This window comes from Papaver somniferum, chromosome 7, assembly GCF_003573695.1.
Source record: "Papaver somniferum cultivar HN1 chromosome 7, ASM357369v1, whole genome shotgun sequence".
NCBI lineage: Eukaryota > Viridiplantae > Streptophyta > Magnoliopsida > Ranunculales > Papaveraceae > Papaver > Papaver somniferum.
In genome coordinates, this window is record NC_039364.1 from 107396662 (window position 1) to 107468750 (window position 72089).

The following is a 72089-nucleotide window of genomic DNA, read 5'->3' on the forward strand; positions in this document are numbered from 1 at the left end:
ATGCAACGACCATCTTGCCAGGAAAGAGAAACTTTTCCATTATAATTTGGTACTTTGGTGTAGCTTTGACATGTGAGAACTTATATCCAAATTGAGTATATGGATGTAACAGTACTTTCACTTACCGATTTCCATTTATATAAAGAATCACAACAATAAAAATCACGTTTGTCTCAAATGCTTATTAAGATCACATTTGATATGAGGCGCATTTAATATGTATGTTTAATCAAACATGACTTGACTTCACTCTCGAGCCAAGCTTTTATCATTGTGCTCTGCGCCAGGCGCAGTTATAATCTCCGATATACTAATTTGGCAAAAGGCGAATTTGGCTGCCAAATCTGGTAACCTTTTTCAGTTTTTTTTTTTTTTTTTTTGATATGTAGATTTCATATCCATTACTATGGATGCTCTTAGGATTTGACGAATTCTAAATTAAAACAATATGTTATCTAATTCTTTAAATTATGTAGAGACAACTAATAAATCTAATTATACTAATTTGGCAAAAGGCGAATTTGGATGCAAAATATGGTAACCTTTTTTTTTATATATATATATATGTAGATTTCATATCCATTACTATGGATGCTCTTAGGATTTGACGAATCTAAATCAAAACAATATGTTATCTAATTCTTTAAATTATGTAGAGACAACTAATAAATCTAATTCACAAGAATATCAATCTCAGGACGAATCTAGCTGAATTATGTGGTATCTTAAAATCTGGATTTCAATAGATAAGCATTATGCGCGATCGAGATTAAAGTTCTATCAAATCTTGTATTTGATCAATAATTCTTGAATGACCTTATGGCATAAGAGAATGCCCTTTATAACAGACAAGAATTACATAACATATCAAACCAAGATACATGTTTCGAAACTATCTGATAAATATACTTATACCCGTGCTTCACGAATCCTCAAGTGAAATCTTTCAAAGTTCCTATAGTTCTAGAAGAAACTTTAGTGTAAGAACACAAACTTTGCAATGTAGATGATTGATTAAGGCTAGGTTTTTTTAGATGTAGGTAATGATGTAGTAATTCTCAAACTGCTAAGTCTAAGTTCTTTCTTCAAATACATAGGGATTGTTTCTTTAGCTATAACTTGATTTGCATTGAGGTTCTTTCCATTGTTTAAAGTATTGGACTAATTTAGCGTCAAGTAATTATCATCAAAAAGTAACTTTAAACCACTAAGTATAGACAATGCGCACACTTTGTAGAAATTTCCTAAATAAATATCGAAAACTTGGTTCTCAATTTTGATCGAAATAAAGAAAAAACTAATAACAATATGTGCACATAGAAAGTACCAAGGATGACGACCATATGCATACGAGATGTTCTTCTTGAAAACAAAGAAGAATGAATGAACCAAAACCAAGTTGCATTGGTTTAACCACTTTAGTTAGGTTCGCAAACTCAATACTTAGGTTCACGAACTCAACGAGCAAAAAAATGAAATTTCAAATTCTCCAATTAGTTTGCAAACTTAGCAAGTAGGTTTGTAATAAACATATACTTTCAAAACTCGTGAAGGAATACTTACTAGATTTTAATTTCGAAATGTGATAAGCAAGATCTTGTCATCGAAACATTACTAGACTTTTAGTCGATAAGCTAATATGTGATGAGAACCTTCTTTGCAATTTAATCAATACTAAAGACTTTGACTTTGCTACAAAAGATAGATAGATAAAAGGGATAAGAGTCTGAAAGAAAAATTAGTTTTTGTTACTAACCTTAAATGAATTTTTTTCAAATGATGTCGTCGTGTGATCTTCAATATTCGAGAGTAACTAGAACGAAACCTAGAACTTAACCTAATCTAGTCCAAACCTAACTTCAGTAGATTATGAGCCAAGAAATAGTTTTGGAAACTAAATTTGACAATAACCTTGACATACCAACGCATGTGGTTCAACCGAACATTGGTCCAACAATAACATAAGAGTCAATAGCTTTTATTCATTTTCTCATAAGAATTAGTATTAGGTTAAAGCTTAGATGTTTTGGAGGATCTTCTCTAGTTTACAAAATGGTACCATTTGCATAATTTGGTTAACAACAAAGAAAGGTAATCCTTTGAATGATCCACCTCACATCCGAAAAAAAGAAAGAATGAAAGAACGTTTGCTAAAACAACACATGTGGGGTGTATGTAAACATTTCATTTAACGTTGGGTAATTGTACATATCGATATTATACGTAATGGTGGTTGTATATGTTGATATTACACGTAGGAATTGTTACATTATATGAATCTCATCTTATCTGGTTCTCAAAAACCCCTAATCCAATTTTTCTACAAAAAAAACTTATTATAATTTCTAAGAAAAATGTTTTCATTGATTTTAAGCTTCAAAAACCTCCCTTACACAGCATAATCTTATGATCATTTATAAATTCATAACAAAAGTTTTTTTTTCCTCGAATAAAATCTAAATGAAATTTCCTCATGTATGTTCATTCTTGATCATTTTTTTAGGTTTGCTCTTTGCTGAATTTCAATATTGCGTTCGGTAGTTATCCAAATCATTTTTTATACTCCATCCGTTCTTTTTTAATAGGCTAGTTTTGTTTTTAGAGAAATGTAAGGAAGTTAAGAGAACTAATCATTGAAAGTGGTCCTCATGACACATGTCAATAAAAAAAGTGAAGTGAAATGGTCCCATGACACTTGTCAGCAAAAGAATTAAAGTGAAATGGTTCCCATGACACTTGTCATCAAAAAAAATTAAGAAAAAAATGGTCCCAAAAAATTAAAGTAACATTTGACTTTACCAATTAGGAAATCAGCCTATTTTTTAAAACATTTATTTATAGAAATCAGGATATTAAAAAGGAACGGAGGGAGTAATAAATAAATGATAACATGAAGATCTGACGCGCATAAATAAAGTCACGTGGGCTGTTAATAGAGACTTGTGGGCTGAAAAAACTAATCCCCTTGTTTCCTCAGTGGGGTTTTGCTCCAACACATTGTTGAGTTCCCATCCATAGTTGGATCACTGTTGGAAAAATCCAACTCTATCAACATGATAGAGATGAAATCCGGAAATTCTACACAAACGGCCAAAGAAATTTCTTCTTTTCTTATTTCGGCAAAACCTATATTGAAATGAGGACTTGTCACCTTGATTAAGTATACATATATTATTATTCCGAGCAGCAGTAACCATTCAGCAAAGCTAACAAGAAATCCTGTCTCTGGTTATATAATACGAGTATTAATCTCAAAATCTACTAAGCACTTCGGAACTTTCAAAGCTACACTTCTCTATTTCACGTTTATCAAGAAGTACACACAGCGAATTTAGAATATCTCATCCTTTTCTTCGTTCGTATCCGCTGTAAGTTTAATCAAATTCAGTTCACTGTGTTAATCATTTTCTAGACTGAAATTTACTGCGATCGTCCGTGTTTTTTGATTCTATCTTCATTACTTCTTATCTGGATTGGGGATCTCATAGGGATCATAATTTTTTGTCAATGCAGATTTCTGCTTAAGACGAATTGTGGTTTATAATTTTCTTCAATTTTTTATGCTAATTAGACTCTGTAGCAGGGATTAAAATATGCAGGCTTCAGCATTTTCCGTGAAAGGAAATCTAGGTTCTGATACTGGAATCATCAATAAGTTTGGTCGATTTAACAGTAGAAGAATTTCACCAAGTGTGAAAAATCTGTTGATAACAGACAGAAAATCTAATTGTCAATTAAGACTTGATTCACGCGTTATGGGAGCTGAACTTGCACGTGCAAGAGTTAGAGTAGATAATATTGGCGGATCATCTGCAAAACCTAGATTCGTCAAGGTTCAAGCATCTGGTTCGTTGATGATATTTAAGTTTTTTTTTTTTTTTTTGTCCAATCTGAATTCCATTTCTTGGTTCTCTACGGGTACTTCATTTGCAGGTGAAGATCTTGAAGCTGTACCGTCCTCTCCCAAGTCTCAAGGAACATCATCTGGTTCAGTTTTGCCATATGTTGGGGTTGCTTGTTTGGGAGCTATTCTATTTGGCTATCATCTAGGGTACGATATTATTTGCAGTTCAAGTGTGTGAAAAGTCACTTGCGCGAATCAGTTTTATTTGAAATCATCTATAAGCATGTGATGTACTATAATTAGTTGTAATGTTGTAAACTAAACCTGTAAAGTTATTCGTCTCCGTGACTAAGCAATTCTTCTGTCCATATGCTAAAAAAGATCTGTATGATTTTGTTTTTGTTCCTGCAGTGTGGTGAATGGGGCACTTGAGTACCTCTCCAAGGATCTAGGCATTTCTGAGAATGCTGTATTACAAGGCAAGTATCCGATGTCTTTGTTGACCATCTCATGATATGAATCCTGGTAAAAACATCGGCTTGCTTTTATATGACAAAATTCCACATGCTAACGTGTATGATGATTAATCCAGACAATTTCCACCATTGATTAATCCACATGTTGTAGAGTTGCAAGAAAAGTTTAAAATCTTATGTCAATGGAAATGCTTCAGTTAGTTGATGGTTTGAGTGAAATATTTCTTGACATGTCAAAACTATAGATGAATAGTACCTTAGCATGCGATGATGCTATTGGTAGAACTATGTCAGTGCCTGCTTACTACTAATCTATAACCGAAAAGAAAAATATCCGAAATTTAGGAGCCATGGTTGTAAACAATAAATTGAATATCTAGTCATACATTAACAAGACCAGTAGTCAGGCCTTTGTTCAAAGAGTATTTAGTGCAAGGAGAAAATTCAACAAGAACACGTTATTCTACATGAAACGGTATCTAAAATATGCTGGTAAAAATGTAGGAAATGAGCTAATAGGGTTGAATTAAACTTCCACATAAAAATTAAACTTCCACAATGCCAGGATTTCAATAGATTGAATACTCTATTCTAAAACGGCAATAGACAGAACATTCAAATTTCATGTATGATTTAGAGTTGGCTTTATACTGTTTGGTTTAGAGTTGATTTTAATATAAGATGTATTGGATCCTGGGGCCTGCTATAATTGACATATCCATTTTGATTACCATTCTTTGAAATGAGTACTGGTCATTCTAATTCTTTAGCTTACCGTACTTGCTCTCTATAGAATGATTGATCGTTTCATTTTTGTTATTTGAAGTGCGTGATAAAATCTGACTTTACAAGTTTCAATACTGGTGTGTCCTTGCTAGGATGGATTGTTAGCACGTCCCTTGCTGGAGCTACCGTTGGTTCCTTCACTGGAGGATCATTGGCAGATAAGTTTGGTAGAACAAGGACTTTCCAATTAGATGCCATCCCACTTGCAGTTGGAGCCTTTCTCTGGTTTGTTCTATGCAGTATGCCCTTGGCTAATACTTTGAGATTTGGATCTTGCCTAATCAGTTTGGATTGTTGAACCAGTGCCACAGCCCAGAGCGTACAGACAATGATAATTGGCCGACTACTTGCTGGCATAGGAATTGGTATCTCATCTGCTCTTGTGCCACTATACATATCTGAGGTAGTTCCATATGCAGGTTTAAGTCTAGAAATGATAGTAACTGTGTCAGTATCCTTAATTTTAGCTAAACGATTTTGATGTTCAGGTATCACCAACCGAAATCCGTGGTGCACTTGGATCAGTTAACCAGCTCTTTATCTGTGTTGGAATTCTCGCAGCATTGGTAGCTGGATTGCCTTTAGCAGGAAATCCTTTATGGTACTCCATTGTTTCGTATTTTTTGTTGGGCATTGTACTATTTTCTTTATGTTCTATGAAATTAATTTATGGATATGCCTAGCAACTAAATCACATAAGAACAACTGTGGAGAAGGTCAGGTAAAGTTTGAAAATGTTATCCAACTTTCACTTCTGACCTGCCTTTTAGCTACAAAACTACCTTACCGATTTCCTATTGTCTCTCATATTCCGTGCATTCTTTTGGCAGGTGGAGGACAATGTTTGGTGTTGCAGTTGTTCCGTCTATTCTATTGGCTCTAGGAATGGCAATGTGTCCAGAAAGTCCTCGGTGGCTTTTTCAGGTTATACACACAAAATCCTGAAATTTATATGTATATACTTCAGTTTATATATATGCTTAGTTGCATAGTTAAGAAGTTATGGATTAATTTGATTAATTCATTATGAAAATCTTCTTCTTTTTTTAGCAAGGAAGGACAGCTGACGCTGAAAGAGCTATAAAGACACTCTGGGGAAAAGAAAGAGTTGCTGAGGCTATGCATGATTTACGCGCAGGCAGTCAGGGTTCTGTGGAACCAGAGGCTGGATGGTTTGATCTATTTAGTTCCCGCTACTGGAAAGGTACATAATATTCATATTTCATTGTTTTTTTGGCGCTAAGCAAAATTAACTTGTTAGTCTTGTTGCTTATTGATGATTGACTTCTCATTCATTCGTCCGTCCGTACAAGTGCACATTTTTTTTTCACAAGCGAAGCTTATTGGATTAGAAGGCATCCCAGCATGGCTATTAAACGAGCTTACACAAAAAACGAATAGAGATAGAGCAAGAATGGCATCAAGAGCTAAAAACAGGAAATAATTAAAACAACTAGGATAAAGAAAGAGTTGAATTAAACAACCATTTGATCCATGTGAACTGCATTTAATGCATTCACTTTGCTGGACCAAGATGGAGCATTAATCTTCCCTTGAATAACCACCTTATCTGAATGAGTTTGCTGACCCGGTAAAAGTAAATGATTGCTTGGATATGAAACTTTTTGGTTACATAGAGTTATGGAATTACGGTATGCAGCTACAATGACCTCAAGACTAATGAATGGTGAGAGAATTATCTCTCTTAAAAGCCACGACTGACGGGAAAGTCCAGATTACTTATAGCCCAGGGACTAGTCAATCAAGTTGGGCTTCAGTCAGCTCTCCCCACTTAGGGCATTCACGGATAGTACTCTTCTACTGAGAAGTCTCGAACTTGAGACCTCTTCCTCTGGTATATGTAATAAAGAGAGACCAGACCATCTCTCCTAAACTCGCGATTGATGGAGAAAAGCATCGTTTGACTAAAGGGGCGCCAGTCAAATGGGATTTTTTACACCTAGTTCAAAAACAGAACCTAAAAATTCGATTTGATGAGTAGGGCTCCAGTCGCAAACCTTCTGATTTTCCAGAACCTGATAGTTGGATGTCACTACAGTTATCGAGTAAAACATGAGGAAGTATATGCATAGATTTGCTGGTGTAGTATCTTACTATTATGTTGTTTTTGCAGTTGTGAGCGTGGGGGCAGCACTTTTCTTGTTTCAACAGTTGGCTGGAATAAATGCTGTGGTGTATTATTCTACATCTGTTTTCCGCAGTGCTGGAATTGCATCAGATGTTGCTGCAAGTGCTCTTGTTGGTGCATCCAATGTCTTTGGTTAGTCTACTGTTGCTTGTACCTTACGAAGTTAATCCTGCCGAATTTAAAAATCTGATTCACATTTTATAGAACAATAAAAGCTATATTATGATCACCCGTTATTTTGTTTAACAGGCACAGCTATAGCATCCTCTTTGATGGACAAACAAGGAAGGAAAAGTCTTCTAGTTACAAGCTTCTCTGGAATGGTAGCTTATCTTTGCTCTGTGTACTCCATATGTTTCAGTACCATAAATTTTGTTCTGCAACATATATAATCGAGATGCAATATTGGCTTAACAATCACAAGCTGTACTGATGGTTACATCTAAATATTTTTGGAACTATACTGAATCATGAACTTGTAAGGTTGGTTTACATGTACCGGAACTTGCAAGAAGATCTGCAATATAGCCTAGATGGTTCAAACTAGAAAACAACTAATTACTAACATAATTCTTTTAGTCCAAACATTCTGTAAAACTAAAGCTGAAGGCCTTATGGATGTATTTTCTGACAATGGACTTTCATTTTTGTTCATGAAGGCTGCTTCCATGTTGCTCCTCTCTTTGTCTTTCTCCTGGAAAGTTTTGGCACCATATTCTGGCAACCTTGCCGTTATTGGAACTGTCCTGTGAGTTAGTTTTTATAGTTCTGTTACTTCTGTTTCTTCAACCAATTGCATCTATTGATTTGTGTTTTCCTCTACAAACTCGTTTCTTATAAATTACTCTGAAACAGCTACGTGTTGTCCTTCTCACTCGGTGCGGGCCCGGTGCCAGCTCTTCTACTTCCGGAGATCTTTGCGTCCAGAATCAGAGCCAAGGCAGTTGCTTTGTCATTGGGAATGCATTGGGTAAGTCTAACAAGGGCTCGGATATAACATGTATATGTTACAAATTACAAACTTTGCTTTTATCCTTTTTGGTAATGGCTTCAGTAATTAGTAAGACCATATATTACCAGAAGCCAGAAATCAGTAGTCAGTACCAAAATATTTTTAAATTTCTCCAAATGCCACAATATAACAGGTGTGAAAATCCTGTTATAGCAGTTTAAGAGGGTTCATCCATTCTTTCCCTCTCACGGACGTCCACACACCCACACACATGGCGTAGTGTGCATTATCTTTTGTAAAATCATTCTCGAAAAGGATTGTATCACCACTTCTAGTTATCTAGGTATCACTATGTGAATCTTTAAGTGGTCATAACTTTTTGTAGGAAAGGGTTCAAAGTCGCATATTATTCTTTATGTGTCTCGTATATGATCGTTAACTCCTGGATTCTTGTTCAAACAGGTATCTAACTTTGTCATTGGCCTTTATTTTCTGAGCGTGGTAAACAAGTTTGGTATTGGTTCAGTTTATTTGGGATTCGCCATGGTTTGTATTCTTGTTGTTGTGTACATAGCTTCCAACGTGGTGGAAACGAAAGGCAGGTCACTGGAAGAAATAGAACGTGCTTTGACTTCTGCAGTATGACAGTGAAAACAGGGAAGCCATTGTAAAAGTCCTGATTTTTTTTCTTTTTTCTTAACAGTAGTTCCTAGTTCTCCCAAAGATAAATAGGCTCATGTCGTTCTAGTGTCTTTCACATCATTTTAATTTTGTTATTTAATTGTTTGGCTTTTTGTTTTTTCCAATATCACTTGGGTTTTCTATCATCATAACTTACAAGACTATTAGGTTTTCTTGAACTTTATGAATAGAGACTCATTGTGTTGAGGTTTTCGGATAAGAGACAATGGAGTTGAGTTTACAATGAGTTGTTAAGGTTTGGTTTCATTTTACTACAATTAAAAAATTGATTTTGAATAAGAATTTAGACTCGTTTGGCTGTCTAATGGGTGAATGTTTGAAGACACAAAATAGAAATATTTAGAAATAATCCTTATCCGCATATTTTTTTATAATGGCTAAACTGCCGTTGTATTGTTAAATCTTTTTTTTTTATCTTTTTATCTTAATTGATTCTATTTGATTTTTCTAAAACAATTTTTAATTTTTTTTCTCGGAGTCAGCATACTAAAATAAAGAATACCATGACGATGTTAGACAGTCGGCATGGAAATGGATGAATACCATGCTGACAATTATCTATCAATCAAGTTGTTCACGCACAAATTGGTTGACACACAAATTGGTTGACTATTGTGTCAACCAATTTGTGCGTGAACAACTTGATTTGATTGATAGAGATACTAAAACTTGGAATTCAGACCTAGTACAACTGTACAAGCTTTCTTCACTCAAGATAATTGTCAGAAAATAATGAACATTAGGATCCTGATGTCAGGCTATGACAGATTCATTTGGCCATTCACTAAATATGGTAGTTTACTGTTAAATTGTCTTACAAGCTTTTAGCTGGTGATTTTACCATAGCTGATCCTAATATGCAAGTTAAGCCTATATATGAGACCCTTTGGAAACTCGCGAGATTGGGGTATACCCGGATTAATTTGGATATATCTAATAAAACAAAATAGGGTCGTTAGGAAGTAAAACCCAAAGCCCCTTATCCATATATTTTAAAAAATGATTGTGAAAAGACGAGGGTACCCAAATACAACATAATCTTTTATTTATCCACCTATAAGTCCTCTTATCGAAAGTGATTGTCTATGGACAAAGTCGAGACAATACAACAAATCGGTATTCACACTTTGTGTGATTGTCTATGGATACGAGATCGAAACAATACGACTATCAAAGTGTGATTACTTGATAATATGTTCGGACTTAACCAAACTCACTATCAAGTAATGCGGAGTTAATGTTTGTGTAATTTACTTTAAATTATAATAACAACAATTATAATTGCGGAAAGGAAAAGTAAATGACACAACAAGATTTTGTTAACGAGGAAACCGCAAATGCAGACCCCGGGACCAAGTCCAGAATTGAATACTCTCAAAATTAAGTCGTTATACAAAATCTAAACCAACTTCGTATAGTTGAGACCAAGCAACTAACCCTAGTTCACTTAGTTTCTTCAGTATCCCTAAGCTTTCGTCTTCGATGAGTGGACGCACTGGAACAATTCCTTTGGATCGTATTCCAAACAGTAAAGGAACAACAAATCTGTTTGGTAACAACTCTCTTGATTCTTTAAGATAAAGATATCTCAAGTCATATGCAAAGACTCTTCTGTTTAAACTAATAAACTCCTTTGCCTGGTTAGATCAATCCAACCTCTATTACCTAGGTAATAAGGTTCGGATTTGTAACAATCAAAATAGATCTCAAGAGAAGTATTAGGCGTTACCGATCTCACGCAACTAATCAATCGAATAAATCTGATTCTAGTTGGATCCCAACCGATCAAGGTTTGTGCTACACAAAGATATGATAAATCAATAAGAAATCTTCTTCGTCTTCAAATCTTCTTTAATCTTCAATTAAAACCTGCACAACACCACTTGTATCTCTTATGATCAAGCACGCACAGAACGGAGTCTGTTAACAATGGGTTATCACAAGATGTCTTTAGATCTACAAACAGTTCTAAAGATATCGTCGATACTTCGATCTAGTTTGAGTAAATCTTATATCAGAAGAGAAAAATCTCAAGAATAAACAAACTAGGTGCAATTAAAGTTTCAACAACCGTTAGTCAATCAAATCAATCGAAAACCAATAAACTGCAATTATCTAGTTTCCCACCAACTGTACTCGTGGAGCTTCTTGATCCCACAGAAGCCTTTAAACGAGTGGTCGTAAGAGATTTCGCCTAATTAGGGTACTTTCTGAAAAAGCGGGGGTCTAACAACCTCACCCAATATTACGGTTAGCAATCTGTATGGACTAACCCCAATATACTTTTAAGTGAATCAACTAGACAGTCAGACTCAATCTTAATAAAAAGTATATCCAAGAGTTATATCTCAATTTCTCGATTCAATCCCAACTCAAGCAAATAGAAATCTGTGAGTCTGATTGAATACAAGAGAAATCACTTGAACGGTACCAAAGACCAATGTTCAAGGATCAATCAATTTCAACCAACAACCAAAGGTTGGATTTACCAATTGATCGATTCGACGAACAACCTGTGATATTTTCAATTATATAACAAAATATAATGCGGAAAAGAAATAACACAGACACCAGAAGTTTTGTTAACGAGGAAACCGCAAATGCAGAAAAACCCCGGGACCTAGTCCGGATTGAACAACACTGTATTAGGCCGCTACAGACACTAGCCTACTACAAACTAACTTCAGTCTGGACTGTAGTTTAACCCCAATCAATCTCACACTGATCCAAGGTACAGTTGTGCTCCTTGCGTCTCTGATCCCAGCAGGATACTACGCACTTGATTCCCTTAGCTGATGTCACCCACAATTAAGTGTTGCTACGACCCAAAGTCGAAGACTTTAATAAACAAATATGTATCACACAGAAAAGTCTACATGAATAGATAAATATGTCTCCTACAGAAATACCTACAAGTTTTGTTCTGTCTTTTGATAAATCAAGGTGAACAGGAACCAATTGATATACCAGACTTATATTCCCGAAGAACAGCCTAGAAATATCAATCACCTCACAATAATATTAATCGACTAGCGAAACAAGATATTGTGGAATCACAAACGATGAGACGAAGATGTTTGTTACTACTTTTCTATCTTGCCTATCGGAGAAATTAATCTCAAGCCAATCTTACGATTGCACTCAATCACGATAGAAACAGCAAGCTCAGATCACGCAACTACAGAGAAAATAGTTGGGTCTGGCTTCACAATCCCAATGAAGTCTTCAAGTCGTTAACCTACAGGGTATCGATAGAAACCTAAGGTTAAAGGAGAATCGACTCTAGCTCATACACCTAGTATCACACATGAGGTGTGGGGATTAGGTTTCCCAGTTGCATGAGTTCTCCTTTATATAGTCTCCAAATAAGGGTTTGCAATCTAAGTTACCTTGGTAACAAAGCATTCAATATTCACTAGATGAAAACCTGATTAGATTCAAGCTAATATCCGTTAGATCGAACTTAGCTTGTTATACACAAATGTAATGCACGTTCATTTAGGTTTGTGTAACCGTACCTAAACGTGTACACCTAGTTGGTTCAACAATAGCTAACCAATGGTTATCCATATGAGCACTTTCATATCAACCTTATTCATCTTCACTATAACTAGTTCAAATGATTCAAAAGAACTATTTAGAAAGTTGTTCAATTGCTTAGATCTCATAGAAGTATATAAGACACAATCAAAGCAAAAACGATTTGATTCACTCGAATCGATTCATGAACATTACAGCCACGGTTTGTAAATATGCATTCCTTAGTTTATATATTTCTTAATTCACGAATAAACCGTTTTTAGAAAATAACCCGCTCAAGTATGCATACCGTTACATATCCTTGAGTATCCGATTTGAGTTTGTTTTCAGTTCACAAACTCCAGCAGAAATTCACGGGATCTGAACTTCCGGCAGTAGGCATACGGGTACGCGGACTTAGCTTCCGGACATCCTGAACTAGCAAAGTACGCATACTTTAGTTCAAGGATTTTGGACTTACACAAGTATGAGTTTACATACAATGTTTATATCCATTCAAGGTTATATATTCTAAACTCTCATTTCAATCATTGAAACATTCTTAGAGGAAATTAAATAGAGGTTATTCACACATTATTTTTCATCAAAGCGATTTTCAAGATATTGAAATAATCAACATGACTTTCGTCACTTACAAAGATGAACTTGGCCAAAGTGAAATCTTACCAACACATATTTTGAGAAATAGATAAGCGAGATGAACTCGGCTCGAAATAGCAAATGTGTATAATCGAAGTCTATATAGCAATACGATTTTTATTTCAAGATAGGACATAGAGTAGATAGATTTTTGAGTGATAGATAAGTTCAAGTCTCCACATACCTTTTAGTCGATGAAGTTCCACCAGTTCCTTGAGTAGTTCTTCGTCTTTGCATGATAAACGTCGTGGAGTCTAGAGCTCAACTACACTTTCTATCCTAGTTCGAGAGTTAGCTATAAGTAGACTAGAAATCAAGACTTATAGTTTTGGCAACTAAACTTGACAAACAAGCTTGAGATAGCAACGCTTGCGAGTTCGACCGAGCAGTGCTCTAACAATCTCCCCCTTCGTAAATTTTAGTGACAAAACTATCAATACATATGGAATACAAAATAAATAAACTTTGCAGCTTCTCTTCCACATGCATGATCTCCTTGGTTCTTCAACATTACTCGAAATCTTCGTCACTTCCAAGTACTCCAATGATTCCAAAGATATTCAATGCAGCATCATCGTTGTTGAAGATGAGAAAACAAAAGCTCTCAATCATTGTTACACAATGTCATAGTATTATTACACAGAATCAAAGTTCAATTGTATGACAACTTTGACAATAATACTATGGTGATATGTATCACTCCCCCTTAGTCACTATTTCATCTCACATGAAAACCACTCCCCCTTACATAATGATCCGAAAACCATATGTATTTGTAGTGTGAACTACACATTAATTCTCCCCCTTGTTGTCAATAAAATTGGCAAAGGTACGAAAACTAGTGGGATCCTAATGAAATTTCCATCGAGACACTTCATGACCAAAAGAAAGCACATATCAACTTTTTTGGATGCAATCATATAGCCGAAGCTAAATGCATTCATCAAGGAGTTTATAAAGATACAAGATAACCCCTATAATATTCCACAACCGCACTCCCCACAAATATTTGGCAATTAAGCACAAGTTCAATTAAGAACTCTCCCCCCCATAAAATGTCATTCCCGAAAGAACAACAAGAGCGACCTTACTTTCACAAGAAAAGAAGGATTTCTTTGGACAACAACAAATCACATAAGAATATGAATTTGTATCCAAAATACTCAATTAAATTAACCACAAGAGAACACATGATTAATTTAATCATAAATGCTCAACATAAGAGAACTTACAGAGCCTCACAGTATATACATAAAAATATGGATCAGGGAAGACCAATAATGTGGAATAAACAAAGATTCATTCTATCTTTCATCACTATTTGCACAATGACATACAATAGACTTAATCTTTGTAAACAAAAGTTTTATCCTTTCTTCCATTAAGATAATGACATAAAAGGCTTTAACTTTTGTTTGTCAAAAGTTCATTCAATCTTTTATCAATACTTGCATATCGACATATGAAAGACTTAACTTTTGACCACGTATGGGACAATCATAGTTCACGGATGCAAACACACATATCCCATAACAAATTGCAATATATAAAACCATAAAGATTAATACTGCAAAATAATCTTCCAAACAAACTTTAGAATTTAAATAAATAAATCTAAAAACATTGAAGATGAAAATCGTTGGACATAGCTATGTGTAATCACAATAATGGTTATTCCAAACTCTAGTTATTCTTCTTAAAAACACAAGAATAAAATTTTTATAAGAAGTTTCCTAGACAAAATAAAATCAACAAGCTAATGAACAAAGACAGACTCCTAAACCATCAAAACCGAACACAAACTGAAGCTACATAGACGTTTCGGAATCCTCATGAACCTTGAGTTCTTTGAGCTTGTGATTGACAGCATTCACTGCATTTTCAGAGAAGATATCCTCATTGAAAAGATCTTTAACATGTGTCTTTACGAGACCAAGGTCAGAAGTAACCTTTTTCAACTCGGTTCTTAACACATCAAGACTTTTCAAAGTATCAACGAGCTGCAGTTTTGCCTCCTCAAAGTATTTAAGAAAACCATGAACAACTTCAGCAGAGACCATATCCTCCTTCTCAATATCCTGATGTGTATAGGCATAGTAACATGAGGCATTAGGATAATCATCTTCTACTATAGTTCTTTTCTTCCTCCCTTTGGACTCAAAACCAATACCTTTATCAAGAAACCCTCTTACAAATCCACCAGAGCGTGAAGATGAAGAGGAAGACATTCTTGACAATCTACAAAATAACCCAGAGTATGCGTACGTGACTTAGGGGTTTGGTATTTTAAATGGTTTCTTAGGGAAGTTAATTTTTCAGGGTTTCCAAAATTGATTTGTAACAGTAACACGGGTATTCGTACGAACACAACCCGATCCAAGGAAAATAAGAAACTACTGAAAATATGGATATAGGGACGGTACACATACCTAGTACACGTACCGGCGTAATTGTATTGGTTTCGGATCAGTAGTACGTATAACTAGCACGTCTACTGAGGTAGCTCTAGTTTGGTAACGGCTCATGGTACATGTACCCAGTACACATACCAAAATAGCGTGAGTTCGTTAATTGGATTATGGTACACGTACCCAGTACGCGTAGCAAAACAGCCTGAGTTCCGAAACTGACTTACGGGTACGTGTACCCAGTATGCGTACCAAAATAGTTTTTCCGAGAATTTCCTTATGGGTACACATACATGGTACACGTACCTTGGAAGTTTGAGTTCACCGATTGGGTCTAGTACACGTACCCGGTACACGTACTTACCATGTCGAATATTTTCATATTCAAACTATTTTCTACGATATGTTTGGCATTTGGTTAACCCTCTAAGACACTTCTAAATACATATTTGATCACTTAATCACTTGTGATTGTGCATCAAGATTACAGTCTAAAGTGTTAAATAATCATGACTAAGCTTATGGTTCAACGCGGCTAACCGGCCATGAACTATCATTATACATGGTTCGGCTACGACTGACCATAATGTATATTCTGCTATGTGATTTCAAGTCGAATTTCCCATATGCTTACGTGAAACCTTAATGATAGTTTCATTTAAACAAGAAAGTGTTTGCTTGATCCCCAAGCTATCTTAGCTTGAATCCTAAGCGACCTTCGATCTTGAAAGTCTTTAAATAGAGAGACTTAAACAACTGGAAAATTAAATCCCTGACACTTTCATGTATTCTAGTTGTAAGCTAGCGTCGTCCTCTATTAACCTAGGTCTCCTTTGTGAAACACAATTAGGTAAACGATCTAAAGGCTTCACTTAGGGATTCGTGAAGCCAGGTCCGACTATCTTTTACCTTGATAGTTTGTGTATCCTGATCTTGCCTTTATGTATTAAGGTTTTCGTAATCTCTTTCAAGCAAGATAGATAATAATCGTAAAGTTTCTTCGTCTCAGACTTTGTGATTCCGCAAGATAGATATATGATAATGATTCTTAATTGGACTTGTCTAAGATTGTTTATGTGAGGTGAATGATAATCTAGGATGCTCTTTGGGAGTCATAAGTACCTGATTTTGAGGTTTTTTAGCTTTGTCTATTACAAACAGATTTCCTCACCTTGATCTCACGATCTAAATAGAAATCATATAGGAATATTTGTTAAAGGAAAATTGGTATCAAAAGTCTTCACTTAGGTTGTAAAGGACGTCAGCTGAGGGAATCAATTGCATAGAATATTGTGAGATTCAACAGACGTAAGGAGCCCGAATGTAACTGAATTGTTTGGACGATGGATTTGACCTCAACTACATTCCAGTTCGAAGTACTGATAGTAGGCTAGTGTCTGTAGAGACTTAATACTTGGTGTATAAATTTAGACAAAGTCCCAGAGTTTTTCTGCAATTGCGGTTTCCTCGTTAACAAAACTTTTGGTGTCTTGTGTTTTTCCTTTTCCGCACTAGTACGTAATCAATCGTAGTTATATAATCCATATATATATTGATTGTGGTCGATTATATAACCCTTTTTTTGTAGAATTCGTATCTTGTAAGATAGATGACAAGTTTCGTGCTTGGCAGAACTCCGATCCGTTTATTGGATTCAACTAGATTGAACTTGGATATTGATCTTTGGAATTGTCCGAGTACTCTTACGGTTATATCAGGCTCACAGATTCCTTGTCTAGAACTTTTTGATTGTAAGAGAAATATATATAAACTCTTTGTACAATGTTGTTCAATGATCATTAAGATGATCTACTTGGAATTGTATTAAGGTTTTGTCCATACAGGTTACCGAACGAAAAAGTTGGCGGTGTACTTGGTACCCCTCGTTTTTAATTGCAACTTGGGATAGAGAATGGTAGACCTTTGTTAATTGTTTTCCACAAGAAAAATTGAATCTTTGTTGGACAAGGTGAGGTCCACAAAAACTCGGTGAACCTCTTGGGTTAGGCATTTATATCCAGATTCAATATTGTATCTTCCAACTTTAAATTTTGATGTAGTAGACACTTACGACGGACGACTATCTTTGGGGACGCAGATACTAATGATTTTATGTGCTACTGTGCTACAGTTTGGATAGTTAACATTGTGCAGGATTAAGTTAACATTGTGTGAAGGAAAAAGTCCTAATCCACGTAGGATCCACAACTATATTTATAAAAAATCATCTCCAACCGATTGATGTGAAGGTGATATGGCAAAAAAAAAAGTTAGACATCCTCTAGGTGAACCTCTAGTTTTAGATATTTACTCAGAGGATGTCTTCCCATCCTAGTCACACTTTTGTTAATAAAAATCATTGAAAAATAACAATGGAAAGGTTGTATGCCTACAAATAAGTAAACAAATAATAGAAAACTTTATGGGTTGGTGATAAAATTTTATTTTTCCTAATATTTAGGATTTTATACTCCAAAGATGTCTTAGAAGTGATGCCACATATGAAATATTCACATTCATCGTTGGAAAAGCTCTAAATAGGGGTTGGTAAACCATTTCTGATGAGGAAGATAAATGGATGGAATGTATATAAGAGAGATGCCAATTGTTTCCATTGTAAACTGGATGAGGATATCAGGCTAATCATGCAAACTCCATAATCTTTTCATGAGCACAGCCTTATAGTGGTTGCCACTTTTTCTTATGCCCAGTCCCCATCAGAGTAAAGGATAAAGTCTTTTTAACCGAGGAATTATGCCCAGCAAAAATTCCTAGTGACACGGTCTATTCGCAGTTTTTAATTATATCTATATTATTTCTATGAAAGCAAAAAATGAAAATTCACTTGCCTATAATTGAATATAATATAATTAGCAGAAGGGGAGTACGACATCGCTATGCAGCATAAGAACAAAGAATTGGAGAAGCGAAAAATAGACAGAAAAGTAAGATATATATGTGCCTAGCGTTCCTGCTTGGAGTATACAGAATGAAGTATCAAAAGGAAGATGTACAATAGAGAAACTGTTGAAGCTTTTCCTAGTTCCTGCCCCATATCCTCAGGATAATTACATGTGCTGTGCTCCACGAAAGATTATCAAAGATGATAAAAAACAACAATAAGAAATCGACTCTTACGAGCCTCTACAACCTAAAACAGCAGTGTGTGAACAGGCACATGGTGACCGTTGTAACCATTGCATCGACTTTTATCTTCCTTGATCGTTAGGTTCATGTATAAATCAAAATACAGCTATGGCAAGAACATCTTAAATATACAGAGGATAAGAACTATTGGCCCTTACAGCAGAACAGTAGGGAAATGGTCCCTGGTAGCTTTGCAAAAAACTCCGATAGATACCAACTAGGACTCAAAAGCGTGGTTATGAATTCGTATAAAATTGGATCCTGTTGACTGTTGTATTTACAAAGATCCATGCCACAAGAATTACTTTCTTCATTCATTTGTCATTTCACAGATGGAATTTGTGGAGGTCGCCTTGATTACTCTGGTGTTGTATGAACCACAAAACCCGCATTTATGATACATCCAGTGGAATCGCGAATTTCCTTTTTTCTCGCAGTCATTGCACAAAATATCCTGCATTTTCCCAGGTTTCATGGCACTTACAAAGCAATAATCTCACTAGAAGACAGATACATATGGAACACAAGCTAAGCCAAGAAATTGAAAGAAAATGAAGATAATGGAGCAAACCTGACAACGATCTCTGTACTCTTCAGGAAGCCCTTCAGCAGCCAATAAGGCGTCAAGCATCCCAAAGTAGACCTAACATAGATTTACAGTTTAACCTGGTATTAAAACAACCTGAAGCCTAAAATGAATGGAAAATATAACATAAAAACAAAAACCTAAAGCATGCACCAATAAACATCAATCACATGTTTGGGGTTCCAGGACTAGACTTCTTAGGATGAAACTCATTTGAATTCCACAATCTGTATCTTGATCTAAACAACAGATTTCATCATCTTTTTATGTATAATAATAACTAGCCCTTGAGGCTTTACCTGTTATTATAACCCTTCCCACACACGGTCACTATCTGACTTGAAAGAACCAATCTATCCTTACTTGTCCACAACCTATGACCCTAAAGAACTTGGCTATTCCCTTAGTGAAATGATATATCTTATATAACTCTCTCATACATATCACTCTCCCCAAATGTCTATCCCCTCGCCATAATGGAGTGCCTAGATTAGTTTCATAACAGTACATACCCTCCAATAACTGATCTATTGCGGGTCATGCAGCTGCTATAAATCCGAAGAATCTGACCTTCAATCCGAATTGCAATAGTGAATATAGGTACAGATTTAGATGCCTAATGGCTTTGTATCATGATTTACTGCTTGAACAATTAGCTAGCTTACACAATTTCTATTTCATGTTTCGAATACAAGATATGTATTTCCAGAAGAACATGTATAAACAAAATAAGACTTACTGCCATATCGCCCAACGATTTGCTACATATAGGACAGGTGTAATGGCTGCAAGTGTATGCCTGAACACAGACCAAAAAGGGAAGAGAGTCATATTTCCAGAAGAAGAGAAATGAAAGAGAGAAGCCAAGCGGAATCCAGAAGCAACCAACCTGAAAACAAGCAGAATGCATAAAGTGCCCACACGGGAGTGCTCTGACAGCCGCACTTGATGTAAACAGGAAGTCACAGCAGATGGGACAGTTCGACTCTAGACCTTTCTCCCGGCACTTATGATCAACAAGTTTCATGCCAAGGCAGCAGTTGCATTTCATGCAGTGGAAAAAATCAATACCCAGTCCGCTACCAAGGCGGCACAAATTGCAGAAAGGGCAATGGTATACTGTCCTGAAGTACCGAGTAAGAGGAAACATAGGTCAGCAAGAATCCACATACGAAGATCTCATATCATGGCATTATCCAACTCAACAACTTAAGATTGTGTTTTCATAGATCTAACTGGAGTTGTTATATGACAAGAGAGACTACTTTCACAATTGCAACTTACTGCGGCCAACAACAAGGTGCTTCAAACCTATTACAACGTCACTTGGTTAACCAACATGGGAGCAAGCAAGTTGTCAACAAGTTTTACCATCAAATCAGTGAATCAAATAGGTTCAGCTACAGAGCTCAAAACTAAAAGAATTACACAGTGCCAGATTTCTCCCATCCAAACATAGAGATTAAAAACATCGAACTAATTATTAGTGTCAGAGACTACTAGAATACAACCTCCAATTTAGTAAACAAATCCACATTGATCATGCAAACATGACATGGGCATAATTGGCTGGTGAGAAATATACATAGATAATGTCCAATAAGAATTATTTTACCTTTCATCATCAAAAAACTTGCAGATATTACAGTAGTATTTGGACATTAAAAACCCATTGCAGGATGGAGTTGCACAAATTGGTCCAACAGCCTGAATTTTTAAACAGCGCATGCACATCATTTCTGTTGTCATTTTCCTGCGAAGCATCAATAAAAATCAACATTTGAAAGATCAACCAGAAAGTATCCAATCAATATGAGTCCTACCTGTCCATTGAATGATCGCTGACTTCATCATGGCAAAACCTGCAAGCGAACAACTTCTTACAGCAAGCAGCTAAGAGTTTGCAGTTTCTTTTGTAGTGCTCACAACCAAATATTTTCTTCTCAGTATCTCTATACGATGGAGAGCATCCGGGCACATCTTCCCCGTTCATAGTTTCCCCTATTCTTGTTTGTGGTAACATCTGTTGTTCAGCAATCCAACCACTACAGTAACCCACTACTGTTAGATAGAAGCCCCCAGCATGATTAAGGAGTAACTGACACAACCATAAAGTTCATATACAGATATAAATTGCTGGAACAAACCTAGTCATAAGATTATAAAATAAATAATCTTCTCTCCTTGGATCAAGTGATGACTCCGTTGAAACTCTTCTTATCTCCGACTCAAGCTCATTTCGATTAATCTGAAATATATCTTTCCATCCAGGCTTGAACATCTTGTCACACTGATCTAGGCTTTCATGGACATCCGAGCCTGAAAAACAAGGAAGTCTAAAAGAATGAGAAAGAAATGATCCCGACATGACAAACAAAAACTACTACCATAAGATAACTACCATACCTACATAACAACAGGTGCCTATTGAGATAAATTAAGCATCAAAAGTAAGCCACACCATAAATAAATGAGCCAGAAAATAAAAGCATCTTATAACCTCCAACAGAAGTACAATTGTCTGAGACTGCAGTATGTGAGGTTTCTGGAGTGGTTCCTTTCCACCATTCACTAAGCCACTCGCTGAACATTGTGTTCTTAGTTGCATGCTTCCACGTGTCCATCATTTTAGTCTGCTCATCCTGAGTAAGCACAGAAGTTACCCATGGAAGCATTGACTGGAGCACCTCTGCACCTGTGGTGCCAATTATACGTCCAACAATTTTGTCTTGCTCCTCCACAGAAAAATGTCTATCAAACAGGGGCCACAGCTCAAGTTCTTCCCTGAAAACATGCTGGTCCAGTGTGACTCTTACAGACTTGCACATTCCTTGAAGCTTTGTGGCAAGCTCGTTGTACTTTTGTACACAGATATTACCATCACAATCAGAATTTTCATGCAAATCTTCAGTCTTATGGATTCTCAAGCTTCCATGAATTTGTAAAAGCTCCGAAAGAACAGATGAAATGTCCTCAAAAAGTGTCTCCTCCTGCTTGTGATCCAGAGTGTACGAGTGGCTTACGTTATGAAGAGCCTCTTTGGATTCTAAGGCTGGGAAAACTATCTCATCCTCAGCATTACTGTGAGCTCTGTACAAGCCCCACAATAGACGAAATCTGCCGATGAACAATCGGAGGAATCTCTCATCACAACCATTAAGTTTTCCAGACTCGACATCCAAATACTCCAAATCTTTGCGGATGGCTTTATGAAATTTGAATATGGTGTCAATTGGTCTAGGAGAAGACCCAACAACTGAGGAGTTATTATCAGTTTCCCATGTAAAAAGACTAGAATTTATTGAAGGGGCAGGGCTGAGAGTTGAGGATCGCATCGACTTTGCAGAAGTAAGTGAACCTATTCCAATAGTCCTGCTATTTACCCCCAAAGCAGGCACACAGCAACCTTGATTCCCAAGATTGACGGTTTCTGAACGATCAAAACTGTTTTTGGTTTCACATGATCCCGAGAAGTTTCCACGCTTCAGAAGTCTTTCTTCTTTGTTTAATTGAGCCGATAATTTCTCCTCAGCAGACAAGATAGATGCACATGCATGGCGTGGTCGACTACACCCCTCTTCAATGTCGGTCAACCTTTTCACTGGACAGCAACCGATGACATTTGAAGGTAAACATCCATTTGAAGAACGACCCTTGCATGCCCAACCAGAGAAAAGTGTAACTAACGCACTGTCTGTTGCTGGAGCTGCATCACATGATTATAAGTTAGTTAGAAATGTAAACAAAAGCAAAGCAGCATTGGCTGAAGTACAAACATTCAGAATGGATATAGAACCTGCCAAGTGCATGTTTTGCAGAAATGACCCAGCTTCCTCTTCACCAAGTGTTCCCACAAACCAGGGAAGAACACGCTCCACCAATTTTAGAGGCATCATGCATAAACTTTGATACAAAAGCTCGCGCTGTTTGGCAGCGCTAAAATGCTCCCGTGCAAGAGGAAGAACCTAGATATGCAAACATACTTTCAGGATGCTTTTCGAGACGGAAAATATTATAAAAAAAGTTGGCGCTGCTTGAAAGGAAATTTTTTTCTTTGATCAGTAAAGAAATAATTCATTCATCAAATATAAGGTACAAGATATTTTGAACCACCCAATAAGAAAGAAGAGAAAAAAAAAATTAATCACCTGTTCTTCCTCATTATGGAAGTGCTTTTGTATAGTGTCCATTATTTGATCAGCATGTGAGCATAGCCTGGTATAAAATTCAGCTGAAGTTGAACTTGCTCCTGCATTTTGTATACTCTCTATCAAGCACCTAAAATTTTCAAATTGACTTTCTTCCTCGGCATGCTCCTGAGCAAAGGAGAGCTCCTGATCTACTGCAGGAAATATAACCTTGTCCTCGGCAATACTGAATGCAGGAAAACAGATATATTGAAACATTACGAAGAGTCACGCAACAAGCCAAAAATGCTGCCTTTTCACTAGAATCCACACTCATAAAAAACCCAAAGGATAATAGGTGTCTTTGATAGGCTAGGAAACTAAATAACCAATTTAGACCTGTTTAACACTAATGTCTAATTAGGTTTGGTCTTCATGGAAAGATGGTGTTAGTTTCATGAGTATGTTACCCGTCATGTAAATGAAGTATTTGTAAAGCATTACAATATATGTACCAAATGTTGTCAGGCGGTCGCTAGGTGGCCAAGAGTGGCCTGGGGACTATATAGATAATATTCATACAAAAAAAAACAACATATACAGATATACTGGGTTTAGTATACACACTTAGGTCTAATAGTCTACTTAGGCGTTCATTATACAGCGGAATTAGTATCGAAATGAACTAAAAGTTTCAAATATGAAATTTAAATGGTAAAAAGGATATTTTAGGGTGTTCTTTTGACACTAATTTTTATACTTAGGATTTCAATTATCAACCACCATCTCCTTCCTCTCTCTTTCTCTTTCTTTTTACCAAAACCAAGAAACACAGAAAACACAATAGGGAACAACAAATAACAAAGGAAACACTCGCTTTTATCCTCTTCCTCTCTTCTTCTCATTTCTTTATCATCTTTTCATTATCCAAAACTTATGCAAAAAGAGATAGAAATCTTTGCATTCTTAAGGTTTCGGGCTTAGGCGACGCCTATTCACCAATTGGTGGAAAGTTGCCCCATTTCGGGCACACATTTGGCTACATCATTAGGTGCAAATCACCGCAAAATTCCGGGCGCCCTAAAGCCGCCCAGTCCAATTTTAATGGTAGTTATTTACATGTTTGGCAAACTCTTCTGCTTCAGTCTTAACTAAATACGATGGAAGAGTTTTGCCCAAAGGTAAGTAACCACCATTGAAACAGAACTAAACCCTTATTACACCTTTGCATTAAGATGTAAATACTTGAATTTGAATTAGAATAATTTTGTGAGATGGGTATACAGTCATGAAATACATGTCAACTTGCCACATGAACCTAACCCAGAAAAAAAGAACAGTGAGATTGAACCCTAATATCAATGAAGTTGGGATTGAACCCAAATTGCACGCTAATGCTGAGACTAAAAACTAAATGTCCCACCTAGTCTAATACGGGATCAGCTCAGAAAAACCTAAGATAGCATTTATATAGTCACGGGGTTGCTATTTTCCTGCACATCTTCCCTAAGAAACTTGAGCCAAAATATAAGCTATGCAGACTGGGTTGTCTTTGCTTGAGTCTCGCATAGCGGATAGGAAACGTAGGCTCCAAGTCTATAATGGGAACACTGACCAAATCGTCCAGAAATACCTAACCAAGGGTGCATATAGTTCAAGGGTTAAACATCTTAGGATTTAACTATTTAAGTAGTTTATGCCTTTACGAAAAATTTGGAATCCAGCTTCACTAAGAATAAATATATCCAGACAACTGATCATATACTATAACTTATCACCAAACAGAGGTAGGAAAGTTGACCCAACCCTGAACCTTAATTCTTAGTTCTTACATGGCATCAAATGTATCATCTAACCACCATCGAAGAAAGAGATATCCTTGGCAACTTTTGTCTACAGAACACCAAAAGGCCTCTGTGTTACTCATCGTGTTGTCCAATAAATTGAACTGATTATTGGAAACAACAAATAAAAAACAAAAGAACACAAAGAAGAGGTTTAAAATGACTCTACAATAAGATCATGCAATTCAGAGATATATCAGGCTTTCGGACTAGGAAAAATTTAATGAGTTATGACGAGCAACAGAATGGAAAATGAAATACCTATGGAAGATACAGACTTCGGCAATGAATTGCAGCCTCTCATTGAATGCTGACAAATTTGAAAAATCACCAGCAAGTTGTATCGCCCTAGCCTCCTCAGCTATATCCTTCAACTCTCTCTTTATAGCATTATGCCAAAGTAATATTTCGTCAATCGGATGCACACCAACCAAATCAGTGACAGCACAAGTAGACTCTGAATATTTCCGTTTCCCAACTTTGGAAGACCCACATGCACACTGCCCTTCCTCAGCTTGCTTAACTAATTTACCTGACCCATAATCTTTACAACATCGAAACTGGGGATCATATTCACAAATTTTGCACTCACTTGGAATATCTTTTCCATCCATCCAGGTGAATATAACCTGTTGAAGAAGCTTCTCATCTGGGACTATCTTGCACAGACATTTCAGCATGTCCTTATTTTCATCAAATGTAATAGAAGATGAAAGCCATGGCAGGAACTCTGCCATCATATTCACAGGAATGCTGCATAAAAATTGCCAGACTAGTGATGCCTGCTCTTCAAATGTATATTTATCCTCTAACAAGGGAAAGACCTGCATATAGCACATGCAAATTGTTATGAGTTACACCCGTTACACCCATCATTGTAACAAATCACTATTACAAAAGCCTCTGCCATGCATAGTTGACGAAACAGATCTTGTTCTTAACCTAGAGTTTATAAACAGAATAGCAATTTGATCATTGAAATATTTGTATAGAAGTTAATATGGATAAAGAGCTGGTGGGTTAGCACTAGACGGCTGCAGGACACAGTAAAAGAGTTAAAATTTTGCCCCCCTATATGATATCCAGTTATCTGCAATATAGGCAGCATGTCGCAGAATCACTAAGAGACTGATGACAGACATTATGTGATGTCTATTACCAATTAGATAATACACCTCGAGTTGTGACCTCGTCATAGCTCTTGTAAAGGTGCACCTTCTAGCCCTTAGATATTACATTATAGATATATTCATATCTCGAGACAATATTTAAAAAATAAAGATGTTTCTATTATTTTTCTTAGTCTCTGCAGCTAATTTTGATTCTCACCCGTGAGAATATACAGTAATGCTGTTCTGTTTCTATCAAATCACCCGTGAGAATATACAGTAATGGGCTATCTTCTTCTCAATCTACAGAAGACACACACACACACACACACACATATATATACATATATATATATACCTCCTGGTCTTAACGCGACTGTGCAAAGCTAGTCGCTCTATCTCAATGGAACAACAGATGACTTGGTCATTTTTTAAGCCATAACAGCTCGCTGAGATTAACATCCTCCAGCAGGGCATCAAGTGCAGCAGGAAGAATAAATCTGGTCCATTGATAAATTCTGTGTTGAATGGCTCTCCGGGGGATTGTTAGACTCTTCTAATATGTTTGTAACATTTGGATTTAAGAGGCTAACTAGGTGATAAGCAAATTTGCAACGTCCCCATTAAGCAGATAAAAAAAATGACCGTAACAGTACAGAAGAAGGTACTTCAAGAAAATTCCAACTAACCACAGAGGTCATATTATAAATCTCAGTTTTCAGCACTTGCAACATTTAGTCTTTCGTACAATATAAAATCTTTACACAAGCTGGAAGAACAAGCATGATATCAATTACATCACCAATAGGAACGTTCAAAAAATTTAATAGAAGAACAAGCAATGCTAGAAATGAACATGGTTGTTTAATATCTAACAACAAGAAAAAAAAGATGGACTTTTAGACGTTTCTTGAGCATGACAATTAGAAACCGTAAGTATACGGAGTTAATCTCACTGGTGAGAATAGATTTAATTTGTTAGAGAGACTACGCAGCAAATAAAACTAAATGTGGGATGTAAAAACTTAAGAAAAATAATACAAATATTTTATTTCTTAATATCTCGAAATGTGAATATATCCATGACGTAGTATCCAAGGGCTGAAAGGTGCGCCCTTACAAAAGCTATCACGAGGGTGACCTCGTCATAGCACAATTCTAATACCTCTACAAATTCCTGATATATGTTGCATTAGGAGTCGAGGGGGGGGCAGGTCTTTAAATGAGGACCCTGGAAATTTTAGGATGTAAAATTACTTGAAGAAAAGCTTCAGCAATCAAAATAACAGTAAAGCGGAAAATCTGGTTCTGGTAAAGCCTTAAGGGGGTTAGGGTGAAGATGCCACGTATAATTTTGTGTGACATCCATGTCAAAACTGACACATACTTGTGTGTAAGTTTTCCATCCAGCTAAGTAGATACCCCCATAAAACATTAATATGTACCTCGCGGTTAGAAAAGCATAGCTATTATTTGCGGTGCAAAGTCGTGTCAGTACAGATGTTCAAAATACAACGAGAACAATAATGGACCATAACAAAACAGAAAGTGCAATTACCTGCTCCTCTTCCTTGAACATGTGTTGGCTAACTGATGTTTGAAGAGCTCCAGTACGAGAAGCTAACTCTCTTCGAAAGCTTTCGTCATTTTGCATACCAGAATTTAACAACTCGAACAACTGATCAAAAAGATCACTTTCTCCCTTGTGCTCAAGGGAATATGTCCGTGCCACATTCTTTACACGTATGTCAAGAGCTGGAAAGATGACCTGCAGAAAAGAACATGCAGCTAAAACTTCTGGAAGATAATAATTCCTACGTTAAAGTAGTATGGGATCAAGATGGGAAATAATCTCGGAAGCCTTCTAGTATCGACTATCGGGTTCTTCCTCAATAGAGCACTATTGAATCCTATTCTCCAAAACAAATTTTACCCATCTTTACTGTCAACCGTCTCAGCCCTTCTTTTAAAAATACTCCCTATCCCAATATATACTGAAACATTAAAGAATATAGATCAAGATAAATGCATATTCATCATCATGTGATCCCTAAACCAAACTCAAATTGCACCATGCGGTTGCACATATCCTAGCAGAACTTTGACAATCCAATACAAACACCAACACCAAAGAAGAAATAGATGGTGGCTTCTAGGTATTACTTTCTTATATAACTTGACCTCTTTGTAGACAAAGATACGGCGACAAAGATACGAGAAATAGTCTTACAAAGACAAAATTCTGTAGAGAGAAAAGGGTCCTCATTGAGATAAGTTGGGTTGAAATTTCCTAACTTTTCTTAAGTTATTAGGTTTCCCTTGAGTATGTAGGCATCTTCAAACACGTAAAAGCAAAACTAAACACACACACGGATAATTATGTATCGAGATTGGATGATGATACAAATAGTTACTGAAAATTTGATTTCTAGATCCATTGTTTCTTTGTTTTACATAATCAAATTAACGATAGAATGTGGATTTCAAATAAGTAGAAAACGATGTAAACCTAACAAAATAAAACAAAATAACAAAAAAAAAGGAATGAAGTGTACCTCATCTTCAGCATTGCAGTGGTGCTTATAAATTGCACGAAGAAAGTGATAACGTTGTAATAATGGTTGGATATCTCCATTCTGATTAGTTGCAAACGCTAAAGCATCACGATGTAAACCTTCAAGCTCAGACCTAATAGCTTTATGAAAGAACAAAAATATATGAATTGGCGATTTAAAGGCCGCATGATTGTTATTATTCTTCATACATGATGATTTCGAAGAAGGAGAAGGAGGAGGATCCCCAGGAGGATTTACAGTAGCAGTAGTAGTAGCTATTAAAGTAATTCCTCCTCCTCCATCTCTATGTTGAACACCTGTTAATGGCGTCGCCATTTTTTATAATTTTTTTTTACAGATTCCAAACCCTTAAAAGAACCTCTTTCCGTCTTTAATATCTCGATATCTCTTTATCTTCTTCTTTATTTTTGTTGTTTTACATTTCCATCTCGTGTTGCTCTGATTCAACAACAGTAGGGAACAAGGGGGCGGCCTTAAGACACGAGGAAGTATTCGCTTAAGTTAATGTCCGTGGACCAAATACCCTGACTTGGCACGTGACCTGTCCACGTGGAATTTATTTTTCTATTATTTATTTTTTGACCAGAAAAACCTGATAAATATTTTATTTATATTACTACTGTAGGAAATGTTGTTGGTAAACAAATTCTTATCTTGTACTGAACTTTTTGGGTCCTCATCCTTCGCCACTGAGGTCTTATCAGTTTGTGGCCGTGTGTCCTGTGTCCTCGTAGGTTTCCACTTTCCACTCCTCCTTTCTAACAGATTTTGTTTGATCCGGGATGTGAAAGAAGACAATGGGCGACTGAGGAAGTAAAGGGGATGTCTTTTTTGACCCCAAATTTTTATTTAGCCAGACCAAAAACAAATTAAAATTGGAGAAAAGCTAATGGTAAACCAAATTTCATAGTCCAATTGTGGACCAATGAAATCGAACCATCTAACAAAATTATCCAAACTCCACTAACATTTTAAAACCCCACTTCTGTGGTGGAGGAGAGGAAGATCAAATTGGTCTACCTCTAATGGTCCGCGCCTAGGAAGGTCGTTAAATTGTGAACCTTAACCGAGTATTGTCAGCACGTTTAATGACGATGAGCAGTCCCGTTCCTTTCCCAGATACAAGGCTTGTCTTGACCAAGGGAATATCGGCATTAGTCCAGATGCATAAAGGCTTTTTTATGCGTTTGGCCGTCTTTAAAGGCTCACATCTACCTACTTTCTAGAGGAAATCACGCTAGGAGAAAAAGAACCTAGCGTTTTAGGGGCCACTAGAAAGGAATTAGGAGGCCACTAATAAGACGAAATAGGATCATCCAAACCTAAGTAAAGTCACCCCTTATCTTTCAATTTTCGTAATGGCTAATTTGCCCTCACAATCGGTAGTTTAACTATAATCGTGTTTTTTTTTTGTATACAATTTTTGAATTTTGGTACTACCATAATCGGTAGTAAATTGTGTTAATTTAACTTCCGAATATAAAGTGTCCCCAAAATGAGAATTTTTCAAAATCCTTCAATTTTCGTATTTTGGTACTACCATAATCGGTAGTAAATTGTGTTAATTTTAACTTCTGAATATATAAGGGCCCCAAAGTGAGAATTTTGCAAAACCCTTCAATTTTCGAATTTTGGTACTACCATAATCGGTAGTAAATAGTGTTACTTTAACCTTTACTTTAACCTCCGAATGTATTCAATTTTAGAATTTTGGTACTATCATAATCGGTAGTAAATTGTGTTAATTTTAACTTCCGAATATATAATGGTCCCAAAATGAGAATTTTCCAAAATCCTTTAATTTTCGAATTTTGGTACTACCATAATCGGTAGTAAATTGTGTTACTTAAACCTCCGAATGTATTCAATTTTCGAATTTTGGTACTATCATAATCGGTAGTAAATTGTGTTAATAAGTGATGCTCGTTATCTACTGATTGTGTTCATGGCCCCAAATTCAAATTTTCAAAACTTAATAAAATGTCAAAATTTTCTACTTTCACATCGATAGTTAATGGTGTTCATTATCTACCGATTGTGCTTAGTTTTTAGTACAGAAGAGTTGAATTTTTTGAATCAAGAATAATCGGTAGATAACAATTAATTCACCTACCGATTATCGTTGATGTTCTTCATTTACAGTAGCAGAAACATAATCGATAGATAACAATCTATTTTACCTACGGATTATGGTTGATGTTCTTCATTTCTTAAAAACATCAACCATAATCAGTAGATAAAATAAATTTGTTATCTACCGATTATGTTTCTGCTAATGTAAATCACAAAAAAAATCGGATCAAAATTTTTATTTTAAGTAATCAAATCCTAATTTTGGATCACAACTACTATCATCTATCTGTTTTGTTTGTTTAACTCGTTTTTTTCTTTTCTTTTATGTTATAAGTTTCAACTTTAAGGTTAATGAATTTTGGGTTTTAATTTTAATCAATCAATCATAAAATTTGTTTGATCGTCGATCTTTGGTTTCAATCAAAATTAAAACAATGGAAAAAAATTCAATGGGTAGAAAAGAGAGGAAGAAGAGGAATGATATGATTATGAAAATAAAGGATATATGTTTAGATTTATATTATAAAGGTGAAGGACAATATAGACAATTTCTATTTTTAAGACACCCCTTAACCCCCTTCAATGGATGGGAATAAAAATGTGGCCCCTAATTTCTTTCAAGTGGCCCCTAAATATGCTAGGAAAAAGAAAATCATTACAAAAACTAGAGGCAGTTTCTCACTACATATATAGGACACAGATATATAAGATTATGTTAATAATAAGGCTAAGTCATATGGTCTTCTAATCTAGCATATAGATTGGCAGCTAGAGTAGCCTCCTAAGTCATATGGCAGTGCTGATCTAGTATGCTAGTCGCAGAACCAAATAGCGAGGCTGCGCTGAATCGTTCAGCGTGAAACTTTTTTCTGCTTTTTGCTGAATGGAACGACGCTTGACCAGTCAAATTGGTTGATTGCGCTGAACCATTCCGCTGCTAAATTGAACCAAACAGCGCAGCTAAATTCCCCATTTCACCTACAGAACTCGACTTCTTCTTCATTTCTTCTCCATTTCTTCTTCATTTTTTTCTCCGCGAGAACTGCATGTTTGATTCAATCTTGATTTTTTCATCATTTCGTCAATTCGCGTTGTGGGTTTGATCAGCATCAAGATTGGAATCCTTTGAGGGTGGTTAGGTTCGATTCCGTCTACAAAATCGATTGGGGTAAGAAGTTAAAATTTTAGGTTTTAAATTATTTTTTTTTATTTTTGATTATGATGATATTTTGATGAAATTGATGATTGATATTAGATGATTTAGATGATATGTGTTACAATCCATGATTGAAATTGATTTTTAGAATTTTGGGGGTTTAATTTGATTATTTGTGATAAAGAAAAAATGAAATTTTGATTATTTGTGATGAATATAGAACTACTTCTCCTTCATCCCTCACACCAAAATCAATTGGTTCTCTTATTCTTCTTCTACAATTTTGTTCATACAAAATATGTCACACTTTCAACCAAAAGAGGATGATGCACCAATTAGCGCTTGGATTATAGCAAGCAACGATCTGATTAGAAGAAAAGATCAAAAAGGTAAAGAATTTTGGAAGAGAATTATAGAAGAGTTCGTTAAAAGATGGCCTAGTGATGGAAACAGGGACAAAAAGTCATTGCAATCAAGGTGTAACATGTTGAGATCTGAAGTGAGGAGATATATTTCACACATCAGACCCTACGTCCGGAACATACCTACGGGATTGACGGAAGCCGATTATGTAAGTACCTGAAATATTTTCGATTTTTCCAAAGAGCGAGACACTAATACATTTTTTCCCCAGTACCGCAAAGGAAAAATGAATTATGAAGCAGAAGTTAAGAGACCTTGGAGACATGAATTGGTTTTCCAGCTTCTGAAGACCTATCAACCAGACTACAATCCAGGGATGAATAATGATGATGGACCTACTCAAAACACTCAACCTACTCAAGACACTCAACCTATCCAAAACACTGAATTTGGTACTTCCGCTCCAGTAGGTATGTATGAAGATTTGGAGGATATGGCAATGTTTGGGAGCTCACCATCCACCTCTGGTTTTGAAACCTCAGACATATAGCGTAGAAGACGTTATTTCGACCAAATAGATGATGTTAGAGGTGCAGGGAAATATTCTTCCAAACGAAGGGCTCATGAGACTAAAGCATCGAAGAGAGAAGATGACAAAATGGATAAGCTCATAGAACTTCTTGAAAAAGCGCAAGCACAAAGGGTTTCCAAGTATGAAATAAAGGAAGAGTACCTTAAAAAAAACATGGAAAACACTACAATCTTGGCACAAACCCAACAAACATAATCTGACTTGAATATCCTACGCCAAAATACGAATGAAGTAGAGGATTGGGAGAAACCCCTCTACAAAAGATGGAAGAATGAGATTTTGGTCTGTAATGGCTTAGAACATGTCCCCTAAATTAAAGTGATTTATTAGTAATAAATTAAGTTATTTAGAAGATCATTTTTAAGTTTTGATTAGAAGTTTAGGTGTAAAATTTTAATTTCAATGTACAAAACCACTGGAACAAATTTCGAAATTCAAAATTTGAAAACATATCTGTTGGTGGTGTAACGGGAGTGTGAGAAAACATGGTTAAATAAACATTTGATTGATGATGGTGTAAACTAGGTGTAGGAAAAAAATGGTCAAACTCTGGTGGCACATTTCCATTCAACACAGAGGTGTTGCGTAGTAGCATTTTGCGCAGACTAACTGCGATGTACCAGATACCGTGGAATATTCCACTTTGTGCTGAACCAAACAGCGAAAAGCTGATTTTCTCCGCGCTGAACCATTCAGCGAAACTATCTCGCTACTACTTCACATGCGAGGTATATCTAGAGAGGGGTAGTGTTAAAAAATATACAACGTTTTTTTTTTTTTTATTCTGCAACGCTTTTTGGCTAATCTAGCAGCCAAATCCAGCCCATAGGACTTAGTCTAAATACATAAGCAATAGGAACATAATAGGTGTAATAGACGTTAACACCAGATAACAGACAACTCACGAAACACAAGTGTAAGATAATAAAAGTCAATAAAAGACCACTTTTATTTTCATGACCCTCCCGCAAGTTGAAATACAGATAACACTTTCAACTTGGACTTTAAAAACTCAAATCTGGGAGGAGCAAGACCCTTGGTGAAGATATCAGTTGCCCGGTCCATAGAAGAAGCATAATTAACCTGCAATGATTTAGAATGAACAAGTTCATAAAACAAAATGAAAATCCAATGCCAAATGTTTCATACGACTATGAAACACAGGGTTAGAAGCAAAGACAATGGAGCTCTTATTGTCACAAGAAATAGTAGGTGAATCAGACAAACACATGAAGATCTTTGAGCAAGTGACAAATCCACAAAGCTTCAGCTGTTGTAGAATCCAGAGACCTGTACTCAGCCTCTGTAGAAGAACTGAAACGGTCGGTTGCTTCTTAGCAGAAAAACTAACTGGATTAACACCAAAGAAAACACGATATCCACTAATTGATTTTCTATCTGAGGGACTCCCAGCCCGATCTGCATCTGTAAAGACTTGAATTGTAGTAAAACCCTTTTTGAAGAAAATACCATGATCCAAATTACCTTTAATGCATCTCAAAACTCTCTTAGCTGCAACAAGATGAGAAGTAGTGGGAGCATGCGTGTACTGACAAATTTGATTCACAACAAAGCGAATTTCAGGCCTTGTCCAGGTGAGATGTTCTAATAAACCAAAAATAGACATATACTCTGTTGGATCTAAGAGAGGATCATCATCGTCTGGCAACATCTTGAAATCAGCAGGACATGGAGTATTACAAGGTTATATACCTACCAAATTAGTCTTAGTTAAAAGATCCAAAGCATACTTGGTTTGTGATAAAAACAAACCATTCTCATTCCTCTTAACTTCCAACCCCAAAAAGTAATGCAAATCACCGAGATCTTTGACAAGGGATTGAGATGACAAATTAGCAAAAAAAATATATATATACATATATATTTTTTTATTTTTTTTATTTTTTTATTTATTGATAAGAAGAGAAATTTATTAAGAATAAAGAATTTACAGTACAAAAATATAAAAGAAACCCCAAGAACATAACAGTTAACTTCAAACCAAGTTGTAACTAAACTTCTAAAATGAATGTTAATTACACTAGTTGTAAAAAGCCTTTGTCTCAAAAAAAAAAACCACCAAGAATGGATAACCCCGTACAGTAAAAGGCCAGGCCCCCAAATAACCCAAGCCCAACGCAAAATTGTTTGAGAACTAAACCCAATTGCAAAACCTAAATGAAAGCCTAACACAATCTTTCAGTGATTGCATACATCGTTGCCACTTTCAACGCCACACACCACTGCTGGTCGGCATCAACTACCGACCAGAATAACTCTTCCAACAAACATAGCTACACAATGCTAACCTTGGTGATCGGATTGTTGTGGTTGTGGAAACCCATCATTTTGAAGACAAAACCTTAATAACCAGGATTTTGTGGATATCCTTGACGATGATTCAAATATTTGCAAATGTTGGTTCTTATGGATAGCTTAGTGGTGGATAAGAAGCTGGTTCATGAGCATGTCCATAAGGATAACTCATATTGAATAAGAGAATGGACTAGCACTAGTGCACCACCATCAAGCCACCAAACCCCCAAAGGTTGAATTTAGAGCATTTTATTATCACCATCATTAGTAATTAACCCCATCGTCAGGATATGTAATTCAAAAAATCACCTCTTTCATGCAACAAGGTGATAGATCTACGAAATAAATATGAAACCCACCATCTTCAAGCAATAATCAAAACAAGAAAGAAAATAAACACCACCACCCACCATCTTCAAGCTTTGATGAAAAGCAAAGATGTAGTCGCAAAACCCATTGAAAGGCAAAAATAAGAGGCGGGAAACGCCAGATCTCTTCCCAACACCTAAAAATTTAAACTAAACCGGAAATAACACAATCACCAACTTTTTCTTACTAGAACAAGGGATAGCACACCCTTTTCCTTTACAAGGAAGTAGTAAATTAATGCCCAAATCTAAAAACGTCGAAGAAAAGGAAAAACGTATAAATCTAATCTAAGCACCTCACATATGATCTTGTCATAAAAAAAATCAAAGGAGAGGGGGACGATGACGCTAGAATAATTCTATCACAACGAGAAGGAAAAGATCCATTGATAATAATGTCATCCATATAAACCAAAATAATGGTAATCTGGTAATCTAACTTCTGAACAAACAGTGAAGAATCTGATAAAGAAGGTATAAAATCTAAGGCAACTAGAGAATCATATAACTTCTCGTACAAAGCTCTAGGAGCTTGTTTGAAACCATACAAAGACTTCTTGAGCTTGCAAACAAAATCATGATAATCTTTATCAACATAACCTTGTGGTTGAATCATATAAACATCTTATTTTAAGTCCCCATGTAAGAATATTGCTAATATCCAACTATTTAATTATCCAATCAAAATTCACAACAAGGGATAAAACAACTATAATAGTAATAGGCTTAACAACATGACTATTCTTTTTTTTACTGAATCACATTTTTTATTAATAAAGAAGCTAAATCACAGCCAATTCAATACAGGACTGACACAAAAAAGGACCAAAAGGAACTTACAAAAAAAGAACACTCCAACAAAATTCAAAGATTAAAAAAAAACAACTATTTTCCTTTCATATCCTTGGCTTCCTCTTACTGTTGTCATTCTATAACCCCCTTCATATACTAATTGGAGAATTCTGCTTTTAAACCTGTGAAGATTAGGCTTTACCTCCTCAAAAAGTTTGGCATTTCTCTGAAACCATAACTCCTTCATAGTGGCACAAGCTGTTGTCATCCAAATCTGCTTAACAAGTGGACTTTTATCTTTAGCTGCACTGCAAACATCACTAAATGAATTAGGATTCTGAAATCCAAACTGAGTATTTAGCCAATTCCATACTGCCAAGCTGAATGAACATTCCCATAAAGTGTGTTGCATATAATCCTGCTCTTCACAACAAATATAACAAACAGAAACTATGTCATAACCTCTGCTTTTCATTATCAGATCATCCACATACACCTCTTGCTGCAGCTTCGAGACATTACTAGCAATGCTAGGGTGCAGAAAACTTTGCCAAATATATTTAGGCCATGTTAGCACTGCTTCCTTGTTCCTTATCTTTTCCACGGCCTTTGAAATAGAAAATTTCCCATCTTTAGATACACGCGACACTCTTCTATCACTACCACTACTTATAACAGGCAATTGAGGAACAGAAATAACATGTAGAAGCTCATCTGGAATTGTCCATTGGCCCTCCTGCAATATATCCTTAACTTTCATACCAATGTTTCTCTTCACATACTCTGAGTAACCAATTATATCTATTAATGCACAATCACCTAACCAGATATCAAACCACATGGAGATTTTAGAACCATCTCCAACACACCATCTAACATCATCCTTTAAATCATTCCAAGCCCATTTCAGACCCTTCCATATTGTGGATTGCTTCCAATTAGCTGTCCAATTTCTATATTTGTCTTTGAATTTGGCTGAGAAGAATAAGGCCCATTCTGCATCAGAGTTTATGATGTTCCACATCATCTTCATTAACATTGTTTTATTGATCACTTCTAACCTTTTTATGCCCAGACCTCCTTCTTCATATGGAGTGCACACCCTTTTCCATGAAATTGTCTTAAATTTTCGGATGTCTCCATCACCAGTCCACAAGAAATTTCTGATAATTTTCTCACACATTTTAATTACATTTGAAGGCCATTTGTAGACAGACATGTTATAAATAGGCACACTACACAAAAATGATTTAACTAACACCAATCTATCTTGAAAAGAGAGTAGTTTACCTTTCCATGCTGCCAACTTGCTCTGAAGTATTTCAACTATGGACCAAATCATTGCAGAAGTAACCTTACCAGGAGCAAGAAATACACCCAGATATTTATCTAGAAATTTTGCTACATCCATATTTGTCATATCACTTATCATCTATTTCCTCAGTGAAGTAGTCCCATCCACAAAGCATTTTCTTTTGGCTCTATTTATAATTTGACCTGAAACAACTTGATATTCATCTAAAAGCTTGAACAAATTTAATAGGCTTTTCTTTCCACCATTTCTGAAGATGAAAACATCATCTGCAAAAAACAGATGAGTTGGATGTATACCCTTCTTGCAAACCATTGGTTGCATTTTCCCATTATCCACCAAACCTGAGATGTTCCTGCTTAATACATCTTACATAAGCACAAAAATAAGAGGAGATAAGGGGTCTCCCTATCTCAATCCTCTTTCAACTTGAAAAAAACCACATGGACCTCCATTCACCATTACAGACATTCTTGCTGACTTAAACAGAGTAATTATCCAGTCACACCAAGAAGCTGAGAAACCATATTGTATTAACACTTTGATGAGGAACTCCCAACTAACTGAGTCATATGCTTGTGAAATGTCAAGCTTAATACCCACATTACCACCTCTTCTTTTAACTTTCATTTCATTCACTAACTCAGAAGCAAGAAGAACTTGTTCATGGATACTTCTTCCTTTGACATAAGCTACTTGCTGAGGAGATATCAGTTTTTCCATAATCCCATTCATCCTTTTTGTAATCACTTTAGTGAAGATTTTAAAAATTACATTGCTTAAACCAATGGGTCTAAAGTGATTTGCAGTTTTTGCTCCTTGTGTTTTTGGTAACAAGACTAAAAAGCTTGAATTCATACCTTTTGGAATAAACTTTCTCCTCCAACAAGACTGAATAGCAGCTACAAGATCATATTTGATAGTTTCCCAGCAACTTCTGTAAAAAATGCCTGAAAATCCATCTGGACCAGGAGCACTCTCTGGATCCATTTCAAAGATAATGTTTTTAATTTCTTCAGCTTCAGGAATGACATCAAGATTTTGCTGATCTTCTTCGGTTACCATTTTTGGAATGACCTTTAACAATTGCTCTGCATCATCAACTGGCTGAAATTCAAACTTCTTCTTAAAATGTTGAACAAGAAAATCAGATATTTGAGTTTGATTTGTCATCACATTTCCATTATAATCTTCAAGTTCACTAATCATATTCCTTGAATTTCTAATCTTCATGATTGTATGAAAGAAATTAGTATTAGCAGATCCTTCTTGAATCCACTTCACTCTATATTTTTGTCTCAACAAAGTCTTTTCTTGCACTTCTCTACTTGCATATTCATTCTCTGCCATTACCAAATCATTAAGAGCTTTCTCATCAAAAGGATTATCATCAGAAAATTGAGTTGCCTCTTTAACTTTAATTTCAGCTTCCTTAATTTTAGTTTGAACATTCCCAAATACATTCCAATTCCATTCATTTAAAACTTTATTTAACACTTTCAACTTCTGCAAAAACTGAAAAGCAGGATCACCCACTATTGGTTCTGCCCAACAATCATCTACTACTTGTAAGAAATTTGGATGACTGAGCCACATTTTCTGAAAGTTTCTTGGAACATTATTTGGCTTAGGAATACTTGCACACCCACCTAATAAAGGTGCATGATCAGATACAACCCTCATTCCAACTTTATACCCCCAATCTCCATAAAATTGTAGCCATTTTTGATTGAAAACAACTCTGTCCAATGTACATAATATCCTCTTACTACCATGTTGACAATTAGACCATGTATATTGCAAACCAGTTCTGGGAGCTTGAAGCAATTCACACTTATCTAAGCAATCATTAAAATCTAACATTGAATTTCTGTTAGGTAATTTACCTCCAACTTTTTCCTCTTGAGTTAAAACTGCATTGAAATCACCTAATATAATCCATGGTTTATTGAGATCACTTAACTTCCTTTCAGACCATAAGAACCTCATTTGAACCACCTTGACATGAGCATGAACACCTGACACCAGCACATCTCCAATGCTTACAATAATCATTTGACTAGAAACTGAAATTACTTGAGGCTGAGCAATACTTTTATTCCAAAACAACCATATATTCCCTTTATTACCTGGACATGAATTATGAATAACCATTTTTTCCATTCCAGGAAGATTTAACTTATGACAAAAATATGCAGTACAAGATACTTTTGGTTCAGCTACCCAAACTAATGTAGGACTAAATTGATTTACTAGTGACCAAAGTTTATCCTGAGCCCTCAATCTTCTTAGGCCCCTGATATTCCAATAAATGATCTTCATTGTTTAGGAGGAGGGTTTCTGGTACCCCCTTTACCAGGATTTTTTCTGAAATTATATTTATTGTTGAGAGGAACTTGACTGTTTACCTTGGGATAAGCACCAGGACTTTTTGCAGCTGATGAGCTTGCTGAAGTAGAAGTTACCATTTCTTTTTCAACAACTTTAGACCATGAAGTCACTTGAATTGGTACATCAACCACTGTACCATTTGTTCCATTGACAAACTTGATGTTACTATTATTGATATTTATTTCTTCAACTGCTTCTAGAATTTTTGGAGTTTTTACTAATTCAACTTCATAACTAATTTCATTTTCCACATTCTCTAAAACACTAAATTTGCTTTGCTGTGAAATATCATCACCACCTTCCTTACTTGATGGAACTGTGACTTTGATAGTGTCAACTACTACATCAGCAGCTAAAGAAGGTTCACAAATATCAAATGGAAATGGAGTGGGTTTCTCCCTCCTTTGAATAATTTTGGGACTAGCCTCAGAAGATTTACCTGTTTGATGTTTGTTCTTCTCAAACCTACATTCAGAATTCAAGTGACCAACAATCTTACAGGAAGTACAAAATTTAGGACAATCTGGTATTAAAACATCTTGAAAGAAGCCTCCATATTTAGTACCAATCCATACCTTACTAGGAATATGATGTGCAAAATCAACTTCAACCAGCACATTTGCATAATAACCCTTTTCACAATTTGTTGTAGCATTATCTATTTTGATTGGAGTACCTATTTCTTTACATATAGTGAATAAAACTTTCTCACTCCAAAATTCCAAGCTTAAGCCAGGAAATCTGACCCAAACCATTGCTTTAGAAGTTTTCTGAGTTGCAGGTCTAAAATTAGAAATCCACTTCCTAACTTGTAACACTTGATTCAAAACTTCCCATCTCTGAGATTGAATGTACCGTTTGTCTTGTTCATTATCCAACTTAATTGTAAAAAAACCTCTCCCCAATGGAATCAGCCTACAATCACCTACTAACTTCTATTGACTTCTTAGTATTACTGAAGCATCGAGAAACTTAATTTGTTGTAAATCTAATCTACCAATTAAAGAAAACTTCCATGGATTCAAACTTTCTTCAAGCAAATCATCAGGCAATTCGACCGAAGGAATTTTCATAGAATTTTTCTCACTACTTAAAACATCCATTCTAGAATTTTTTTGATCAATCGAAGTGATTTTAGGATCAGAATCCATAAAAATCACCTGAATTAATACTCAACAATCATTAAAATAAAGAAAACTAGAACAATTAATCAATCAACCACACCTGAATTACTTTTGTGAAGCTCAAAGATCGAGATCTGATAAGAAGAAAAAAGTCGTCGATTTTGTCGCCGAGTCTCAGAGATCAACTCAGTCCGGTCCTTACCGAAATGAATCTAACAACAGGACTAAAGGTGTCATTATAGTCAACTTCTTCCACTTGGATAAAACCCTTAGCAACTAGTCTTGATTTATATCTTTTTATAGTACCATCAGGATTAAATTTAATTTTATAGACCCATTTATACCAAACTAAATTCTTAGAAGGATCAGGAGCAACCAAATCCCAAATGTAAGCATTCTTTAAAGACAAAACTTCTTTTCCCAAGGAAGTAACCCAAACTTTCAGCTTTCAAGCTTGAGAATAAGAACTAGGTGCTTGAACAGATAAAGAACCAAGGTAAGTTGTGGGAAGAACAAATCTGTTTGTGGACAAAAGTTTTGGTTTAAAAATTCTACTCTCACCTCTAGTTTGCATACAATGAGAAAAAAAATAGAGGTATTTATGGAAGAAAGATTTGAAGAAACATCAGATGTAGGTAAGATAGTAGAAGTATAAAGAGAAAATTCAGGTGAAGTAGTAGAAGTAGAAATCTCAGGTAAAGTAGCAGAATTGGAGTCCAAAGATTCAAGTACAGAAGGTATGTCAATTTGTTGAACTTTAGAAAAAGGGAAGGATTCTTCATGAAAAACAACATGCCTACATAAACTTTTATAGAACTGATATCAAGACACCTATATCCTTTGTGAGCAGAGTTGTATCTTGAGAATACACATTGAGAGCTTCTAGGTTGAAGTTTATTACCAGTATAACGCTTCAACTAAGGAAAGTACAAACAACCAAATGCTTTGAGGAAAAGGTAATCATGTTTTTTCTTGAAAAGTTTTTCAAAAGGACTAGAAGTAGGAGAAGCTTTTGTGGGAAGTATGTTAATGAAAAAATAAGTTGTAGAAAGAGCATCAAACCAAATTTGAGAAGGAGGAGAAGATTGAATTAAAAAGGTTGTAGTGATTTTTATTAGGTGTCTATGTTTGGATTCAGCCGCATCATTCTGCTCAGGTATGTGTGGACAAGTGATTTCATGCACCACACCATATTAAGACATAATTTCTTTGAGAGCATTATTCAAACTCACCCCTCTATCTATTCTTATAATCTTGATATTAGTGTTGAGTAAATTTTCAACATATGATTTATATTGATGAAAGACAGAAGTAAACTCGGATTTAAGATCAAGAGGATATCCCTAACAAAATTTACAATAATCATCAATGATGTTGGCATAATCTCTAAAACCATTAACAGAATGACATGAGTTGGTCCACTAACATGCATATGTAGTAAATATAAAAGAGTAGTAAAAACAGAACTAGATAAAGTAAAAGGTTGTTTATGACTTCTTCCAATTTGACATTCAATACAAGAAACATAATTATTCAAATGATGAGTAAGTTGTAGGTGAAAACACTGGGTGTACCAAAATACACCACCAATTTTTTTGTAGGCAATCTGTATGGACAAACTCAACACAACTCCGAGAGTAAAAACTCAATCAAGGAAAGTGTCTAGAGTTATCTCTCTCTCTATCTATCTCTTGTTATTAAAACGTTTACAAAACTGAATCCGTGAACCTAACTACAAAGAGAGTTCTTGGACGGTACCAAAGACCAATATCCAAGGATCAATCAAGTCTTATCCAACTAACTAGGTCGGACCTATATATTGTGATTGATCAATGCATAACCTGTGATATTTCAATTATAAAGATAAACAATATAATGCGGAAAAAGAAATAACACAAACACCAGAAATTTTGTTACCGAGGAAACCGCAAATGCATAAAAACCCGGGACTTAGTCCAGATTGAACACCAAACTGTATTAAGCCGCTACAGACACTATCCTACTACCAATTAACTTTGATCTGGAATGTAGTTGATCCCGAACTCAGTATCCCACTGATTCAGGTACAGTCGCGCTCCTTAAGCCTCTTGAGTCCCAGTAGGACTATGCACAATTGATTCACTTATAAGGAGTCCCACCAACTAAGAGTTGTTTCAACTCAATTGAAGACTTTAAACCAAATCTGCTTCCCATAGATTAATCCTTTAATTGATTTCATGATTTACGATCTAAACGGAAGTTATATCAAACGAAATATCCAGGTGATGGAAATCGATAGCAACTTGACAGAAGTCTGGCTATCCTCAAAATCCGAACTTATGCAACCCAAAGTGCAGCCTAGATTATTATTCACCTCACAATTATAAAACTTGCGGAATCACAAAGTCTGAGATGAAGATAACTTTGATGATTACTATCTATCTTGATCATTGGAGCAAGCTCTATAAACAATCAAGATCAGGATACTCAAGTTATCAAGATAAAAGATAACTGGACCCGGCTTCACGAATCCCAATGAAGTATTTATAGTCGATAAACCCTAAAAGGGTTTCTGGAGAGAACGACTCTAGATACAACTAGGACACACCAAAAAATAGTGTAAGGATTCAAAAATCCCAGTTTCCAAGAGTTCCCCTTATATAGACTTCAAAGCCTAGGTTGTTTTAGGTTTAAGCTAAGATAGCTTTGGAACCAAGTAAACACAATATTCACCGTTAGATGAAAGCTTTGAATCTTATTCACATAAACAAGATATACACTCTGTTAGGTAAACCGTAACCGAATCGTGTATAAAGACTATGTCCAACATGGTTAGCCGAAGCTAGCCGATTTTAACTTTAAAAGCTTAACACTCATTTTTATATTCACAAAGACATAAATCTTGAATCATAATCATGTGATCAAATGAGTCTAGTGTTAATTAGACAATTGATCAAATGAAAATCATTTCATAGAAATAATTTGATCGCAATTGAATCATAATCGACATAGTTGGTAAATTTACAAGGTACAAATACTTGAGTCGTTCGTGAGTCAGCTGAGTCATAGTACGCGGACTTGTTTGCAAACTTATAAGCATAACCGAGTTCCGGAGTTGACAGAACCTTTTTAGTTCACGTACCGATTTTCAAACTTAGGTGAAACTCTAAGTTCCGGAGTTGATAGAACTTTTTCGGTTCACGTACCGATTTGCAAACTTAATAATTTTACTGGTTCCGAAGTTCAAATAACCTTTTCAGTTTGCGTACCGGTTTGGGTATTAAACTGGTTCTAAGACATAGGACTGTATTGGCTCGCATACTGGTTTGAATACTTTAACCTGGTTCCCTTACCACAGTTTCAAAATGGTTTGCATGAGAATATGCATACATATCCGGATCACGAAACAAACAGATTTTCCCATGATGTGCATACGAGTATGCTTATCACACAAATTTGAAAGTCGATATATAGCTAGTCCACTACATGTACAAGTACATGTAACACGGCTTCAGACATATAACCGTTTTCTCAGTTTGTAAGACTGATAACACTGTCTTGTATTCCGAATATAGTAGTTCTATATTTCTCTAAATCAATTCAAAACATTCCTGAATAACATCAATGACACATATCACTGTTCCTAGATATTTTTGAATGATAAACTTGAATCATGATTTGGTTCTGAACAATTAATTGTTCTCCACCGCATTTGATCAAGTATGGACAAATGTTCATTAAGCTTAGTCATTATATTTTGAGAAATTCGTAAAATAAATAATTAGTTCTCGACTCGAAATTCTTGTCTATGCAAGCTAGTCTAATTAGTTATGCGACAATTGTCTCAAGGATAAAAAAGTGAATATAACTTGAGAATGGTTCAGTCTTCACTTACCTTTTGTTGATGAAGTTATCCAAAAGCTTCGGTTGATCTTCGCCTTCAAACGGTAAAACGCAAATGATGACTGGCTCGTTTCTCAACTACACTATCCTAGACCAAAACTTAACTAATTGTAGATGATATAACAACACTTGTGAGTTCGACCGAGCAATGCTCTAACAGTAGGTGTTTGGAAATTCTTGTGAATGGATGAAAAAAATGATGCATCAGTCTCTTATGTCGAATGGCTGGTGAAGCTTTAACACATGACAAAGCTTTATTTGATGGGTGAGAGAGACTGCACTAGGATGTAATTGGTGTGTGAGAAAGACTGCACTGAAAAGGGTAGAGACTATTCCTACTAGGCCTTTTGAAAAGACTCTTCCCTGATCTCAGGTCCTTTATTGTAAAGTCATTTGAAGTAAATGTTAGAGAGCAATCATTGTCTGTGGTAAATCTATGTACATATTTAAGGTTTTGAGTGGCAAGGGGAACATGGAAGATTTTTTTGAAAACAAAATCATGTGAAGGATCATACACTAAAGATCATATCCAGAATTTAGAACTTACATACCTTCACCATTAGTTGTTGTAATATCACCAGAAAAGCCGGAAATTATAGCATTATAAGTAAGATGGTGTGTGGCTCCAGAGTCCATGACCAAGGATTTTGTCCTAGAATATTTGCTGAAGCATAGCCTGAAAATTTCTAGGTGGATCCCTACCTTGGTAAGCAAAATTCATTTTATTCCAACATTCATCAGCACTGTGACCATATTTCTTGCATATCTGACATGTTGGTCTATCTCCAGAGTGAAATGATGAGGGTACTAAGTACACTACAATTTGTTCGATATCAACCTATAAGTCTGATACCTTGTGTGATCGTCTATAAACAAAGTCAAATAATACAAAACAAGGTAATCACTTGATAATAGTTACGCTACAAGACCGATATACTATAGTGTTAGAGAACTGCTCGTTCGATCTCGCAAGAGTTGTTATCTCAAGCTTATTTTTCAAGTTTAGTGATCAAAACTATAAGTCTTGATTTCTAGTCTACTTATTTCTATGTCTCGAATTAGGATATAATGTGTAGTTGAGCTTTAGACTTCACAACGTTCATCGATTGAAGACGAAGATCTACTGGGGAGAGATTGGAGGAACTTCATCGACAACAGGTATGTGGATACTAAAACTTATTTATAACTCATATGTCTATTCTATTTTATCTCCTAATGAGACCAAGTCGTATAACTATATTGAATTTTACATTATACACATTTGATATTTCGAGCTGAGTTTAACTCGCTTATATCATTCTTGAAATATGCGTTGGAAAGCTTTTTGCTTTAAATACATTCATCGTTATTCTTGACGAGTTTAGTTGGAAGCAATTTATTTGTTGCAAACTAAATAATGAGTCAAAATATGATCATGTGAAAATCGCCTTGTAATATCTTACATGATTTATGTGAGACAATCATTTGATGTAGACTCGGAATGTTTCGTATTGATCAGTCGATCACTTGAAAATCACTTATAAGCTAATAGTTTGTGTGAGTCAGCTATTGTCGTCTTCTAAGGATGTTTTAATGATTGAAATGGGAGTTTAAAACAATTAAAACATTGTTTGGATATATCACAGTATGCATACCAGTATGCAAACTGTTGTAGTATGATTCGGGTTCGGGAACCAAGTTTGCGCACCAGTATGCGAACGATTTTAACTGTCAAAGTACGAGAACCAAGTTTGCGTACCAGTATGAGAACGATTTCACCTGAGTTAGGTCCGGTACGACAGTATGCATACCCGTTTGCGAACTATCGAAAAAAGGCCAAAGTCCGGAACTTAAGTTTGCGTACCCGTTTGCAAACTAAGTTGGTTTAAGTTCTAAAATCGGCTAAGTATGATTTCATACTCATGAACAAATACATTTATATATTAAGGAATGCAATTTTTGCAAACCGTGGTTAAATGTTCATGAATTGATTCTCTTGAATCAAATCCGATTTTGTTTCAATTGTGTCCTGTATACTTCTATGAGAATATAAACAATTGAACAACTCTATGAGTAACACAATTAGATTCATTTGATTATCATTTGATATAGAAGTGTCAGATGAATGTGGTACAAAAGTGTTCATATGGCTAACTTCGGTTAACTATTGTTGAGCCAACTCAATATACACGTTGAGGTACGGTTACCTGTATCTAAATGAATGTGTATTTCATTTGTGTGTAACAAGCTAAGACCATCTAACGGTGGAGAGATATTGCTTTGGTTTTAAGAAAACTTAGTTTGAATCTTAAATCAGGATTTCATCTAACGGTGAATATTGATTGCTTTGTTTCAAAGATATCAAACCCTGATTTGAAGACTATATAAGGGAGAACTCTAGCAACTGGAAAACCTAATCCCCACACCTCATGTGCGATACTAGTTGCGGCTAGAGTCGATTCTCCTTTAACCTAGGTTTTTTCTAAAACCATTATAGGTTAACGACTTGAAGACTTCACTGGGATTCTGAAGCCAAACCCAACTATTTTCTCTGTAGTTGCGTGTTCTGATCTTACTTGTTCTATCGTATTGAGTACTATGTTCTCTAATATTTTCTCGAGATTTATCTCTGATAGGTAAGACATAAAAAGTTGTAGATGGGAAAAAACGATTCGCTGGTTTTTTAGGGAAGTGAAGAGACGACCGTGCGGACAAGACTCCTCAACCTCAAGCAGATGCACTGCACGGGAGTGCTTTGAGTTCGAGAGATCAATCTGTAGGACTCCGGCCTAAACCAAGTCAATGGCCGTTCCAGAGTCAATTAGGTCACAAGGAGGGAGATGGGTTGATCTGTAAGAGGGAAGCTGAGAATTGTGTAGGATCAATGATGATCAAGGATTGTGGACGTGTTGTAGGTTTCTGCAAATGATGAATAAGTTCAAATGATTGAGAGAGTGTTTCTCACACGATGATTCTTGGTTAGACGATGGATTGTATGTTCAATATCTCGTGGATTTTCTGTGTCTTCTTCAATCATGTATTCAGAGACTTATTTATATTGTCAGAATAGTGAACACATTGATCCCTATAAGTACGACGGTTTCTTGAATGAAAGAGTGGGAAAGTGGGAAATCATGGTAAAATCAGTTCCATGTCGTGTGGAGACTTGGTTGATCGTCCACCCACTACTTTGATAACTCCTTCAACTGTTTGCACGAGTTACTCACATTTCTCATCGTGGATGAACACACGTGTTGTAGGCCGCCAGACCAAAACCCTAACTGATATCCCCCCATGTGACGTGATTGATGTCTCACGAACATGGAGTCTTCAAGGCAGACGTGTATTTAATTAGGTAAGTTGTTGACTTTTATACGGTGAGTCTAAGTTTTTTTGAATCGAGCATGATTGACGAATGCTCAGTGATTCATGGGTTGAACATGTATGTTGAGACGTATAGTTCTTGAATAAATGTTGATAATTGGATCAACATGATGAATATTGATGAACTGAGCAAATATTGCTCGTCTGAGCAAATGTTGCTCGTGTGATGGATTGTTGAATATTGATAGTTGAACCAATATTGACGAATTGAGCAAAAATTGCTCGTTTGTTGAATTATTGGTAGCGTGACCAAATAAAATATTAATTAAAATATTGGTTACTGGACCGAATATATTATATAATTAATTAAGATGTTAATTGCTGGATCAACATAAAATTATTAGTGTTTAAACTTGCTAAAAATCATGATTTGCAGAGCATTTCAGTTTAAAACCCTAATTTTTGATCAATTGTTCGTCAATTGATGAATTACTGAAAATAGGTCACTGAGTGAAAGAGGGACTGACCACATGGGATGATGGACGACCATGTGGTGCCAAAGTGCTCGAGTGAGCATGTACCAGAGTCCTTTGTTGACCGGTTGGTGAAAGAATGATGATTAAATGCCGGTTTCATCATTTATTAAAATGGTGCTCGTCTGAGCATTAGGTAACAAAACCTAATTTATGGAGAAGTGAGGGACCGACCAAGAGGGAATGAAACCCGCCCTTGGTGGTTGTGGGACCAACTGATGTACGTTTGAGCAAATTCTAAGTTGGTTGGAAAGAGTTTGGACCCAATATGAGCAATTGATCAAATTAGGTCAAAATTATAAGAATGTGTGGGACCGGCTCCTTGCAAGCCTTAGGGCTGGACTTGGTCGGTCAAGGAAGCATGCCCGTGTCACCATAATGTCCGTGTCTCAGTCCTGAGAGTTTCGGTATTTTCTGATGCGTGTCTGAGCAATATTTTGGATTTTCAGAAGAGTTTGATCTTTGACTGAAATCCTTGATTTTGCTCGAATGAGCAAGTAGAACTTTTCTCGTTTATCAATATTTGAGAATATCAAAATAATAATAATATTTTAATATTTTCGTGAAAAGCCTAGTCGGTCATGAGACCAATTGACTTTTTGGCTTTTTCATGGTTTGGGCAATATTTGAGAAAATATGAAGAAACCATGATTTTTGCTCAAACGGAGGAGTTTCATGAGATGAAGGAAATAATAATTATGAAAACATGGGACTGCAAGGTGTGGGACCGGCCACGGCTAGGGCATGGTCGGCCGGCTAGTAGCGCGGTCCCGCGACACCTTCCCTATTTTATTATTTTTCACGACACCGTGAAAATAGGGAGAAACCGTGAGTTTTGTCCAAACAAGAAAAGTTGCTTGAATGAAGGAGTTTTCATGAGTTCATGAAAAATAAGAAAATAAGAAATATAAAGGGAAGAGGCGTGGGGGACCGGCCAAGGCAGCATGACCGGCCGGCCGGTGGGCCCGGTCCCTAGGCGCCATTTTTTATTTAATTATTATTTCTCTCTCCTATTTTGTAATATCCATCCCAATTTCAAGGGTATTTCTGTCTTTTACTAAAAGGGTATTTTTGTAATTTACTTAAGAGGATATTTTGGTATTTTTAAATTATGGTTCACGTGACATGTCAAATTTATATCTTACTTGATAGTTATTACAAAATGAAATTAAATCTAAAATTGACACTTGTCCGCACAGTATTGGTTTCTTAAGAGTATTATAATTATTATTTTTTTTTTTTAAATTGAATGGCCTTCTTGTTTATACTTTTAGTGGAATGGAAACTAGGTGAGGTTAGACTCACACGATCAGTGGACCGAACAAAGGAATTTGAGCTTCTCTTTTTATTTTATTTTTACTTCTTGCCATGTGTCATTATTTAATAGGGCATGCATAACATTTCTTGCGGTAAATCTTGTTTACATTTCGTTGGAGAAAATTCATGTGTGCGTGTAAACAGTGGATTTTGGTTGACTTAGAAAACTCTGACCGAGTTGTTCGTATTAGCTTAAAAATGTATATTTAATGCTAGGTGACGCTACATCATTAGTTAAGAATTATTCGGGTTTAAGGAAATTTGGCTATATATATCAAACAAGAGGAGGTCCGGCAATCGTGGAAGTTTTAGAAAAAAAAAAGTTTAAGCCTCCGTTCAATGCCTAGGTTTCCATATTCGTAGAAGAAAAAGAAAACGAAGCAGATTTGGCTACTTTAAAATTATTTTTATTATATCATACAAATCATCAAGGATAGTTGGGAGATTCTTTAGCACCAGCTGGTTTGGAGATTTCAGATTCGTGCTAATATTACTAGCGTTTGAGGTAGGCGCAACACTAACTAAATCTTGTTTTATTTGAGTTAAAATTGTTAAATTCATATTTATTGGTTTTAAATATTATGGTCACGTGTGATTGATGGTATTGTATTTATTGATTTCGTGATGAGGTTGAAGTTGTGTGATTATGTGTATGTTTGATAAATTACGGTCCTTGAAAATTGATGGTTGCTTCCCAAAAGACTTACCTTTTTGGCGGGGTACGAGATATCCTTGGGAGTTAAAGGTTGCCTCCCTAAAGACAACATGGGGCTCATTAGGAGTTGATGGTTGCCTCCTATTTGATTGCTAAACCCATGGGTTCCCTGGGACGAGCGGATTGATTGAGTTTATTGTTGTTTATGGATGTGGTGTTTTCATGTATTTGCGGTGTTGTTAATTATGCTAGAAGTTTGTAAAAGGAATTGAAAAAAATGTTATCATAAAATGTTTTTTGCTTCTTTTCCTACTGGGTGTCACAACTCACGTCGTTTCATGACAAAAAATTCCAGATTTTATGGCACCACAAGGAGCTAATGGCAGAAAAGCATAGAGATCGGTTTTGGTGCTTTAATTAGTAGTCTGCATAGGATTTATGGTTGAAAAATTGTAATAAAATATCATCAAACTCTTTAGAAGATTGGACTAATAGTACTTTGGAGACTATTGGGTTAATGTATAACCAATGAAACAATGCTACATTAAGAAAATTCTCTTTGATTAGACAATGAAAATTTCTGAGTCATGTTGGTTTGACTGTTAATGATTATTATTCTATAATATATTTTCGTGTCATTCTATTTTTAATCTATGTAAAACTCCTTCAAAATGTGTTGGTAAAATTTTCTGAATTTTCTGAGTATTAGAAGTATTTTTGAAATAATTGTTTATCACCGTATTAAAACAAGAAATTTCCTGACAGATTCAACTATATTGAAGATTTCTTGTTCAAAAGTAATTTTATGACATGTTTTAAGCTTTGGTTTCTCCGTAAACTTTAATAATTGTCTTTTTCTTTTTATAAATGGTAGACCAAATATGATTTGGCGTTGTGAGTTATTTGATGTGATTTTTTGTAAAATGGACTATCTCTGTTTTCCCTTTCTGTAGTTCTGGTCAACTACAAGTTTGACTGTGGTCTAAATGTCTTTCAATTTAACTAAAAATTACAGAAAATTTATAAATGAAACGATACTCAGTTAGGATTCAGAATGTATAATCTGAATAATTTTTGGACTTGAATTGTGTTCAGTAAAATTCTTGGAATGTTCTGGTGTTTGTTTCTGTTTTACGTTTGTTCCTCAAAAACGTGACTTTTTCCGATTGAATCCGGAAGGTTTAACGGTGAATTTAATTTTTATGATAAACTATAGTTCTTTACGGTTCATGTGAATTAAAAATCACGTGAAAGTAACAATTACATGTTCCTAAAAGAATTTTTATATATCCGCTGCGAAAGAATTTCAAAACTGAACATAAATTAACTAAGCCCGGATAAATTATTTAATGAGCTTGGGCTTAGTAGCTGGGCTTCGTCTATGGTATCGAAGTAGCACTTCGGGTTTTCGGACATGGGATCCGGGAACGAAAATCGGGGTGTTACAGTTTGGTATCAGAGCAGCAATTAGATCCTTTCGGAGCTAGTTGTTACGAAAACAATAATAGTAAATGTTAATTGTGTTTCGATAAATTTGGTTCTGTGTTTTCTTTTTAGCTTGCATTTTTTTTTGTCGCGATACTTTAAATTTAGGGACTAAACTTCTTGAAGTGTGTGAGGTTGTAATATCCATCCCAATTTCAAGGGTATTTCTGTCTTTTACTAAAAGGGTGTTTTTGTAATTTACTTAAGAGGGTATTTGGGTATTTTTAAATTATGGTTCACGTGACATGTCAAATTTATATCTTACTTGTTAAATCTAAAATTGACACTTGTCCACACAATATTGGTTTTTAAGAGTATTATAATTATTTTTTGTTATTTTTTTTTAAATTTAATGGCCTTCTTGTTTTAGACTTTTAGTGGAATGGAAATTAGGTGTGGTTAGACTCGCACGATCTTTTTTTTGTTTTTTGTTTTTTATAAGATGTTTCCCTTAAAAAAGACTAAGGGGAGCCACAACTGATACGTCTTGGTGAAGTAACACCCATTACATCATTGTTGAATTCAAAACTAATAAAACTAGGCATGTTTTCAGTCCAAATGCCTTCAAAGTCTATAGCAGCACCACATTTTGCTAATCTATTAGCAACCTGATTAGCCTCTCGGTATCTCTGATTGAAGGCTCACACGATCAGTGGACCTAACAAAGGAATTTGAGCTTCTCTTTTTATTTTATTTTTACTTATTGCCATGTGTCATTATTTAATAGGGCATGCATGACATTTCTTGCGGTAAATCTTGTTTACATTTCGTTGGTGAAAATTCATGTGTGCGTGTAAACTGTGGATTTTGGTCGACTTAGAAAACTCTGACCGAGTTGTTCGTATTAGCTTAAAAATGTGTATTTAATGCTAGGTGTCGCTACATCATTAGTTAAGAATTATTAGGGTTTAATGAAATTTGGCTATATATATCAAACTAGAGGAGGTCCGGCAGTCGGTGGAAGTTTTAGAAAAATAAAAGTTTAAGCCTCCGTTCAATGCCTAGGTTTCCATATTCGTAGAAGAAAAAGAAAACGAAACAGATTTGGCTACTTTAAAATTATTTTTATTATATCATACAAATCATCAAGGATAGTTGGGAGATTCTTTAGCACCAGCTGGTTTGGAGATTTCAGATCCGTGTTAATATTACTAGCATTTGAGGTAGGCACAACACTAACTAAATCTTGTTTTATTTGAGTTAAAATTGTTAAATTCATATATATTAGTTTTAATTATTATGGTCACGTGTGATTGATGGTATTGTATTAATTGATTTCGTGATGAGGTTGAAGTTGTGTGATTATGTGTATGTTTGATAAATTACGGTCCTTGGGAATTGATGGTTGCTTCCCAAAAGACTTGCCTTTTTGGCGGGATACGAGATATCCTTGGGAGTTGAAGGTTGCCTCCCTAAAGACAACATGGGGCTCATTAGGAGTTGATGGTTGCCTCCTATTTGATTGCTAAACCCATGGGCTCCCTGGGGCGAGCGGATTGATTGAATTTATTGTTGTTTATGGATGTGGTGTTTTCATGTGTTTGCGGTGTTGTTAATTATGCTAGATGTTTGTAAAAGGAATTGAGAAAAATGTTAGCATAAAATGTTTTGTTGCTTCTTTTCCTACTGGGTGTCACAACTCACGTCGTTTCATGACAAAAAATTCCAGATTTTATGGCACCACAAGGAGCTAATGGCGGAAAAGCATAGAGATCGGTTTTGGTGCTTTAATTAGTAGTTTGCATAGGATTTATGGTTGAAAAATTGCAATAAAATATCATCAAAGTCTTTAGAATATTGGATTAATAGTGTTTTGGAGACTATTGGGTTAATGTATAACTAATATAACAAAGCTACATTAAGAAAATTCTCTTTGATTAGACAATGAAAATTTCTGAGTCATGCTGGTTTGACTGTTAATGATAATTATTCTATAATATATTTTCGTGTCATTTTATTTTTAATCTATGTAAAACTTCTTCAAAATGTGTTGATAAAATTTCGGAATTTTCAGAGTACTAGAAGTATTTTTGAAACAATTGTTTATCACTGTATTTAAAACAAGAAATTTCCTGACAGATTCAACTATACTGAAGATTTCCTGTTCAAAAGTAATTTTATGACATGTTTTAAGCTTTAGTCTCTCCGTAAACTTTAATATCTGTCTTTTTCCTTTTACAAATGGTAAACCAAATATGATTTGGCGTTGTGAGTGATTTGATGTGATTTTTTGTAAAATGGACTATCTCTGTGTTGCCTTTCTGTAGTTCTGGTCAACTACAAGTTTGACTGTGGTCTAAATGTCTTTCAATTTAACTAAAAATTACATAAAATTTATAAATGAAACGATACTCAGTTAGGATTCAAAATGTATAATCTGAATAATTTTTGGACTTGAATTGTGTTCAGTAAAATTCTTGGAATGATCTGGTGTTTTTTTTTTTTTACGTTTGTTCCTCAAAAACGTGACTTTTTTCGAGTGAATCTGGAAGGTTTAACGGTGAAATTAATTTTTGTGGTAAATTATAGTTCTTTACGGCTCATGTGAATTAAAAATCACGTCAAAGTAACAGTTAGATGTTCCTAAAAGAATTTTTATATATCCGCTGCGAAAGAATTTCAAAATTGAACATAAATTAACTAAGCCCGGATAAATTATTTAATGAGCTTGGGTTTAGTAGTCGGGATTCGTCTATGGTATCGAAGTAGCACTTCGGGTTTTCGGGCATGGGATTCGGACAGGATCCGGGCACGAAAATCGGGGTGTTACATATTTTGTGTTGGATTCCTCGTTTGTCCATATTTTCGAATGCTCGTTCGTGCATTTGGGTGCTCGTTCGTGCATCATTGGTGAGTACACTTGCACCATCTTATTGGGGCTTACTCGGTGATAGTCCAGATACCCGATTGTTGAATAATTATTACCAATTCATGAAATTCAGCGGGGAAGGATTCATGAAACAGAGTAATAATTATGAATTGTGCATCTATTACTAATCGATGAATCCGGGGTATTCGAGGAACGGAGTAATGACATAAATTGGTTATCTATTATGAATCCATGGAATCTGCCGGGGATCATCCATAGAATGGATTAATGAGATAAAATAGATTACTTTCTAGGAATTTAGTGGCGAATATCACGGTAGAATTAATCTATTGTAGAATCGAGATATGATATAGTTAAGCATCATACTCGTTCTGAAAGGTTCATAGTCAGGGAACAACGTGCAGCGTACATCGTCGACGTTTTGAAGGCGTTTAATCCTCTAGCAAACAATTATGTCCAGAGAACTGCCTGAATCTATACATGGTATCTCTACATAGTCAGGGAACAACGAGTATCGCCGACGTCATGAAGGCGTTAAGCCCTACGACAAACAATTATGTCCAGAGGACCGCCCAATCATGTTATTCTACATAGAGGTCACGATGAAATGCGTAGCATCGAACACTTAGTTGGTGGGAGGCCTTTCGAGAAAAATATTCATCATGGCTCTGAGAGGAAGGATCACTCATTCAGAGACCGTGAAATGGTTCACGGATCGTAAATTGTGAATCGTCACATGCGCTCCTGAAGCCGGGTCAGAAACATGCAGTATCATAATTTTACAATTTTGACCTTTATCAAAAATCCACCATCAACATAAAGTCCCCTGCTTAGTGAGGGACGGTCATGTTCCGCAGTAAGCCTTATATGGTGATTTTCCAGGTGACGAGACAAGCAGTTGAACTCAGTCGTACAAAGGTATTTTCAGAATCCCGATTCGCTCCAATGATGTCATGTACGAGCAAATGCACAGATAAGGACCCTGATAGTATGGTAGAGTGTCATTCCGTGAGCACGGAGAGATGAAGCACTACTGATTTGGTCGGTTGAAAGTCCAGTTTTGGTCGGTTTAGTGTTTACGGGCCCGGCCCAAAAAGGAAAATCCTTGTTTTATTAGGTTTTTGGAAATAAAATTGACATAAAAGGAAAGAAGCCCTAAAAAAATTTATTTCTCTTTGATTGACCAACCAAGCATCTCTTTTCTTCCCACGCTCGACCAGAGAGGAAAAAAAAATAATGCGTGCACGCCTCCACCGTCACCGACTGCCGCCGATCGATTTCCGACGAACTCCTGCGCCGACAAGGTACGTGAATATTTTTTTTTTTCAATTTGCTATGTATGTTTGTTCGTGAATCGTTCATAAAACAAAATTCCATACAGATATGTGTATATGTGGGTTTTATGAAAATTTGTTTTAGAAAAATATGCCCGTCCGTTAGTTTAAGGAACGAGTATTAGAGAGAAACGTACGTTCGTTCGTAGTTAAAGAAATAACTTTCAGAAACGTATGAACTTTCACACAAATACCTTTCAGAAACGTACGTTCGTTCGTAGTTAAAGTAATAAACAATAATCTCTAGTATTAGAGAGATTTTGAAATAGGCCTGCACCTTATGATTAAATTTATTTGTGAACTTTCAAAATCTTATTTGGAATATGTGGACTTTTACAAAAATAGAAAAGATCTTCGTTCCATAGACGACCGCTCGTTTGAGCAAAACAATTTTTTTTTTAATTACTCACGTAAATAAAGTTTGTTTTTTTTTGTACGTGAGTTTAAGTAATAACTTTGTTAAGAAAAATCAAATTTTGGTTTTTGAGTAATCGTTGAAAGCAGACAATATTCTCATGAATTCGTGATTTCATAGTATATGTACACATGGTAGAAAATCAGTGAATATTCACATGGGTTATGTGAATTATTCATAATTTCGCGAAAAGCCAAGTGTTGACTTTAAATAATGAATTTTACTCGTGTTTGCAGGTTTTAAGAAACGAGCAAATTTCCGAAGTTTTATGTTATCATCACTAAGTTCGTGAAACCGTAAATAGGTAAGAGTTGCGGATTACCATTTTAACGCATATTGTTGCCAATTGGTTTGACTCCGCATTTTTGGCAGCAGATAATGGCAGCTCCAGGCGATGACTATATTTCTGACTCTTCCGGGAAATGTTCAAAAAACATCAAACCACAAATGAAGAACTCAGCAGACGCTCGGGTGGAGATTGATCAACCTTTCAGAAATGCTAGAAATCTGATACGTGGCGTGTCTCTTTCTCATCTGAAAGCCATTCGTGAGGGAATGAACGATTTCCTGACTTATGTTGACGTGGAAGAGAAACAAAGACATGAGGAGCAGAGAAGAAAAGCTGAAGATGAAAAGCTTGCAGCCTATCAACGGAAAAGACAGCGAGCCCAACAAGCGAGACTGGCGGTTGAGGATGAGGTTCAACCACACCCTGAGGGTGTAGCTTATGACTCGGATGATGAGAAAGTCGAATCCGCCTGGAAACCCTCTGGACGCAAAATTAAGCCTTATCCTCCAGGTATGAGGGCTGAGCGGTTGGCTAGAGCTGATTTCAAAGCCGAATGTGAAGAAGGAGACTACTTGGATGCAATGTACGGTGATCCCGAAGATCTCCTAGAAAATTTCATGATTCCGAAAATAGCTTTGAAGAGGAATCCAATGGAGACTCTACAGAAGATGACCATTGCAGAGGCGGTGATGATTCTGACGCATCTGAATCTAATGATTGAACTTGCTTGCAAATCTTCTGAGATTATTTATTTTTGTTGACGTAGATATTATTCTGATTATTTGAGTAATTTTGACATCGCATTGGAAATTATTTTTCGAATAATAATCCTTTATTATATCCTCTGCCCAATTCTTCTCATGTTGTTAATTGAATGTGATGGACCCGTGTCCATGTGTGTGAAAGTTAATCACAATCTTCATAAGCATGATTGCACAAGGAAGCGTGACTTGCACAGATGATCAGTTCTTAGTCAAAGTATTGACCGTACCTGGTTGAACCGTTAGTCCCCAGCCCCAAGTATTGTCGCTCTTCTTTCACATCACCAACACAATCTAGTTTGAGATTTAGAGTCTCAGTAGGAATCGCAACTGATTTGACCATCCGTAGAAGATAAGCATCTTGTGTTTTGACTTTCAAAGCTTAGGATTTTCTATTTATACGTCACATCTTCTTCTGCTCCTGTATATTATCAGAAGAAAGTTTGATCACAATCGTACCTCTCATCATCATGTCTGGCAGCAGTGCTTCTTCTCGAAATGAATCCTTGGAAAAACATGAAGTTGGGACGTCCATCTCAGTAAGTTATACGCTTTCCTTACTTTCATGTAATCAGGATGTCTAACCAAAGAAAGTGATTTGTTGTAGGGCGATCAGGTAAATCGACTTTCTTCTTCTTCTTACAGTTTAAGGCCTAAGCGGACTGTTAGGGCTCCCGCTCATTATAGGCCTGCTCATGTTGAAGTTGGAACATCCGTGAGTTTTTGACTGAAGATTTCTTTTGATCAGGCATTAACCAATTTTACTGAAATTGAATATTTTGTCTTCGCAGGTTGACGTTCATGTTGTTGTCGAAGCTAGGAGGAGAAAGAATTGAAAGTCTGTGGTTGTAGCTAATGATGATGGCGAAAACCGTGTTTTGGAGACTTCAAACAACTTTGTAGATGCTGATTCTAGGGTTTTTGTTCGTGAGTATAACTCCCATTCGATACTCTCATGATCAACGCTTGCCCAAACAATCAATTAGTCGGTGGTTTCATTATCCCTAAGTGTTACACATCTCTTTACACCAAGATCTGGAAGAGGTACGGGCACGTTGCTACTACTGAAGTATGGAGAGGTTTTCTGCCGACTTTGTTAACCACGGTTGCTGGATTTTCGCCCATTATTGATGAGATGAACAAGATAAACCTGCGAGATGTCAAAAACGAAGAGTTGCACAGATGGGATGATATGATCTCGAACTGTGAGATCTTGCGATTTAACATAATCTGGCTCCATCGTCGACTCGAGATCATCAAGGTTGATAGAGCGGATGCCGCTGCAAATATGATTTCTGCTACATCTGCCATCATAGAAGAGGAGAAGGCACTTGCTTTGGAGTCGACAAGGGTCGAAAAAGATGTTCAGGACTTGAGAGTGAAGAATGAAAACTTTCTGAAGAGGCTTGACATGGTTTTCAGTAAGAATTATTCGTTGTTGGATGGTTTTCTCTGAATGAGCGTTTGAGAGATGTTTTTTTTTTTTGTAAGTTTGAGACTGGTTTTGAATAACGTAGGATAATTGAAAGAATGTTTGTGAGATTCATGAAATATATTTTGAATTTTGAACGAATGAGCATACTGCATACTATTTGGAGGAATATTAGAAATTGCATTTGAAATTTAACATATAATTGTTCACTGATCGCTCAAGCATAGTATGCCTTGAGCCATTTTCCATTGATGATGTTCCCTTCCGCTCCTGCATTAACAGCTAATATTTTTTAATATCCGTTGGATACTGCCTTGATGATTACATAAGGCCCTTCCCATTCGGAGAGAACTTGGGAGCGGACATGTCTTGTTGAATATGCTTTGATGTTTTCAAAACCAAATCTCCTACTTGAAATGTTCGAGGTCTTACCATTTTGTTGTATGCTCTGGAAATCCTTTGTTTGTAAGTTTCCACATATTTTTCTACTTTGGCTCTGAAAAGATGAGGGTACCCAAATATACCTCAATCTAAAACTTTTCCACTATAAGTCCTTTCTCCGAAAGTGATTATCTATGAACTGAGTCGAGACTATACAACTAATCGGTTCACACTTCGTGTGATCGTCTATGGATATGAGATCAAGACAATACAACAACGAAGTATTTTTACTTGATAAATGGTTCAGACTTAACCAAACACAATAGGATTACTATCAAGTAATAGGAATTAGCGTTTGGGTATTTTACTTCTAATTATAATAAAAACAATTATAATTGTGGAAATAGAAAAGTAAAAGACACAACAAGATTTTGTTAACGAGGAAACCGCAAAAGCAGAAAAACCCCGGGACCTTATCCATAATTGAATACTCTAAGGATTAAGCCGATATACAAAATCAAACCAACTTCGTATAGTTGAGTCCAAGCAACTAAACCTATAGTTTATCAAGTTCCGTCTGTACGCCTCCAACTTTTAATAAGTCACGTACTTGGAACAATTCCTTTGGTTCGTATTCAAAACAGTAAAGGAACAACAAATCTGTATGGTAACAACTCTTTTCAACCAAGTGATGTGAGTTCGACAAAAGGCTCTTCCGTTTATCCCAATAAACTCCTTTGTCAGGTCCTTAGATCTATCTAATAACAACAACCAAAGTAATTGTCAAGATTATGCAATCAATACTTTGAATCACAAAGAATTGTATTAATGTCGATCTACTCAACTAATCAATCCAATCTACCACAAGGATAAAACGATTATAGTTGGATCATCTTTAACCGAAACAAGTATTGTGCACACCAAAGATTATGAATCAGAAATCTTCAAAGTCTTCTTTGTCTTCAAATCTTCTTAGATCTTCAATAAACACCTGCACACAATCAACTTGAATCTCTTGTAATCAATCACGCACAGAATGGAGTCTGTTAACCATGGATTATCACAAGACGTCTTTAGATCTATAAACAGTCTAAAGATCCCCGTCGAAACTTCGATTTAGTTTGAGTGAACCTTATATCAGAAGAGAAGATTCTCAAGCATAAACAAACCATGTGCAATCAAAGTTCAACAACCGTTAGTCAATCAAATCAATCGAAAACTAATAATAAACCGCAATTATCTAGTTTCCCACCAACGGTACTAATAGAGCTTCTTAATCCCAAAGAAGTCTTTAAACCGAGCGGTCGTAAGAGATTTCGCCTAATTAGGTTACTTTCCTCTCCGAATAGGCGGCTCCACCAGTAACAACACAACTAGGTAGTTTTGCTGGCTCTGAGGATTAGTTTGCTCGAAATGCAAACTTCGATATTTATAGACCAAGGAAGTTTGGACACCAAGGAATTTCCAAAACCGAAAATATTCTCAAGATATGCAATATATTTCCAAATTCGGTTTCCATAATTCCTGGAAATGCTTTGTCCAAACATTGACCGAAAATCTCTTAGAAAATCTCCAACTAGTAAATGCACATTACTAATTTTCATTTTCAAAAAATAAAAATAAAAACCTTAAATAAAAGATTCTCAACTTATTTTTCGATCCGTGATTTTTTCCTTTAGCTATTAAGGAATATCTTTGATCAATAAAAGATAAGCGTTATTGCACATGTTCAAAGTATGTCGACATCTTAACTTAGTAAATCATCTTTCATATTTACTATCTTGGAATCGATTTGCCACACTTCCAAACAAGTTTAGAAGTGGTTCATCTGACTTCTACGTGATTGATCAAGAACACTCAGTCACCAATCATGGGTTTCACGATTCTACCAAAACAATTTTCGGTTCTACCTCCATGTGGGTACTGGAATTAGTCACACTAGCTTTCCAAAATTCGGTTGACTAGGTACTAGGATAGGTTCCACATATATATGGTATCTAACTTGTATTTGTTGCACATGTCCATAGGATCGGTTCTCAATGTCTAAAAACGTGTTGCACATGTTCATAGGATTGGATCCCAATATCTAGAAACTTGCTGACCTCATACAAGGATCGATTCCCCTCTTGCGATCGGTTGCACCTCTTACTAGGATCGGTTCCCCTTTGACTAGAGTTGGTCATACCAATTACAACAAATCGATCATACCATCTCAGGTGATTACTTAATATCGGTTTCACTAATAAAAGTCATACTAATGCAAAAGTCATGCCTTGTGAATAGTTTTACCAAGAACATAAAAAAGTCATGAGAGGTTATACTAATCACACATATTGGTAGTTCAAAATATATGCAACGAATAACAATACCAATAAGCCTAGCGATTTCCCTTTCGTTTCACGAAACAAGTTCATGAATTTACTTCCTTTAAACGAATGTAAAACATTGTTTCCTAGGATGAAATCTTCACCTCATACCCATACATAATCACAATAGCATTCAAATGATTATGTCGATGTCTTATATACGAAGTTCAAAGATAAGCGTTATACTTCGTATTGTATTCCTTAATACTACGTCCAACTAGAGTATAATCATTCATGCTTCGCAGTTATGTTTTCAATATGCACGACTTGAAAGATACGTTAGGGAATGAAACAGTTCAAGTCAAATATCACTAACCTCAAGTGGAAGGATGATGTTGTCGTTGTAGCTACTTACTTCTTTACTTCTTTAAGTCTTCGTAATACTTGTAATGTCTCATATCCTAATACTTTCAAGCTAACCTATACGAAGTTGACTCTAGTACATAATCAAGCGCCTCTTTAAATAAGTTTTGGTTCACTAAAATATGACAACCAAACTTGACATACCAACGCTTGGTAGGTTCAACCGAGCTATGCTCTAACAATCTCCCCCTTTGTCAATTTTAGTGACAAAACTCTTACATCATATGGATACACATACACTTGATTCCCGAATTCAACAACACAATAACCTGTATACATTCAATCCATAAATGATGTTGTTGACATTATAATAACAAAGCTAATATTCCCCCTAAAGGTAAGATAGGTAGATTTTATCAACCCGCACGTCTTTGTTATTCCTTTGTAGTTCATATAACTACAAGTATAAATATGATATGTTACTCCCCCTTAGTCTATGCTTTACTCTTTTGTTAGGCAAACGTTTAAGCACCAATGTCCTTTCCGTTTGTGATATCAATCAATATAAATCAATACCAGTATAACTTGTTTACTCCATATATTTCTCCCCCTTTTTGTCACAAAATGACAAAGATACGAGCAAATAAAGGACAAACCGAAAGGATCTTACAAATCTCACAAGACTTGCAACCTATAAAGTTAAGCACGAGGGTTCCACACACCATTTTTGATAACCAATATCAAAACCGAAACTACAAAGTAATTTTTTTTTGATATGTTACCAAGGAAACAATTTCCTGAAGCAATTTTCCCTAATAGTTTAGCAAACCAAAAAATTGATTAATCACCTTAGTTCCTTTGCTAAAACGATTGTACAAATACAATCGCTTATTCGATAAGACCAAAATAAAGATAACTCTATTTTTCTCATCAGGTTCTAATTATCCATATAACTTAGACCTTTCACTTTTAAACAAGACAAGCACTAGGTTAGTTAACTAGCATTCCTTGTTAAGGCATTCGATTAGACTTGAATAACCGAAACCTCCACTTTGATAAGTCTAACTAAGATCAGAATTAACTTAGTTTCTCTTATCCAGAATCGAATTGGACTAAACAATTCATCCCATAAACATATATAGCAATAAGATAAAGCATTCAAGCACAGGCAATGTAAACATAAACTATCAGAAGAAAATTATAAATCAAATAATTTTATTCATAATAAGATAGTTTTATTCGTAATAGACCTAATACAATTATTGAAAGAGATCAAAAATTGATGTCTATTTTCTTGGATTAAGTGTTACAGCATATAACTTAATCTCTAGTGGTGCTCTTGTTGTTCACTGAGGTTTCTTCAGTGTTCAAACTTTTGAAGCATGTCTCGAGAGACTTGTCTGCAACCACTTCCTGTTTTTCAAGTTCTTCAACTAGAAACTTGAGTTTAGCAAGAACACCTCTTGTTTGAACAATTCTTTCTTTGAGCCAGTCTCGTTGCAGAACAATCATAATGAGATTGGTTCTCTGTTCTTCAATTAATTCTTCCTCACTACCTTCATAAGAAGAAAGCATTGTATCACATGATTATTATATCGTAAGAGCATAATCAGACCTATTTATAGTCCCTTGTTTTCCTTCTTCAAGACTGCAGCTTAATTAGGAAAGCTTTTCTACACAAAAACCAAAACAAAAACTTACTCTAAACGTTCAAAGAGGATATCGCAAGTTTTGAGAAGTCATAGAGTACTGGTTAACTCCCTTTTTATTTTTCTACAGTGTAGCAAGTCATCGAAAGATGGTTTCACATTGATATCGCTGGATATCTCTAGATCCTTTTTGAGTCTAAGTACTAGACATTCATAGTCATCTTTATCTAAGATTATAACCGAATTGTTTTTCTTAGAATCTGTTTTAGATAACTTCCTTTTGGATACCTTCTCGGATTTGGTATCAATTTGTAGTTGGATTTTGAATGAAGATTCTTCATTTCTAGTGACATTGCATCTTTCCATCTTGAAACATCAGATATCATATCCCCATTGATAAAGGTGTTACCCTTTCTTTTAGGAATGTTTCTTTTAGGATATGATTTTGAATTTTTGTAATAATTTGTTTGTCTCACAGGACAGTAATGATCTGAGAGGTTTTTGGAGATGACACTGTTCAATTCTTTAGATACAAATGATAGAGCGTTTTGCATCTTTCGAATTTTACAATCCCTTTGCATATGACCTTTATCTCTATGATAATAACAATGCTTATTGAAAGGAGTAAAGTTTTTAATTTTACCTTTTTGAGACGTTCGGTTACTATGCTGATCCTTAGTTCGAGTCTTCCTATGATTGCTTTTGGAGATGTTTTCGGTCAGAATCTCATTGAGCACTTGGGTGACTCAGGCGTACAAGCTTTTTCAGGTGGATTTTCTGGAGTGGAAGGGCCAACAGATTTTACAAATTTTACTTCCTTGTTGATTGACGAAGTATCAATTCCATCATATCCTAATCCACGTTTGTCGTCATGACTTCTTCATGCATCCAACAAGGAAGATAAATTGATTGTGCTATCATTGAGTCTTCTTAGCCTTAAAGCTTCCTCTTCTAAGACCTAGATTCTTTCAAGAGCTTTAGCTAGTTGATCCTCAAGAGGATTTTTGTTTAAGGAATCAGACTCATTTCGTTCCTTACTTGTTGATTGTTGAGAATTATTCCTTGCTTCTGTCTCAACAAGCTTCTTATTCAACAAGTAATGTTTCCTGTTGAGATTCTCAAACTCAAGAGTTTTTGAGTGTAGACTATCTTTGTAGTCTTTAAGAAGATATCTGAAATTCTGATATCCATAGAAGAAACCAGAGAAAATATTTCTTAGTTTCCTATTTTCTCTACTGAGAGGAGCAATGAGCTCAATCACATTTGCGGTAGAAAGTTTTCCTGTAGAGATAGCACGTAGTATAGAAGTGACTTCTGACATATCTTCTTCAACATCTTGATCGATTTCTGAGTCACCATCTTCAGAAATTTCATCAAGTTGTTTTTCAAGGCAAGTTTCCCAATCACCAGAGTCTACATTATAGGGGTCATCCTGTTCAGTAGATTCACAGAAGATGTTATCCTCAAGTGCTGGTTTTTCATCTTGACTTACGTTAACTGAATCACTCATAAGATTCATTTTCTTATTGGTTGGATCGCACCAAACACAGATTGTTAGATCTTTTCGTGTTTGCCTGCTCTGATACCAATTGAAAAGACGAAGGTACCCAAATATACCTCAATATAAAACTTTTCCACCTATAAGTCCTTTATCCGAAACTGATTGTCTATGGACTGAGTCGAGACAGTACAACTAATCGGTTCACACTTCGTGTGATCGTCTATGGATACGAGATCGAGACAATATAACAACGAAGTATGTTTACTTGACAAATGGTTCAGACTTAATCAAACACAATAGGATTACTATCAAGTAAATAGGAATTAACGTTTGTGTATTTTACTTTTAATTATAATAAAAACAATTATAATTGCGGAAATAGAAAAATAAAAGTCACAACAAGATTTTGTTAACGAGGAAACCGCAAATGCTGAAAAACCCCGGGACCTTGTCCAGAAATGAATACTCCCAAGATTAAGCCGCTATACAAAATCAAACCAACTTCGTATAGTTGAGACCAAGCAACTAAATCTATAGTTCACCTAGTTCCGTCTGTATTCCCACGCCTCCAACTTGTAATAAGTCACGTACTTGGAACAATTCATTTGGTTCGTATTCCAAACAGTAATGGAACAACAAATCTGTTTGGTAACAACTCTTTTCAACCAAGTGATGTGAGTTCGACAAAAGGCTCTTCCGTTTGTTCCAATAAACTCCTTTGTTGGGTCCTTAGATCTATCTAATAACAACTACCAAAGTAATTGTCAAGATTTTGCAATCAATACTTTGAATCACAAAGAATTGTATTGATGTCGATCTACTCAACTAATCAATCCAATATACCACAAGGATAAACCGATTATAGTTGGATCCTCTTTAACCGAAACAAGTATTGTGCACACCAAAGATTATGAACCCAAATCAGAAATCTTCAAAGTCTTCTTTGTCTTCAAATCTTCTTAGATCTTCAATAAACACCTTCACACAATTAACTTGAATCTCTTGTCATCAATCACGCACAGAACGGAGTCTGTTAACAATGGATTATCACAAAACGTATTTAGATCTACAAACAGTCTGAAGATCCTCGTCGAAACTTCGATCTATTTTGAGTGAATCTTATATCAGAAGAGAAGATTCTCAAGCATAAACAAACTAGGTGCAATCAAAGTTCAACAACCGTTAGTCAATCAAATCAATCGAAAACTAATAATAAACCGCAATTATCTAGTTTCCCACCAACGGTACTAATAGAGCTTCTTAATCCCAAAGAAGTCTTTAAACCGAGCGTTCGTAAGAGATTTCGCCTAATTAGGTTACTTTCCTCTCCGAATAGGTGGCTCCACCAGTAACAACACAACTAGGTAGTTTTACTGGCTCTGAGGACTAGTTTTTTCGAAATGCAAACTTTGATATTTATAGACCAAGAAAGTTTGGACACCAAGGAATTTCCAAAACCGAAAAAATTCTCAAGATATGCAATATATTCCCAAATTCGGTTTCCATAATTCCTGGAAATGCTTTGTCCAAACATTGACCGAAAATCTCTTAGAAAATCTCCAACTAGTAAATGCACATTACTAATTTTCATTTTCCAAAAATAAAATTAAAAACCTTAAATAAAAGATTCTCAACTTATTTTTCGATCCGGGATTTTGTCCTTTAACTATTAAGGAATATCTTTGATCAATAAAAGATAAGCGTTACTGCACATGTTCAAAGTGTGTCGACATCTTAACTTAGTAAATCATCTTTCATGTTTACTATCTTGGAATCGATTTGCCACACTTCCAAACAAGTTTAGAATTGGTTCATCTGACTTCCAAGAACTATGTGATTGATCAAGAACACTCAATCACCAATCATGGGTTTCACGGTTCTACCAAAATAATTTTCGGTTCTACCTCCATGTGGGTACTGGAATTAGTCACACTAGCTTTCCAAAATTCGGTTGACTAGGTACTAGGATCGGTTCCCACATATATATGGTATATAACTTGTATTTGTTGCACATGTCCATAGGATCGGTTCCCAATGTCTAAAAACGTGTTTCACATGTTCATTGGATCGGTTCCCAATATCTAGAAATTTGCTGCACCTTATACAAGGATCGATTCCCCTATTGTGATCGGTTTCACCTCTTACTAGGATCGGTTCCCCTTTGCCTAGAGTTGGTCATACCAATTACAACAAATTGATCATACCATCTCAGGTGATTACTTAAGATGGGTTTCACTAATAAAAGTCATACCAATACAAAAGTCAGGCCTTGTGAATAGTTTTACCAAGAACATAAACAAGTCATGAGCGGTTATACTAATCACACATATTGGTAGTTCAAAAGATATGCCATGAATAACAATACCAATAAGCCTAGCGATTTTCCTTTCGATTCACGAAACAAGTTCATGAATTTACTTCCTTTAAACGAATGTAAAACATTGTTTCCTAGGATGAAATCTTCACCTCATACCCATACATAATCACAATAGCATTCAAACGATTATGTCGTTGTCTTATATACGAAGTTCAAAAGATAAGCGTTGTGCTTCGTATTGTATTCCTTAATATTACGTCTAACTAGAGTATAATCATTCATGCTTCGCAGTTATGTTTTCAATATGCACGACTTGAAAGATACGTCAGGGAATGAAACAGTTCAAGTCAAATATCACTAACCTCAAGTGGAAGGATGATGTTGTCGTTGTAGATCCTTACTTCTTCACTTCTTCAAGTCTTCGTAATACTTGTAATGTCTCATATCCTAATACTTTCAAGCTAACCTATACGAATTTGACTCTAGTACATAATCAAGCGACTCTTTAAATGAGTTTTGGTTAACTAAACTATGACAACCGAACTTGACATACCAACGCTTGGTGGGTTCAACCAAGCTATGCTCTAACAGGCTCTTCTTGACTCGAGCATGTCCAATTCAGCGATCCTTGAATTAGACACTTCGACTTCATCCCACTGCACTCCACTGGCTGCTGCAATCTTGGCAGAGGGAATCTTGATCTCGGCTGGGAGAATAGCATCAACGCCATAGACGAGAGAATATGGCGAAGTCCCAATTGAACTTCTTGGTGCGGTGCGGTAAGCCCATAAAGCCATTGGCAGTTCTTCATGCCACATTCGTGGATTGTCATGAACTGTTCGACTAAGAATCCGGATCAAAGTTTTGTTGGTGCTCTCCGCTTGTCCGTTTCCTTGGGGATAGTATGGCGTGGAGAGAACTTGTTTGGTACCATACTTCTCGAGCAATTCTCCAACATGTTTATTGACGAAAGGAGTTCAATTATCTGTGATAATATATTTAGGAACGCCGAATTTACATATGATGTATTCCTTGATGAAAGCTGCAATCGTGACTCCAGTGGTGCTTCGAAGAGGAATAGATTCAACCCATTTGGTGAAATACTCAGTTGTTGTGATGATGTATTCATGTTGCTTCGAAGATGCTGGATTGATTTTTTCGACGATATCCAGTCCCCAGCTGTAGAAAGGCCATGGACTTCTCACGGAATGTAATGGGAGACAAGGAGTGTGAATGAGGTTACCATGAACTTGGCATTGATGACATCTCTGAACATAGGCAGCTGCATCGTCTTCCATGGTCGACCAATATTATTTATCATGGATCTGGAGAAATAATATCTTCTTTCCTTGGTGTTCACCTTCGTGCATTTCTTTCAAGATTGTGGGAATTTTATTCCCGTCCAAGCATCTTAGCAGATTCCCACCAAAGTTTTTGTGATACAAAATCCCTTCTAGGTAGACAAATCGTTTGGCCCTATGGGTGAGTTTGATCGCCTCTTTCTTCTTTGATGGTAAATCATTGTCACGAAAATATTTGACGTAAGATTCTCTCCAGTTCCCAGTGTGGTGGACTGTTAGAACTTCCAGATGATGATGTGGTGTCTGAAAATTAGGACATGTTCCTTGCAACATTCTTGACTGAGCCTCCATGGAGGGCCAGTAGTACCCGAGCCTTTGAAGCCTTCTGTAAAGTGTGACCACTAGGGTTTGTCCGCATATTTCCTCATGTATGCATTTGATTTGCTCGCTCGCTTCCTCATCTCCAAGGCATCGTGACAAGGATCCATCAGGATTATGATAATATAACAGAAAAAAGTTTTTCAACTCCTTGAGGCTGATTTTCCCTTCTGTAAGAGAACTGCTCAATTCATGAATGATGGGTTCCCGCCAGTCGCTCGCTTGAGCATCCTCAACTTGAGTAAGACAGGTAGATGATACCGAACGTCTTTGCACAATGATAGATTTCTCTGACCCTTCAAACTGTAGTTTGGACGCAAGAGTCGCTAGACAGTCAGCGTGTCTGTTGTTGGTATGGCCAATACGAACAATTGTTGCATCAGAAAAATGAGTCAATAGTCGTTGTGCTTCGGCCCTGAATGGAGCAAGTGTTACTTCTTTGAGGGAGTACACGCCATTCATTTGATTGACCAACAACTTTGAGTCTCCTCTTATCTCCAGGTGCATTGCTCTTGCTTTCTTGGCCAAGGATAACCCTAGGAGGAAAGCTTCGTACTCTGCTGAATTGTTGGTGCAGTGGAAATTCAGCTTGAATGAATGCGAGAAAACTTCACCGGACGGAGATACTAGCAAAACGCCTGCTCCACCAGTATCATTGCTTGGAGTGGCGGATCCATCAAAGTAGAATAACCATGTTTCTTACTGAATGATTGAAATCTCTGGAAACTCACCGGGCACTTCTTCATGCAACATTGTGATACCTTCTCCAGGAAAAACAGCGAGTAAGTCTGCAACTGCTTTCCATTTGATTGCTTTAGGCGGGACACATGCTATGTCAAATTCTTACATCTGAAGTAGCCATTTTGCCGGTCTTCCAATCAATGCAGGTTTCGACAGTAAGAATTTTATGGGATCAACTTTGTCCACCAGCACAACTCTGTTGGATAGTAGATAATGCCTGAACTTCTGGATTGCGTGAACCAATGCTAGACATGCTCTTTCAGCCTTTGGGTATCGGAGTTGAGCATTCCTCATCGTACGACTGAAGTAATAGATTGCGCATTCGATGCCTTCTTCATCTTCTTAAGCGAGAAGCGCTTCGATAGCTACGTCACTGGAAGCTGTGTAAAGTATTAACAGTCGTCCTTGCACCGAGGATTCCATGACAGCAGATAATAATAATATCTGCTGTATTTTCTGGAATGCCTCTTGTTGAACGGTTGTCCATGTGAAACTCGCTCCTTTCTTCAACATAGGGGTGAACGAAGTAATGAGTTGAACCAATCCGGGAATGAAACGCCAAATATATTTTACCTTGCCCATGAAGCTCTGGAGCTCTTTCACAATTCGTGGAGGAGGCACGGTAGTAATGGCCTTTTTCTTGTCTGGATCAACCTTGATTCCTTCTGCAGTGACCAGGAATCCAAGAGACTTTCCGGAAGAACCACCAAAAGCACATTTCAGAGGATTCATTTTTAACTTATATTCTCTGCATCTTTCGAAGACTTGTCTCAGAATGTCTAGGTGGGATGCTTCAGTCTTCGATTTTACCACCACATCATCAACATAGTCTTCTACTTTCTTGTGCATCATGTCATGGAATATTGCAGTCATGGCTCGCTGATAAGTGGCTCCTGCATTCTTTAGACCGAAAAGCATCACTATGTAATGAAAGTTTCCAATGGGAGTTCGGAATGCGGTCTTGTTAGCATTATGTTCGTACATCTTGATTTGGTTGTACCCACTATAACCATCCATGAAGGAGAACATGTCATGACCGCTGATTGCATCGACGAGCATATCAATGTTTGGTAATGAAAAGTCGCTTTTCGGGCAACACTTGTTCAGGTTCCTGAAGTCCACACAACATCGGACCTGACCATTTTTCTTCTTGACTGGGACGATGTTCGCCAGCCATGTTGGATGTTGAATGGGTCTGACCAATCCTGTTGTTAGTAGTTTCTGGATCTCGACTTTGATTTGTTCTTCAACCTCGTGTCTGAACTGCTTGGGTGGTTTCTTGACGGGTTTGGAGCCGGGAGTAATGTGGAGATGATGAGTGACTAGTTTGTCATCTAGGACGGGCATTTCTTCGTACGTCCAGGCGAAGATATCTTGATACTCATTCAACAGATCTATCAATCCTTCTCGTTCCTCCGACGAGAGAGCAGCACTGATTAATATCGGCCTCAGGTTTTCATCTGTTCCGATGTTGATAGTCTCAAGATCGTCGGTGGTAGAATTTGTGCCATCTTGTAGCTGCCGTGGTGCATCTTGAATTTTTT

General features: G+C 36.1%; 5 protein-coding genes across 8 annotated transcripts; 1 reads left to right on the top strand and 4 right to left on the bottom strand.

Annotated features, from left to right (window-relative positions):
* Positions 1–2988: 2988 nt before the first annotated feature.
* LOC113298069 (plastidic glucose transporter 4-like) lies at positions 2989–9155 on the top strand. Of its 4 annotated transcripts, none has more exons than XM_026546727.1 (14): positions 2989–3368; positions 3572–3846; positions 3934–4051; positions 4256–4323; positions 5199–5331; positions 5410–5509; positions 5595–5707; positions 5937–6030; positions 6157–6310; positions 7241–7387; positions 7505–7578; positions 7915–8003; positions 8111–8225; positions 8670–9155. In XM_026546727.1, exons 2-14 carry the CDS (start codon positions 3594–3596, stop codon positions 8850–8852), a joined length of 1641 nt encoding a protein of 546 aa, XP_026402512.1. In that variant the 5' UTR covers positions 2989–3368; positions 3572–3593; the 3' UTR covers positions 8853–9155. The 4 variants fall into 4 exon arrangements, with proteins under 4 accessions (XP_026402512.1, XP_026402513.1, XP_026402511.1 ...); XM_026546728.1 differs by having other exon boundaries at positions 3581–3846; XM_026546726.1 differs by having other exon boundaries at positions 2990–3368; positions 3584–3846.
* Positions 9156–18418: 9263 nt separating this feature from the next.
* Positions 18419–29340, bottom strand: LOC113298071 (zinc finger protein BRUTUS-like). Its single transcript, XM_026546730.1, has 13 exons — positions 28865–29340; positions 27868–28077; positions 25462–26024; positions 23378–23603; positions 23026–23194; positions 21730–22935; positions 21377–21548; positions 21053–21274; positions 20845–20982; positions 20119–20353; positions 19969–20028; positions 19215–19286; positions 18419–19097 (listed from the first exon to the last, which is right to left on the bottom strand). The coding sequence occupies exons 1-13, from the start codon at positions 29198–29200 to the stop codon at positions 18954–18956; spliced, it is 3753 nt and encodes a 1250-aa protein (XP_026402515.1). The 5' UTR covers positions 29201–29340; the 3' UTR covers positions 18419–18953.
* A 4683-nt stretch (positions 29341–34023) lies between these two features.
* Positions 34024–34741, bottom strand: LOC113295051 (uncharacterized mitochondrial protein AtMg00810-like). The gene is made up of 2 exons (XM_026543411.1): positions 34250–34741; positions 34024–34152 (listed from the first exon to the last, which is right to left on the bottom strand). The coding sequence occupies exons 1-2, from the start codon at positions 34739–34741 to the stop codon at positions 34024–34026; spliced, it is 621 nt and encodes a 206-aa protein (XP_026399196.1).
* A 3524-nt stretch (positions 34742–38265) lies between these two features.
* Positions 38266–40011, bottom strand: LOC113295052. The gene has a single exon (XM_026543412.1). It carries the CDS (start codon positions 40009–40011, stop codon positions 38266–38268), a length of 1746 nt encoding a protein of 581 aa, XP_026399197.1.
* A 164-nt stretch (positions 40012–40175) lies between these two features.
* Positions 40176–41351, bottom strand: LOC113295053. Its single transcript, XM_026543413.1, has 2 exons — positions 41205–41351; positions 40176–41087 (listed from the first exon to the last, which is right to left on the bottom strand). Exons 1-2 carry the CDS (start codon positions 41349–41351, stop codon positions 40176–40178), a joined length of 1059 nt encoding a protein of 352 aa, XP_026399198.1.
* Positions 41352–72089: the final 30738 nt, after the last annotated feature.

What these genes read in the sequence shown, in the direction of transcription:
- LOC113298069 (XM_026546727.1), top strand. Translation starts at nt 3,594, where the DNA reads ATGCAGGCTTCAGCATTTTCCGTGAAAGGAAATCTAGGTTCTGATACT. An exon ending in TAGTTCCCGCTACTGGAAAG is followed by an intron (nt 6,311 to 7,240) that starts GTACATAATATT and finishes TTGTTTTTGCAG; the next exon opens with TTGTGAGCGTGGGGGCAGCA. An exon ending in GCCGTTATTGGAACTGTCCT is followed by an intron (nt 8,004 to 8,110) that starts GTGAGTTAGTTT and finishes ACTCTGAAACAG; the next exon opens with CTACGTGTTGTCCTTCTCAC.
- LOC113298071 (XM_026546730.1), bottom strand. Translation starts at nt 29,200, where the DNA reads ATGGCGACGCCATTAACAGGTGTTCAACATAGAGATGGAGGAGGAGGA. An exon ending in GCAAAACATGCACTTGGCAG is followed by an intron (nt 22,936 to 23,025) that starts GTTCTATATCCA and finishes CATGTGATGCAG; the next exon opens with CTCCAGCAACAGACAGTGCG. An exon ending in AGTACAGAGATCGTTGTCAG is followed by an intron (nt 19,098 to 19,214) that starts GTTTGCTCCATT and finishes GGGAAAATGCAG; the next exon opens with GATATTTTGTGCAATGACTG.
- LOC113295051 (XM_026543411.1), bottom strand. Translation starts at nt 34,741, where the DNA reads ATGTTGCCAGACGATGATGATCCTCTCTTAGATCCAACAGAGTATATG. An exon ending in GTGACAATAAGAGCTCCATT is followed by an intron (nt 34,153 to 34,249) that starts GTCTTTGCTTCT and finishes AAATCATTGCAG; the next exon opens with GTTAATTATGCTTCTTCTAT.
- LOC113295052 (XM_026543412.1), bottom strand. Translation starts at nt 40,011, where the DNA reads ATGGTTATTCATAATTCATGTCCAGGTAATAAAGGGAATATATGGTTG.
- LOC113295053 (XM_026543413.1), bottom strand. Translation starts at nt 41,351, where the DNA reads ATGGATGTTTTAAGTAGTGAGAAAAATTCTATGAAAATTCCTTCGGTC. An exon ending in TTAAGTTTCTCGATGCTTCA is followed by an intron (nt 41,088 to 41,204) that starts GTAATACTAAGA and finishes ATTCAATCTCAG; the next exon opens with AGATGGGAAGTTTTGAATCA.